The 69,819-nt window shown below is 39.9% G+C and overlaps 4 protein-coding genes across 6 annotated transcripts in view; all 4 read right to left on the bottom strand.

The window, feature by feature from the left end:
- Nucleotides 1-11,169: 11,169 nt before the first annotated feature.
- On the bottom strand, nt 11,170-15,362 carry LOC124254159 (UDP-glucuronosyltransferase 2A1-like). The gene is made up of 2 exons (XM_046688031.1): nt 15,116-15,362; nt 11,170-12,655 (listed from the first exon to the last, which is right to left on the bottom strand). Exon 2 carries the CDS (start codon nt 12,634-12,636, stop codon nt 11,170-11,172), a length of 1,467 nt encoding a protein of 488 aa, XP_046543987.1. The 5' UTR covers nt 12,637-12,655; nt 15,116-15,362.
- Nucleotides 15,363-24,315: 8,953 nt separating this feature from the next.
- LOC124254182 (UDP-glucuronosyltransferase 1A1-like) lies at nt 24,316-27,419 on the bottom strand. Its single transcript, XM_046688066.1, has 2 exons — nt 27,106-27,419; nt 24,316-26,027 (listed from the first exon to the last, which is right to left on the bottom strand). Exon 2 carries the CDS (start codon nt 26,006-26,008, stop codon nt 24,518-24,520), a length of 1,491 nt encoding a protein of 496 aa, XP_046544022.1. The 5' UTR covers nt 26,009-26,027; nt 27,106-27,419; the 3' UTR covers nt 24,316-24,517.
- Nucleotides 27,420-35,413: 7,994 nt separating this feature from the next.
- Nucleotides 35,414-36,874, bottom strand: LOC124254190 (UDP-glucuronosyltransferase 2A1-like). The gene has a single exon (XM_046688075.1). The coding sequence runs from the start codon at nt 36,840-36,842 to the stop codon at nt 35,568-35,570; it is 1,275 nt and encodes a 424-aa protein (XP_046544031.1). The 5' UTR covers nt 36,843-36,874; the 3' UTR covers nt 35,414-35,567.
- Nucleotides 36,875-69,050: 32,176 nt separating this feature from the next.
- LOC124254183 overlaps nt 69,051-69,819 on the bottom strand; it is a 25,444-nt gene continuing 24,675 nt past the window's right edge. For all 3 annotated transcript variants that reach the window (XM_046688068.1, XM_046688067.1, XM_046688069.1), the window contains exon 2: nt 69,051-69,819. This exon is cut by the window's right edge and continues 1,669 nt beyond it. The gene's annotated coding sequence lies outside the window, so the exon portion shown is untranslated.

Here is a 69,819-nt window from a genome sequence, read left to right as displayed (position 1 = left end):
TGCCACGGTCTTACACCGGAAGCAGCAAACAAGGAGCATAACGAAGAGGAGGTAACTCCCGAGCGCAGCTCCACTCTCAACAGGCGGAATTACTAAGCCTAAGCAAGCTGCGAGTTCAAATCACACTCAGGGCTTTAAACTTGTGTGACCAATAATAATGAAAAGTTAATCAATGTGACATCTTAATTCACAAAAACACTCTCATAACACATTGTATTGACTAACAGACAAATACACTTTACACTGACACATAGGCGTTACGTTACACTGACTCACAGACACATAGACTTTACGTTGACCAACAGACAACTAGATGTTATCTTCTCAATCCATGTCTGTGTGGTATGTATGAATTACCAGCTGTGTAGTCTAATATGTCGACAGTATGATTAGTTTTGTTTGTTTGCTTGTTGTTTAACGCCGCACTCAGCAATATTCAGGTTATATGGTGGTGGTCTGGAAATAGTCCAGTCTGGACCAAACTATCCAGTAAATGACAACTCGTAAAAGTAAATGACAACACGTAAAAGTAAATGACAACACGTACAAGTAAATGACAACAGGTAAGTAAATGAAATGGAGACGTACCAAGTGATGTTTGCTCGACAATGTCAACTAACAATATCTGTAAGCACACTTCATAATTGCCCCGACGTTGTCAACATGAACGTCCTCATACACGTTAAAGTAAAGGGAAAGAATTTTAAGAAATATGTTTAATTGGATTTCTTGTATAACAAACCTTGACCTGCTATCAAGTGATTGGTTTCATTCAAGAGAGACAACTCCGTTAATCCTTTTTCATTAGTTTGTGAAGAGTTATCCCCCTTTGTTTACTTGCTAGCAGACGACATTTTCAGTGATCCTCAGTATGGATGATTTAGAGAAGTGGAAGTCGATTTTAGAGGATTATAACAAAGACATCAGATCAGCTAAAGTGACCATTTTGGTTCTTCACTTGTCACCACTTTATCCTTTTGATAATCAAGAAGAAGTCTCGCTCCCTAGCGATGGATATGTCAAAATACCAATCAGAATGTGTACAAGAATTGAGGACTTTGATGACTATAATATCGAGTACTTAAAAATATCAGTTCTATGGCCATTTGAACATAATGTGTTCTCCTTATATGGAAGTCATGCAACTATTGGCGGAGGAAAGCCGGTCATCGGCCAAAAAACCGTGAATAGCAGATGTGGAGGCCTGTTCATGTATGTATTTCCACCTGGATTCAACACAGATATAATACTGAAGAAAAAGACAATCCCAATGCAGAAGTAGATAAATCTGGGGGATTTATGATATACATACAGCTAATCACATGGTGGAAGACTTCACCTGGTTTACAGCCACCTCTGTACTTTCAAGCAATCATCCACACCTCAAGTTTGATATTCCATCCAATAACCTTGGCGCCCTAAAATAGCTGTGGAAATCAGAATAATAAATATGTGCAAAATTACACAATAAGATTCTATCTTGAAGAGCCTCTACATTTATCAAATGATTAAGAGGGGAACGAGGGCGGTGGGTTCTGTTATTTAAGAAATAATCATGCCACTCGAGCATGATGGGGAACAAAGCCGGAAAGCCATACACATGCTATTTATCTTCGAACAGAGCTGGAAGAAACAAACAACGGAGATATTTGACCGAAAACGAAAGATATCGTCAAAGGCACACAACCGTTTACTAACATTGTGTGCATAACAGGCAGGTAAAGGGGTAAACCTGGATGACATGTACCGTAATATTCCTAAACTATGCACACCACATTAATTAGGAGCTGAGTGGTAGTTACAATATGAGGAGTGTAGAAGGTCTATTATGAAAAGAGAAGAAAGGTACTGATCCGGGTGGATTTAATGCAGTGTTTCTGTAATTCTTCTAACTAAATATTTTGATAATCGTTCATTGATTTTAGATTCCAAAAGAGGAGGCGCAAAAGTAAGATAAAACTAGGAAAATATGTCATCCGTTTTCAAAACCGGAAAGGGAAATCAGCACTTTAACAACAGAGACCGATTTCACCGTGAATAAGGTGTTCCTGTAACATGGCCTGTGCTGTCTCCCAAACTCACTCACTCACTCACATAACATGTGCAGGGTTGTCATTACTGATACTGAATACTGACTTGAATTCATTATGCTGGGACTGTGCTCAAAAACTTTGACCTTTGGTACCGTTGGACATTTACTTAAGCACAAGATAGTCATTATTTATTACGATCTGAAATCTAGTGTTGTATGAAACTGTTTCGCTTCAGATTGTTTTAAGTTTCAAAAGGGCGTAGACTGGATGATCCTCTATGTCCATATATATTTTGTTCTTACACATTATTAATGTAACTTAAAACAAATGTAACATTTAAAGGAATAAGTGTTGATGAGACAGAAGATGTTATTTCCTAGTGATGATACGTCTGTCATATTGGGGTAACTCAAGATGTCTTCTACAGTCGATTGCGAGCAGGCCACCGTCATGTAGCTGAAAATATTGCTGACAAATAAGAATGTCCCCCAAACATATTGACAATTTGTCAAACATATGGGACCTTTCGGCCCTTAAGTCAACACAAGCATAGTGCAAGTGATGCCCATAGCCTCGCACAGAGTTTGTTCTAATCAAAGTATACGCCCACTTTGGAATTAAGTTGCCAAGGAACATTTAAAGCTAACTGGTATTTACCCTCAGTATGGCAGAAATGGTAGTAAGGAATGTCTAAAACATCAAGCACAAAATTCATCATGAATTTACAGGAATCAAAGATTTCATCAGGTTCTGAACGTCCCTCCTCACGTGGGTCCTAGCATTAAATTGGAGGTATTTGTTTTTATGACATTTATATAGTTTCAGAGACTGAGCATCAGTGTATATACGAACATAATAGATAGCGAGCCATCACCGTTGTAGTGTTCTGGGTCCTTACTTCATGACTTGCTGTTCCTAGGAGGAGAGACGACACAACTAAGTGTTGACGATATGCCTTTTACTTCCCGAGTGCCAGAGCATCCGGTTCGCCACGCACATGCGCATTACATCACACAATGTATAATATCACTACGCTACATTCCTCCCATGTTTAATCATTCACACGTTTCACAAACGAGTTGGTTCTAATCATTTTCTCAACAACTGTGAAATGTTAATATGAAAATATATAACATTTGTAAAGCTTATCAATAAATGTTGTATTAATATATATATTTGTTTACGCTTACTAGATACCTGATATAGTGAACATACTTTCATTCAATTCACCAATGACAAGATATTTACGAAATAATGTAATATCAAATAATACCAAACATTCAATTCACCAATGACAAGATATTTACGAAATAATGCAATATCAAATAACACCAGCCCAATATAAAAGAATTGATTTCCTGATATATTACACTACAAAAATAAGTTGGTTTCCGGAAAACTGAAACTGAGAAGAAACGACATGGAAACCACAATTTTTATTATATCTATATATAACCTTAGTTTCTTGTTGGTTTCCATTTACTGAAATGTAAAAATCAAAGAATCCAAAATGGAATCTTGTTGGAAACTCAGTTACTCAGTTTCAGTGAATGGAAACCAAGTGGATTCCCCATTTACCCAGCATACGGATGGTTTCCAGATGTCAGGAAACCAAGTCATTTTTGTAGTGTTATCTACATATTATACAGAAAGTTTAAGAGTAAACTAGTTCTCAATTCTTTCAGTCATTCAGATATATTCGATGACAGTTCAAAGTTCATTTCAAGACATAGTCGTGAAATCGTTCAGGTTGTTTTCTGATTCTCTGTGAACGTCGTGATTCTCTAACCTGAAGATCGTTCGATATTGGAACTTCTGGACCAACATCTGAATGTTCTGTCTCACCATGTCCAGCGTCAACAGGTTTAGGTTGCTCTGGAGCAGGTAGTGTCATATGTATATTCGGAGCTCGAGGCACCAGTTCCTGGATGGTGTCTTCTAATATCTCTGGATAACCTTCCATACATGGGACGTGTCTAAGATATTTCACATTTCTGACAGTGATCACTCCAGTGTTGCAATTAACAATCTGGAAACAGTCTCTCTGTTTCTTATTCAAGATTGTTGAATGTCGGTTCTAACTTTCCACGCACAATGTTTGCTACGTACACAATATCGCCCACATCAAATGCATGATGGTTCACATGACGTTTCTCGTCAGCATAGGTCTTCATTTTCTCTGCGTACTCCAATTCCTAGATAATAAACACAGGTTTCAGCACAGGTAATTTTGTTTTAATGTCCCTGTTAAGAAATAACATAGCTGGAGTTTCTCCACTTGCACGATGAGTTGTAGCTCTGTAAGTTTGCAGAATTCTTTGAAGTTGTACTTTCCAATCCTTTCCATCACTGGTTGCAGTTCTAAAAGATTTCTTAAGGTATCTGTGAAAACGTTCAATTTTCCCGTTACTTTTAGGAAAATATGGTGAAGATCTGATGTGTGAAATACCTGCCATCTTCAGATATTTACAAAACTCTGAACTAACAAACTGTCGACCATTGTCAGTAACAATGCTTTCAGGAAATCCATGCTCTGAAAATATTCTTTCAAGCTTCTCAATCACTGAAGATGATGTAATGTCTCTAATCACAACTGCGAAAGGATATGACGAATAATAGTTAATCACAGTTAATAAATAGTCTGATCCAATAGGTCCTACAATGTCAATGGCAATCTTCGACCAAACTCCAGGCGCTTGTTCAACAGGTTGTAACGGAGTATCATCCTGTAGCGGTTGATTCAATACACATGATGTATTTATTAAATGTTCAACATCTGAATCAATCTTCGGCCAGAAGAATCTTGCTCGTAGAAACTGTTTTGTCCTGACTTTTCCTTGATGAGTTTCATGTGCAATGTCCAGAATTTTCTTTCTCAACACAGTTGGCACAATTATTCTTTCTCCTCTAAACAATAATGATTTAAACACAGAGAGTTCATCTTTGTATCTAAAATATTCACTTTAACAATTCCAAAATTCCAGAATGAACTGAATTCCCTACTTTTACAAGCTCTGAATCATGCAAAGCAGCATCTCTGAACTCATTCAGTGAAACTGAATTCAAATCCAAAATACATATATCAACCACAGACCTGACAGAAAGATCTGCAACATTTTCAGATTTCTTTGATGACAAAGGTTGTCTAGACAAAAAGTCAGCAATATTACTCTTGCCAGGAATATGAACAATGGCAAAATCATACCCTTGCAATTTCCAAGCAAATCTCTGAATGCATGGAGGTAACTGTACAGTTTTCTGTTGAGTCAACATATGAATCAAAGGACGATGATCAGTTTGCAAAACAAACTTCCTACCCCACAGATATTTGTGAAAATGTTCAACTGACCAAACACATCCTAACGCTTCACGTTCAATCTGTGAATACCTCCTCTCGGTTTCAGTGAGAGAACGACTTGCAAAAGCTATCGGTTTCATGGGACCACTTGACTGTTCTTGTAACAATATAGACCCAAGACCAACTGGACTAGCATCAGTAATGAGAAATGTAGTAGTATTCAAATCATAGTATGCCAAAGAAGCACTTTCACTAATAGCTTTCTTCAAAGTATTGAATGCAGTTTCAACATAAGAATCCCACTTCCACGGAATACTAGCTCTAGTCAACTTTCTCAATGGCTCGCATAATTCTGCAACATTAGGCACAAACTTCATGAGATAGTTGCACGTACCAAGAAATTATCTAAGTTCTGACACATTCATTGGTGGGGAAGTTAATTCTACTGCTTGTACTTTTTTGGATTAGGCTTAATTCATGAAGGTGATACAACATGTCCTAACACTTCAATCTCTGTTAGTCCAAGTTTACACTTTGATTTATTCAACCTCAGATTGTAGTCTCTCTTTTTTCTTAATCTCAGAACTAGTTCATCCAATGTTTCTGCATAACAGATCAAATCATCAATGTATTTCTCAAGACCTTCTATACCTTGAAAAACATAAGTCATAGCTTTCTGAGTTCAAACCAAATGGCAATCTCTTGAATCTGTAACATCCTCTATGAGTAACAAAACTGGTAATGTCTCTGGAATTTTCAGCAAGTTCAATTTGCCAAAACCCTCGCTTACAATCCAACTTAGCCTAGTACTTAGCCGATTTCAAAGCATGAAGTGTATCATCAATCGTAGGAATTGGAAATCTCTCCCTAACAACTGCTTTGTTCACCTCGCGGAGTTCACAACACACCCTTATCTCTGATGAATTGGGCTTTGGTACACAATGAATGTTAGATACCCGAGGTGTAGCACCATGAACCTGCTCTCTAATGTCATCATCCAACATTCTATCCAATTCTGAATTCACAGCTTCAACCATACAATATGACAAACGACGCAAAGGTTGAGTAACTGGAGGAACAGATTCATCTACCTTGATAGTAAAACCCTTGATCATACCTATACCATCAAACACATCTTCATATTCATCAAACAGATAGTCAATATCAACAGGTGAATGAACAGTGTTAATGCTTATCACACCAAGATCCAAACATGATTTTCTTCCCAGTAATGACACTTCATTACCAGACATAACATAGATTCTGTCAGAAACTCCTTTACCACTATGTCTGAGTGTAGCAACAAAATATCCCAAACAGTTCAATGGTTTTGACTGTCCATATCCTTTGAACGTTTCAGCAGTTCTCGACAAAGGAAAATGTTTGAAACACTTATCATAAGTTGTTGAAGAAATAATGTTGTTCAGTGATCCAGAATCAACATACATGGTTATGTTACATTCATTTACATCAACAGTAGTTGAACAATCTGAGTCAAGATAGTGTACAAACTCTGCATCTTCAGAACATGAATCAGAATCACCATCCTCTACAAAGACTGGATTTAACTTTAGCTTATAACCATGCTGCTTAGATTTATTCTTTCCTCTATCTCTAGACCTGTGTGAAACAGAAACACTAGCCTCAGACCTGTGTGAAACAGAGACACTAGCCTCAGACCTGTGTGAAACAGAAACACTAGCCTCAGACCTGTGTGAAACAGAGACACTAGCCTCAGACCTGTGTGAAACAGAAACACTAGCCTCAGACCTGTGTGAAACAGAGACACTAGCCTCAGACCTGTGTGAAACAGAAACACTAGCCTCAGACCTATGTGAAACAGAGACACTAGCCTCAGACCTGTGTGAAACAGAGACACTAGCCTCAGACCTGTGTGAAACAGAAACACTAGCCTCAGACCTGTGTGAAACAGAAACACTAGCCTCAGACCTGTGTGAAACAGAGACACTAGCCTCAGACCTGTGTGAAACAGAAACACTAGCCTCAGGCTTCTTAGACTTTTACTTTTACACACTCTAGCTAAATGACCTTTCTTTTTACAAGATAGACAAGTTGCACCAATAGATCCACATTCAGAAGGATGATGATCAAAATAACCACATCTATAGCACTGGAATGGTTTAGCAGGCTGCGAAGACACCTTAACCTTATTCACAGTAGTTAAATTTCCGCAAAATGTTTTGGAATTCTCCATAGCCATCTCATATAATCTAGCTATCTTCAAAGTTGACTCCAAAGTCAAATTATCTTGTAATAAAAGTTTCTCTCGCAAATGTTTGGAATAACACTTTTCAACAATCTGATCACGAAGCATTTCATCACTCAAAGTACCAAAATCACATGTTTTAGCAAGTTCACGTAAATCTGTGACATTAACATCAATACTTTCATCAGAACTCTGTGCTCTAGACCTAAATCTGTAACGCTCAGCAACAATGTCCCTCTTTGGAATGAAATAACCCTCCAACATAGTTACAGCTGAAGCATAAGTGTCTTTTTCACCACAACGTGTGAAATATACGTTGACATGGAAGTCCCAAACAATGAAGTAACGTTGCTCTTGTCTCTTTATCTTCTTTTTCATCAACTCCACTGGCTATTTCAAACAATTTGAAAGATTCCATCCACAACTTGAATTCATTACTCAAGTCACTAGCGTTCATGTTCAAAGTTGGTGGCGGTCTAAGACCTGACTCTGCCATTATGACGAAATTCTCCAACACGTCAAACGAAGTTATAAACGTGATAAAGATGATGAGTAGAAGCAAATTCATGATGCTAGACAGTTCTGTAAGTGTTCAACACAAGTAGTAAAGATGATATCATGGGTCGACTGAAAAATCACGTGTGCACGGGAAAACATGGCGGAATGTATCTCTGACTACGGGTCGGCTATATCGAGACTCGAAAAGTTCTGAGTCGATTCAGCAGTTAGTTAGAGTTCGTTTACTAACATGCCTAGTCTCACCCATTGAAATCCTAGAAAACAAACATCCTCGTCGCCAATGTAGTGTTCTGGGCCCTTATTCTCAAAACGTTCGTAGCCCTAAGAATTCTTAACTTTGATCGTAGCCAATGTATTAAGAATGGGCTTAAGAAGTTCGTAGGGCTACGAACATTTCGAGAATAGCTTACCTGGGTCCTTACTTCATGACTTGCTGTTCCTAGGAGGAGAGACGACACAACTAAGTGTTGATGATATGCCTTTTACTTCCCGAGTGCCAGAGCATCCGGTTCGCCACGCACATGCGCAATACATCACATGATGTATTAATATCACTACGCTACAACCGTGTATCCATTACACGAGATATTAAAGCCGTCATATGGCTTGATGGAGGATACTTGAAGCGATATGTGACGGTAAAGCCCGAGTCCTCTTACACAATAAAGCCATATTCAAACTGCAAGATACATCTGGCCTAAATACAGTACTTATGCAATATTTGGGTTTCTTATTTATCAGGTAAATACTTTCTGGGGCTGGGTCTCACCCAGCATTCGAACCCACACGCCAAAAGTACAGGCGGTCAAAAAGTTTATTAAGTGACCGTTGAAACTCTCGTGAAAACGGGTGAAAATACCTCACCTCCAGCATACACAGTCACCGATCTAACCCTCTCAGCAACCGCGGCGTCCACACAAATTGAATGATGGTGAAGATCACGTACTTTGTGTACTTCTCTGACAAGTGTAAACTAGCACGGTTCCAGGACTGAAAGAAGATCACGTACTTTGTGTACTTCTCTGACAAGTGTAAACTAGCACGGTTCCAGGACTGAAAGAAGATCACGTACTTTGTGTACTTCTCTGACAAGTGTTAACTAGCTTTTAACTAGCACGGTTCCAGGACTGAAAGAAGATCACGTACTTTGTGTACTTCTCTGACAAGTGTAAACTAGCACGGTTCCAGGACTGAAAGAAGATCACGTACTTTGTGTACTTCTCTGACAAGTGTTAACTAGCACGGTTCCAGGACTGAAAGAAGATCACGTACTTTGTGTACTTCTCTGACAAGTGTAAACTAGCACGGTTCCAGGACTGAAAGAAGATCACGTACTTTGTGTACTTCTCTCTGACAAGTGTAAACTAGCACGGTTCCAGGACTGAAAGAAGATCACGTACTTTGTGTACTTCTCTGACAAGTGTAAACTAGCACGGTTCCAGGACTGAAAGAAGATCACTTACTTTGTGTACTTCTCTGACAAGTGTTAACTAGCACGGTTCCAGGACTGAAAGAAGATCACGTACTTTGTGTACTTCTCTGACAAGTGTAAACTAGCACGGTTCCAGGATTGAAAGAAGATCACGTACTTTGTGTACTTCTCTGACAAGTGTAAACTAGCACGGTTCCAGGACTGAAAGAAGATCACGTACTTTGTGTACTTCTCTGACAAGTGTAAACTAGCACGGTTCCAGGACTGAAAGAAGATCACGTACTTTGTGTACTTCTCTGACAAGTGTTAACTAGCACGGTTCCAGGACTGAAAGAAGATCACGTACTTTGTGTACTTCTCTGACAAGTGTTAACTAGCACGGTTCCAGGACTGAAAGAAGATCACTTACTTTGTGTACTTCTCTGACAAGTGTAAACTAGCACGGTTCCAGGACTGAAAGAAAATCACGTACTTTGTGTACTTCTCTGACAAGTGTAAACTAGCACGGTTCCAGGACTGAAAGAAGATCACGTACTTTGTGTACTTCTCTGACAAGTGTTAACTAGCACGGTTCCAGGACTGAAAGAAGATCACGTACTTTGTGTACTTCTCTGACAAGTGTAAACTAGCACGGTTCCAGGACTGAAAGAAGATCACGTACTTTGTGTACTTCTGTGACAAGTGTAAACTAGCACGGTTCCAGGACTGAAAGAAGATCACGTACTTTGTGTACTTCTCTGACAAGTGTAAACTAGCACGGTTCCAGGACTGAAAGAAGATCACGTACTGTGTGTACTTCTCTGACAAGTGTAAACTAGCACGGTTCCAGGACTGAAAGCTATGACTTCACATAATTCCATTTAGAACGTGGTCAATCTAATACAAAGAACAATTACAACTTTCTTTGGAACGTTCATCAGGCAAATACAGCCTTAGATTGCAAGCCAACAAATCCATGTCAAGATTTATTTTTATGAAAGTAATGAAATCCTTTATGTTATGGACATTTCTGTCTCTTTTGACCCTATGATTGACAACACTGAGGAGAAACGTGGCAAATATACGGGCCTCCCTTCAAAAGACTATAACTGAATCTTCTCGATGTCGATGTCGCATAAAGTCTTGGAATAGATAAACAAAATGTCGATGTCGCATAAATTCTTGGAATAGATAAACAAAAAGGGTAAATTAACAGACGTCATGTATGGATCTATGGCGCATATTCTGGTTGCTATAGGAAAATGAATATAATCCTAAACGTAGTTTTCGTCATATTACAGAAGTTGACTTCCGAATATTTCTCCTTTTTGAAATATATTTGGAAAGTACTAGGGAGAAATTACTACTAAAAAAAACAGTCATTATGAAAACACGGAAGTCTTACATAAACAAATGCGCATGTATTTGAGTCGTTTACCGTGCATGTCCATACCAGCTTCTACTCGAGATTAATCCTCAGTCCTTACACACATTCTGTCAATCGAGTCTTCTTGTTGAATACTATACGATAAAGTGGTGACATATGAAGAACCAAAATGGTCTTTTCTATTCACGTTTCGGCTTTGGTTGTTGACAAAAGACTAAACCAAAATCGGCACCTGATGCGTATTTTTATATAGATACATGACATCCACAAAAATCATTCACATTTTTCTTTGGACTAAAACCGAACGATGGAGAATAAATGGAGGATGAGCAGGACAAGCCCGATGACGTCCAGACACAAATACTGATACAGCGGCATGTCCTGACAATACGACCTTAGATGGGCGCCGCCATATTTGAGAACATGTTCTATCCAGTAAACAGCTTCATCTTTGGGACTTCTTTCCCGGAGCTTGGTGATTTCGGCAGCTTTCTTGATTTTCCGTGAATACGAAGAATTCTGGATCACCTCATTGATATTGAATACCAAATCATCAACAGTGAACGTGTTCAAATCCATCGCCATACCAAATCCAAAATAACCTAACTTCTTGGCATTATAAGGCTGCTCAGCAAACATTGGAAAACCTATCATGGGAACACCCTGCAAGAATGCCTCGTTCTGACCATTAGCCCCACAGTGGGTTATGAAAAGTCTTGTGTTCGGATGGGCGAGAAGATCCGACTGTGGCATCCAATCCGTTAAAAGGATATCAGGTCCAACATTTACTTGTTTTTCTGACTTAAAAACGAACCTGTATTTAGTTCGCGAAAACGATTCCAGAAGACGGCCAAAGATTTCATCTGGAATTTCTTTTACATTACTCCCAAATGAGACAATAACCACACCGTCCTTGGCTTCATTCAGAAAATTCCGGTATTTGTCTGGGAGCGGTTCCGGTTTCTTTGTGGTTAACGAGCCAATCTTCTTAACGTTTGGCAGAGTAGCACTTGGATAGTCCATAAACGGTTCCTGCTCAATGAGCCAAAGCCATGCTTTAGCTGCCAAAGAATCCATGGAGATGTAAGGCTTGTCCGGGGCATAGGTTGCAACAGGCATGTAATCAGAGAACGGGTCATAAACAAATACATACGTCATCATCATGATTGTATTAATTACACGTGACCTAAAGTCCATGTTAGGCGTCCATTGAGACCGAATGTGTGGTGTGGCAGATGGAATAAAGGGTGTACGGGTGATTTGAGGTTCCAGTGTCGATCCAATAAAGATGAAAGGGATGTCCAGCTTGTAGGCTATGATGGTTAACATTCTAGGTAGCGGGGTTGAATCAAACACAATCAAATCAAACTTTAGGTCTGCAATTCGAGAGAACAACTTCTTGTCTCGTAATATCTTGTCACTTAGTTTTCTAAATTCCTCAGGGAGAAGGGGAGCGGAGTTTTCTTCAAAGTAACCTCTTATTGTCTTTTGGACCATCTCAGTTTCTATGTCATAATCATCTACCGACTCGTATTTGAGGATGTTGACGCCCGGTGCTTGCATGCCCTTGTGATTGGCTAGTTCGGTTGACAAAGCATTCCATATCACGTGACCACGTGAAGCCAGCTCCGTTGCCACATTCAGAGTTCCCCGGATGTGACTGAATGAAGGGAAGAACAGGAAAAGAACCCTGGCGGCCTGGAACCCAGGCAGACATAACAGCAACAGTAGCAGAGCCCCACTTCCGGTATCGAACCTCATCCTGGACAATTGTAGCTATCTGTAAGACAAACAGAACTTGTTAATTCACACTGTTGACCAAATATTACTCGATGCTTCTCCGTTTACTTTCCTTTATAGTTGTACATTTCCCTTTACTTTAACGTGTATGAGGACGTTTACGTTGACAACGTCGACAATAACGTTTTCGTTAACAATGAGGTGTGCATTTCCGATTCGTGCACGTATTCTTCCACCTGCATATTTACGTTAACGGGTACATGTCCGTTTACGGTGATGGAGAATGGATATTTCATTCATGTTTACGAGCAGCGTACATTTGCACTTAGGTGATTTTTACATCATGTTTTCAGTAACGTGTTGAAGGACAACGACTTAACGGTGGGTGTAAATTCTCGCTTTGTACTAGATGACCTGCCCCGAACATATTGACGTTTCACCGACAATTGCTGAGACTGTTTTACTGTTCTACGACTATTTGACTCTCTCTGTGATGTGGAAGAAAAATGAAGAAACGTATCCATTGGTACTTTGCAAATTGTCCACTTTTCAGAAAACTTGATGATTCCTGCAACTCTGATGATTTCAACAGGATCTGAATATTCAGTATATCTGTACATCAGTGTAATGTAGAGTCTATTTGTCTGTGACTTGATCTAATGTAAATTATATTTGCTTATGAGTCAATGTAATGTAAAGTATATTCGTCTTTTAGTTGGCGTACTGTAAAGTCTAAATGGTGTAATGTAAAGTGTCTGTAAATCAGTGTCTCTTTGTCTGTCAGTCAGTGTAATGTAAAGTGGATTTGTCTGTAAGTCATTGTAAAGGCAGTGTCTTCTATACGTCTGAGCAGTATCTTGTCAAAGAGCATATCGCGTCATGAGAAACCTCAATATTCATTTAGCACGCCTTTGTGTGATACTCGATTCTGATTGGCTGAGAGCTCATCAAAATCGTACTTAAATAGCAGTTTAAGACCGCTTATTACAGTGACCGATTCACCGCGTATGAATACATTGAACTCGTTGGCCCTATTGTTTGTAAACAAACATGTCGGACAACGGCGATTTCTACCTCGGCAGCATCTTTGATGTTTTTGAAGTAAAAAAGCAAAAAGTTAGAAAAAGAATTTCTTGACCCTAATCCTAGTGAAGAAACTACGAATCTGGAAAAGTCTCCAGCAGCGCAAAAAGCGGCAGTATTCACAACACACGTCGGCCAACATGCCCTAATCTGTCCGCTTCGGTCCCGGCCGTAATGCCCAGTCCTTCAACGTTCACTGTCCATGTATCCCACATAAAACGTGGCATGTCTTTTCCAAATTGGGAATAGTAGGGTGGTTATCAACAATTACTAAAAATTCCGTGAATTAAGATAGCAGCGATTAAACATAGCGGTTTACGGCTTGAATTGGGACGAGCCGATTGTCATTCAGTAGGGGAGATCAATAATTCGCTTGAGAAAAATCAAGTAATTGTACTTGATCACAGTACAAACTGTATTTTTTAAATTTATGTATGCTACTTGTTACCAATACAAGCATACTGGTTCCTGAAATAAAGCATTTATGTTGTTGAAAATGTCTTATTTTGTTTATTACACAACCTGTCCCTGAACGGGAGGATTCCAAGCGATTTCCAGGAAAAAGGTCCCTTCACGCCTTGTGTTCTTGCGCGCAAAACAGTTCGGTTTTAAAACGCTTATCAATCGTGCTAGAAAGAAGATAAAGCTACTCTATTTTCAATTTTACGGTCCTTTATAGTTGATTTTAGACCGCTAAATGTTTAATGTAAAACCTCACGCTATAGCTTTCGGTGTTTCAATTACATTTAGTGGTCTTGAATCAACGTTAAGGACCGCAAAACTGAAAACAGCGTAGCTATATCTTCTAAATGTAATGTAAAGTATATTCGTCTATTAATCGGTGTAATGTAAAGTCTAAATGGTGTAATGTAAAGTGTCTGTAAATCAGTGCAGTGTAAAGTCTATTTGTCTGTGTTGTGTAAAGTGGCTGTAAGTTAGTGTAAAGTAAAGTCTCTTTGTAAGTCAGTGTAATGTAAAGCTTAAGCCTGAGCTAGTACAAGCAGCCACATATACATACGCATACACGTCGTCATATGAACGAAATATTATTACGTGCGACGTTAAACCCCATTTGACCTCACCTCACCTCACCTCACCTCACCTCACCTCAGTCCTAATCCAGTATATAATCCAGCCTTTAATCAGTACTATTCGCACTTATTATAAAAGCTCCGTGTTCTCTTCTAAAACCAAACTAAAACATATCCTGAGAATCGGGGTAAGGCTGTGTCTTCTATAAGTTTGAGCAGTAAGTTGTCAAAGAGCATATCGATTCATGAAACATCTCAGTAGTTTCGATGATAGAGATAATTACATTCTGCTCCGTGTGCATTTGGCTGGAGGAGAGTGTAAAGTCTATTTGTCTGTAAGTCAGTGTAAAGTTTGGAATAACCTTTATCCAGACACAATGACCTACCTGAAGTCCTCGACCGTGTCCAGTACAAGGTTGAGATTCCTAAAGATGACCGTGATGAATCGCCCAAGCCCGGAACTTTGTTCTAGATAATTGTGTGATTGCCTTGATTTCCTCCTCTCGTATTATGGCTGGCTCCGATACTGAATAATACTGTTCTGCCCTTCACCCAAACTGCGAGGCCAACGTGTATTGCGTGAACAGCTAGCGCCCCCTCGGTCTATCTCACCGCAGCAGATGTACATGAGCGTCCAATGTATACTGTGTTACTGGGTTATCAATACTTGCAGGGCCTTAACCATGGGACGCGTAGTGTAAACGCTATGACACGTATTTCAAAAGTTTGTGTTTGTAATTACACGAAAAAAATATAAATCAAATCATGTGGCACGTTATGACCGGTCCGTTGTGGTGTAAGTTGATTAAACAATGGTGTTTCCTCGTGTCGGGTATATGTGTAGCATGTATACATATCATAAGTGAGATAGCGTGTAGAGAGCTCCTCCTGTGGTGAACAGGCGCTGTGTCAACACTGACTACGATAACGACTTCAACATACCGTATGTACTCTTATGACATTGACAAGGGGTAGGGGAAGGAGGTACCCTACTCGGTAGCAACCGGGTAGTCACGAATTCTATCCTCTGTGGATACACTTCAGACACTCGCTGTCTAGTGCAGTGGAATTAATGTAATTTATACATACAAGCCGTGGGAAGAGCATAAACATGTACCCGAAAGTGTGAAGGAAATCCTGCAGATGGTCACGTACAGCTGCAGCAGTGCTATAGGCGATATCAAACACGGTGCCATCATGTCATCCATGTACGTGTATGAGTTTAGTTTTGGCGTCTGGCCGGAACATGAATCAGTTGGCTTTCTGCTCAGGACCAGAGTCGTCAATGTAAGTAAGTAATGTACATGATGTTATGAATTTCCATTATCAAGAGACATGGCGGCCTTCCCCAGTCCTTCTATTACCATCTTCGCTACACCTGTGGTTGGAACTTCGAGGTCCATCCAGGGATGTAGTGGACGTTAGAGCAAATGTCAATTCCAAATTCTCAGGAACTGACCAAAATACACCTTAGAATCAAAGCCGACCATTTTCTTTCGGGAGATAAAAGTAATGTCATTATTTATGTCATGAACATTTCTGTCCCTTTTGATGCAACTGGCAAGATTCATGAGAAGTGATACACAAAAAGGGTAAATTCATGGATGCCATGGATATATCTATTGTGCATGTTCTTATTGATTCAGGAAAATGAACAAAATCCTAAACGTAGTTTTCGTCCTATTACAGAAGATGACTTCCGAATATTTCCCCTTTTTGAAATAGATTTGGAAATCATTAAGTAGAAACTAATCCAAACCAGAAAAGGTCATCAGCAAAACACGGAAATCTTATGTAAACAAGAGCAGGTATGAGCATCTGGATCGCTAGCCGTGTATATCCCTACCGACAACAACAACTCACCCAACACCGTTGTGAAATGGGTGTACTTTAAACTGTCAAAATGTCGATCTCTATTTTTGCGCTGTGTTTAAATGACCATATGTAGCCATCACAGATAGAAATACTCGAGATTATTATCATAAAAGTACCTCAATCCTTTTATACATTTCAATTGGAATTTTGGCACATCCATCGATAGGGCAGAGTCTTCACGCAGGTTACGGAAAGAATACAGTGGTGACGAGTGAAAAACCAATATGGTCGTCTTTTCTATTCACGTTTCGGCTTTGGTTGTTGACGACCTGTGTTCTAGATCATTGTGATTTGCATGAATACTCTCGTCTTGTATCACGGCTGGCTCCAACACTGATCAGTAGTACTGTTCTGCCCTTCACCCAAACTGTGAGGCCTACGTGAACTGTGTGAGCAGCTAGCGCCCACTCAGTCTAGCTCACTCTAACAGGTGCACCTGAGACACCAATGCATACTGTATTAGTGGGTCATGAATACTTAAATTATATGTTGGATCTTAACCATAGGATCCTTTCATCCTGAACATTTTAAAACTTTACAGTTCTTGAATAATAGTTAGTTTCTTCCTACCTGGGTGTCCCGTCTTTTGTGCCTACGGTCCTAAGTATAACCTTTGATAGTGGGTTTGAAGTCACTATACGGGATCACCAGTGAAGATAAGAGTTTGTCAAGAGTTGTTTTACCTGCAGCATCGGGCTCTGTGTTACCTGTTATGCCTACTCGACCCGTTAACCAGCAGAGGACGATGTCACATTGGCCAGTAGAAAGGTCGTTGTAAAGTTCTAAAATGTCCAGAATGATTGGGTGATTTGAAGTGACATTTTGAAGTGCTTGAAGGCAAGAAAATGAATCTGTGAAAACGATGAAGTTTTTGGAATGATTCTTCTGTTTAATATAGGTCAAAGCTGAATAGATAGCTTTGGCCTCGGCAGTGAAAATGGAACTGTTGTCGGGAATCCTAGAGGAGACAGTCTTCGATCCAATGACTGTAGCACTGGCAACTTGGCCCTCACCATTGGATCCGTCTGTGAAAATGGATGTATGGGTGTCATACTTGGAACGTAACTGGTTGTATTCCTGCTGGAACACCAAAGGACTTGTTTCAGACTTTTTTGAGTTTAGTGAGGGTAAGATCGACCTGTGGTTTCACTATCTGCCAGGGTGGTGAAGACAGGAGTCGGTAAGGTGCTATGATATTGAGATCAATTTTAGCTGCAGATATGTGTGGTTGAATTCTGATTCCAAGTTGTTCAAGGGAAGGTTCTTTAGCCTCTGCATATAGACTGTCTACCGGAGAGGTCCTAACAGCTCCCAGGCAGAGCCTCAGGCCTTGGTGGAGGATAGAATCTATTTTTTCTAAATTGCTTTTGCAGGCTCCACCATAAACAATGGAGCTATAGTCTAGTTTAGAGCGAACCAAAGATCTGTACAAGTGACGGAGGGTAGTCTGATTCCATGAGAACTATGATGACTTAGGTGCCTGCTTCTGTGTGTGTCATATATATTGTTTCTCAAACATATCCTGAATAAATTAAAAGCAGTGTCTAAAGACATACCAGCTAAGAAAAGAAGAGTAATTCAGCTTTTGCATTGGTGGTCCAAAAATAAACAGTCTTATATAACTTAAATAACCTGTGTGAGAACTGGTCAAGTATTTCTGAGTTGGAATAAGACAATTTCACTTTTCATTTCCTTCTTGGAAAAGTTAATGAAATGTTTGGAAACTGTTATAACAGATACAAATTTGCCGTAATTAGACATAATGGATTTGACATTCTGGTGATCAGCAGACTTGGTGACACTAAGAATATTTTCTTTTATTCAGTGAACAGAACCACTGAAACATTACTACCCATAGTACTTGTCCATGTTGAACTTGGCACTCAGATCATAACTGACGAATTCAAATCATATATTTGCTTAAAGAGAAATGGTTATGAGCACCAAGCAGTTTGCCACAAAAACAATTATGTAGATCCTCATACTGGGGCTCACACCAATACCATTGAAGGGTTTTGGGGTAAAGTTTACATCTATGCATGGCGTATCCAAAGAGCAGCTTGGTGTGCATCTTGATGAACTTATGTTCAGTTGGAAAAACAAGAATGAGTGCATGTTTTCCATCATGACAGGTCTCTTTAGGAAATACCACCCCTTTGCCCAGTTTTTCTGCTTGGTGTTCAAAACTTTACAGAAACAGTATCCACTTGTTGGTAAATACTTCCAGGTCTCTGCTGTAAAATTATTTCCATCACAGTTTTAATTAACTGTTGTGTATTTACCATTCTTTCTGAGTGGCATACAATTCCATGTCCCTCAACATGATTCAAGCGATGAACTTGCATACAGACACACGTAATAAACTTAACCTGATAAAGTGTGGAATTGGTACGATGTGTTCTTGTTGAGGAACAAATTATAGTTTCATTTCCCTCAGCATGATTTAAGTGCAAGCCTGCATATGGATACACTTAATAAAATCAACCTGATGATGTGTCTAAGGATTTCAACAAGTGCAAATACATTCTTGGTCATTGTGGGGAAATAAAAATTGTTTTAGTTGAATTTCATGCAGTTTGGGTTATATTATAAACACAAAATGGCATTTACAGAATACCATGATAAAAATAGCAATACAAGACAAATCTTATGGATAACAACTTCTTGGTTTATTTTTCACAACGTTTCTGGGCTAGTTCTTGCCCCTCCCCACAATGACCAAGAATGTCACAACGTTTCTGGGCTAGTTCAGGCCCTTCTTCAGGTAAGAAGGGGCAAGAACTAGCCCAGAAACGTTGTGAAAAATAAACCAAGAAGTTGTTATCCGCAAGATTTGTCTTGTATTACTACACCAACTTCTAAATGCCTTTGAAACGTAGCAAGTTTGTAAAATGTGGGCCCACTTTCTGTTCTTTGTTACACTGGACCATAATAAATGGGCCCACATTTTCAATGACACCAGTTATTCAGAATACTATACTGAACATCATTGAAAACGCACCAGTCTAAACTTGTCCATATTTTCATCAAGATGGATTTCAGCATGACAATGATCAATGAATATAACTAACATGAAGTCGAAGGGCATGTCCAGTTGAAAAAATGCTTTACAAACATATTCCTGTCCACAGTATGACACTTAATTCAAAAATGCATTAACATTCTGAAATGCCTGTAACATTAAAGCGCGAGAATTTCATTCTGAAATCATACTGACTGTAACATTAAAAGCAAGTGTATGAGAACCGATGCCGAGGTTAACATCTCACGAATACAAAGAGAACGTCCACAAGGCATGATTCAGGTTGGCACCAGCAGCAGGGATATTGCTCGACAACTTGGACATGGCCACTCCACCATCGTTAGGCTTCATAGACGACATCAGTAGACAGGCAGCAACAATGGTATGGTGTGGTAGTCACTGACGAGTCACATCTTCATCTACGTTATGCTGACGGACGATTACGTGTTTGGCGTAGACGTGGTGAACGTTATGCTGATGACTGTGTGGTTCAGACAGACCTTTGGACGGTGGGAGTGTCATGGGTCTGGGGTGGAATAAATTACAATCACAGGACTGCCTTCATGTCTGTCAAGGGAGAGTTAATGTCCTTTATTACCGTGAGCAGATTCTTCAGAATCACATCGTATCTGTCTTCAATCACCACCAAGATGTCCATACTTTTCAACAGGACAACGCACGGGCACACACAACAAGACTTTCCATGCAGTATCTGGCCCAGCAACACATCCAGGTTATTCATTGGCCAGCACAGTCGCCAGATGTATCCCCCCATGGAGCACTTGTGGGACGAAATTGGTCAAAGTCTTTCGCGACAACAGATACGAATCATCAGGGAACTTGAGGCTGCACTACTGCAGAAGTGGAATGCCAGCCTCAAGAACTCTATTCGGACGCTTATTGACTCAATGAGGAGACGTTGAACTGCATGTGTCAATGCAAATGGCGGTCACACGCGATATTGACTTTTCGATTTGACCCCACGTGTGTTTGATCCTTTCTGACTGTGGAACATTTCAATGAATGAGCGTCTTTTCTGTGTTGTTGTTTTTGTCAGTCGTCCATCTGTTATTATCCACTCAAAAAAATATCAATTCCTTACACGTGCTTTTAATAATCTGAACTTTTTTAAGTGGTGCGTTTTCAATGATGTTCAGTATATTTATGATAAAAGAAATTACAAATAAAATGGTGAGTTTCTAAAATGTGGGCCCACTTATTTTCGGCTCCTGTCAGGTGCTGAAATGTGGGCCCACATTTTGGAATGACATTATTGCCACTGCATGCACGTGGTTCAACAATATATATGGATGGAAATAATGATGCTACAAAATACTTTCCGATACATTAACTTTTACAATATCTCATGTCACAGGTATTACTTCGTTCGGTAAGTTCAAACTTATCGTGCTGGCACAAGTGGAGCGCTTAACTCCTAATGCGGGAAACATGCTCAGAGTTACTTCCCTTCATCCAGTCATAATAATGTATCGCCGAATTATGTATTTAAAAAAACCTCATTTGAATACCGATGCGACAAAACTTCAGCTCAACTCAACTTAACCATGGGACGGGTACTGTAAATGCTATGGCACGTATTTCAAACGGTTGTGTTTTAAATTACACGAAAACAAATCAATGTATTCATACGTCAAGTTATGACCAGTCACTTATGGAGTTGATTAAACCATGGAGTTTCCTCGTGCCCTGTATATGTGTAGCTGCATATAGACTGAGACTGGTTTATTCAAAACTGCAGGCCATTTGACCTAAGGTACAATTACACCAGAACATATTATTTTGTCACGTGAATTTGATATAATGAACAAAACTAATAATTAAGAACCGCGTGCATTAAATACATGCTTCAAATATAGCGACAGTAATTTGAGTGTTTGTGGATTTTGTGAATAAATAAGTTTGATGAAGTTACATTTGTTTGATACAACAGAGGTTAACCAAGGTAAATATTTCAATCGGATTGCAGAATATTTTGGACAGGAAAATAGTATGTGAACTTCATCTTCGATGTAGAGATCCATGTAATGTTCACAGCAGATGGTATAGTCGTACTGTTGTTTCTTCTTCCTGTATGCATTTACCTTCAGATTGTTCAATGCTATTCCAAATTTACAGAATGCACGTAACAACGACTTGTCTTGGTGACAAGTAACATATGTTTCTGTTTTAAAGCCTAAACCCAGAGTAGAATGGCAGATAACTTGAGGTAGAAATTGACAAATGCCAATCCTGGATAAAGATATCCTGTATATCTTTGTTTGAAAGTGTTGATAAGTAGCTTCTCGTTACCAACTTGTTGTGATCCATGCGAAAATCCAAATCCATGCGAAACCTGTTGAAAAGAATTACATCTTCCATTACCATCTGGAGGTTTGAGAAGAAGATAGCTCTGTCTTGGATATCTAAAGGAGTCCTATCGTAGTAGTTTCAACCAGTATTTGATTACTCTCATTCACAATACTGCAGCGACCTGTTTCACCCAATATTGCTTTGTTTGATGCAAATTTCCCAACAGATATTAATCGTTTAAGGAATGAGGTATGGGTCTTTTCAATTGATTCATTGTATAGTGTTCCCATATCTCGGAGCCATGAAGAAGGATGAGTACAATTTTCCAGTCGAAGATAGTCAATGCTGTGGAGAACGTCATTGCCAGATTATGTTTAAACAGCTGGTACACTGGCGTCAATGCTGTCGATGCCTGCGATGCCAAATTGCTACATGGAGCTGACCACTTTAGCTTAGATGAGAATAGTAGACCAAGATACTTGTAGTATGTTGTACGCTTCAGTTGTTCACCTCCTCCGTATAATACGAAAAACGATTATGCTTGATTTATTGACACAGAGTCCCCAATCCTTCTGCAATCCTGTAACCGCGTAAGAGAACATGTTGACGTCATCAGCAAATAACAAATCTAAAATGTTCTGTGAAACAAAGGCTCCGTGTTTTGCAGGTCTGGTAAATTTCAGTGGCTAATTCGTTGATGAAAAGAGTAAATACAAGAGGACTTAGCATACATTCTTCGCGGACTCCAGAACTTGTCAAGAAGGAATCAGCTTTCCCGTTGTGAACCTTTACAGATGCTTTGACTGAAATATACATGTTAGCCAATACGTGATATATTTTACCATGCCATCCATGACTTAAAAGCGAGTAAAGCACTTTGTTCCTATCTACCAGATCAAATGCTTTTCTTTAAATCGATAAAAGCGCAGTAGAAACGACCCCCTTTTTTACAAAGGTATTTTGAACATAGTACTTGAAGGGTGAAAATATTATTAACTGTATCCGGGTCGAAAACCAGTTTGAGCTTCAAGGAGAATCTCATTTGAATCAGTCCATGTTCGTAATCTGCTTTCCAGCACAGATGTGAATACTTTTTCAGCCACATTAAGCAGCGAAATTCCTCTATAGCTATTGGGGTCAAGAGCAGATCCAGTCTTGAATATTGGCAATATCAGTCCTACATTACACGCATCTGAAACAGTTCTGTATCTAAGATTTTATTGAAAAGTGCATTCAGAAATGCTAAAAGTGACGTTTGATGTTTAGCTCATAAGTAAGATACAACGCGGAGAGCTCCTCTGTGGTGAGCCGGCTTTGTGTCAACACTGACTACGATAGCGACTTCAACATACCGTCTATACTCTTATGACATTGGCAAGAGGCAAGGGGTAGGGGAAGGAGGTACCCTACTCCGTTTGGACCGGATAGTCATGAGTTCTGTCCACGGTGGATAGACTTCAGACATTCGCTGTCTAGTGGTGTACTTGCTTCAAATGCAGTCTACGGCATTTGAATTAATGTCGTTTATACATACAAGAGCATAAATATATACCCGAAACTGTGAAGGAAATCCCGCTAATGGTCACGTGCAGCAGCAGTAGCAATGCATTGGCGATATCAAACACGGTGCATCATGCCATGTACGCGAGTGAGTGGGTTCAGTTTTATGCCGCCATTATGAAATATTCCAGTAATATCACGGAGGGCTGAACACATTGAACCCATATGGGGATTTAATCCCGGGTTTTCGGCGTGACGAACGAACGCTTTAACCACTAGGCCACCCCACTGCCCCATGTGAAGAATCTAGCCCCGATCTCTGGCGTGACGGACGAACGCTTTAACCACTAGGCTGTTAGTATGTGAAAAGCTGAATTCCTCCAGTATTTCATCTATGTTGAATTTAAACGCAGAGTGAATGAGTGAGTGAGTTAATTGAGTTTTACGACGCACTCAGCAATATTCAAGTTATATGGCGGCTGTCTGTAAATAATCGAGCCTGGACCAGACAATCCAGGGCTCAACAGCATTATCATCGATCCACGCAATTGAGATACGATGACATGTGTCTACCAAGTCAGCGAGCCTGACCATCTGATCCCTTTAGTTGCCTCTTACGACAAGCATGGGTTACTGAAGAACAATCCTAACCCGAATTTTCACGGGTCTTTAAAAAACACAGAACATGAAGTAGGCATCTACACCTGCATCAGCTGAGCTCCTCATCTTGATTAATTTTTCTTTATGCCACTATTTATCTAATTCCAGATTGAGAGTTTTCTATTTGGAAAAGAGTTAGTATCTTGATATTGCTTTTGTATATCCATATTTTCCCACGTTAAGCGCATTGGTTTCAAATATAAAATAAAATTCACTCACTGACGACAGAACTTTTTTAATAGATCAGTACGTGATCTACACAGACATGTTTTGTCTTGACTAATTTCTTGTTTCGTAACAGAATCAGGAGAGAACCAGTTAAAACTACATTCATTTGTGTCCGGCTTTTTCTAAAACACATTTTACAGTTGGTGTATATAATAAAGCAAGTGCTAAGTAAATCATTCAAATTTAATTCAAATTATTCACGTTTTTGTTTTGGCCGATTACAGGCTTTCCTCAAGCAATAGCTGCACGACTTCCATAGGAGGAAAACACACACATGGAGGATGAGCAGGACAAGCCCGATGACGTCCAGACACAAATACTGATACAACGGCATGTCCTGACAATACGACCTCAGATGGGCGCCGCCATATTTGAGCACATGTTCTATCCAATAAACAGCTTCATCTTTGGGGCTTCTTTCCCGGAGCTTGGTGATTTCGGCAGCTTTCTTGATTTTCTGTGAGTAGGAAGAATTCTGGATCACCTCATTGATGTTGGATACCAGGTCATCCACAGTAAAAGATGCCAAATTCATCGCGATGCCAAATCCAAGGTATTCCAACTTCCTTGCATTTGAAGGCTGCTCAGCAAACATCGGGAATCCAATCATCGGAACTCCATGCAAGAAAGCCTCGCTTTGACCACTGGCTCCACAATGTGTGATGAACAGTTTAGTGTTTGGGTGAGCGAGTAAATCCGACTGTGGCATCCAGTCTGTTAAGAGAACATTCGGTCCTACACTGACAGTCTCACCAGTCTTGAAAACGAACCTGTATTGGGTACGTGAAAATGCGTCGACAAGTTGTTTGGCGACACCATTAGGAAAATGGTTAATGTTGCTTCCAAAGGAGACGATGACTACACCGTCCTTGGCTTCATCCATGAATTTCTTGTATTTCTCTGGAAGAGGATTTACCTTGCTTGCTGACAGAGATCCGACGAGCTTCACATTGGGCAACGTGGCTCTTGGGTAATCAGCCAATGGCTCCTGTGAAATCAGCCAGAGGGAACCCTTAGCAACAAGTGACTCCATGGTAATATCGGGCTTCTCTGGTGCGTAGGTAGCCACAGCTCCAAAATAGGTGAAAGGGTTATAGATATGCCAACCCAGCATAAATATTACATTGAGAAATCTTACCCGGAAGTTCATGTCCGGAGTCCATGGGAAGATGGGAAACGGTGTGCTTGAGGGGTTGAAAGGTGTACGACTGGACTGAGGATCGGACACTGCTCCAAGAAATACGAAAGGTACATCTAACTTATAAGCTAAGATGGTTAACATCCTCGGCAAAGGCGTAGAATCAAATATGATCAAATCAAACTTCATTTCTCTAAGATTTCCTAAAAGCTGATGGTCCCTTAGTATCAAGTCACATGTTTTCTTACTTGCATCGAAAATAATGGACATGTCTTTAGATTCGGTATATCTTTGCAGCTCCTCGTCAATGTTGTAGTTGTCCAGTGACTTGTAATGTAAGGTGCTGACTCCGGGCGCCTGGAGATCTGTGCGCTTGGTCAGTTTTGATGGGAGAGCATTCCATACCATGTGACCACGCTCCGCCAAATCCCTGGCAACCACCAGAGGTCCATTGATGTGGCTGTATGATGGAAACATGAACAACAGAATCTTGGCGGCCTCGAGTCCGGGAAGACAAAGCAGCAGCCAAACATATGATGACGTCATACCGGATGTGGAAGTAGAACTGCAAAAAAACATATATTACTGCTTATATTTCAGAGGACGGACCTGATACAATGGGTGTAATTGTGCAAGTGTTCAGTCTTGGTGGGTATCAAATACAATGTGTAGATTACGTGTGAAATCTGAAAACATTTTTACCCATGTTGCGGAAATATTGTTTTCAGACTTCGTGAGGTAAGATCGACATCGTATTTGACAAAAAGCGTAAAAAGTGTATTTCCTATATAAAGTTTTATGCCAAAAAGACTCCTTTTCAATAAGTCGTCGTATTCAAATTATTATCAACAGCATGAGCCGCAAATAGTTATTTGTAAAAAACTTTACCAATAAAACATGCATAATTATGTGTTTAACTCTCAATATTGATATTCCATTTTTGAAAGAAACCTTGAAACCTATTTAATGAATATTTACAGCTGACGTGGTGCGCCAATGGAAACGCTCATTAATACATGTAGTTAACACAGCGGCAATCATTGTAAAGATAAGTGGCCCGCTTCGTGGGATGTTTGTTGAACAAGCGTCAAACACGAACACCATGACAGGATGATGTCAGTGTTTTGTAGCAGATATTTGAAGGACGCGTTTCTGGTATCGCTGCTATGAATGCTCAATGCCTTACAAAAGCCTGCTGGCTACCCGGGCTTTAGCGTATACTTGCTCGGCATACTGTACCACAGCCATCATTGACAATCTTTCTTACAATATTTGTGTGTGCACTGTGAACAGACAAAACACTGTGAACAGACAACACACTGTGAACAACATATCTCAATGTAAATTTCTTGAGTTGTCGGCACTAACCTGTACTCAAAAGTCAGCTCACTCACTCACTCTTTCACTCACTCACTCACTCACACACACACTCACTCACTCACTCTTGGATACATAGCCCCGTGAGGGAGGGTCGTTATCGATGTAACGCTCCCCCTGTGTCGGATATTGAGGCATATGATTACAATCCTCATATAATGATATTACATTAGGATCTTCAAGATATTAATTGGCTTAAGTTCACCTGAAACCCTGTGTATACTTTAGAATCAACATGAATGCAGCATATTTTTTCCTGTACTCACCGAATCTTGTCACACTGGCCAGCTACCCACAATTCTGTCCAAAGGTCATGACCCCCAGCGTGTGTACACTAACGGTCACGTGACCTGTGGTAATTCATGCTCGCATTCAACGTACTGGTCGGGTTGGTATCTATACTCGAGACCTGGATTGTAGATCCCTGTGTGAAGAATGCTTTAGGGGGACTCTCAGTGTGTCAATGACTGGGTGTATACATACATGCTTTCAATCAGTATTTACGCACATGAAAGCTCCGTGTTCTTTTCTAAAACCGAACTGTAACATATCAGAAATACCAGGGTTAAACCTTGGCAGTTTGTCTTCTAAAACCGAACTGTAACATATCAGAAATACCGGGGTTAAACCTTGGCAGTTTGTCTTCTAAAACCGAACTGTAACATATCAGAAATACCGGGGTTAAACCTTGGCAGTTTGTCTTCTAAAACCGAACTGTAACATATCAGAAATACCAGGGTTAAACCTTGGCAGTTTGTCTTCTATGCGTCTGAGCAGTATCTTTTCAAAAAGCTTATCAACTTGATTATGTGGCAGTGTTGTATATGTAAATATTTGTATTTTACATATTTGTATATAGTCAATGTTGTAATGAAATAATGTACTAATGTTTACTGTGAAGTACAGAATAAAATAAACTTGCTTTCTATTTAGCTCCTGGTTGACTTGTCTTTAATTCACCTTTAATATCATTTAACTGCCTTTGGGTAGCTGTGGGGTAAGATTGCATAGCTTGGGTCACTCCTTTGTTTAAGACCGCTCCCGCCTGATTGGCCTTGTTTAAAATACTAACGTTGAGCACTTCACCAGCACAGCACACAAGCCACTGTAGACTGAGGCTGACCAGACATTACTACAGGTAAGTAATGTATTTTGTATTTTACAATTATGTACTTTTATATAGTGCTTAATCAGTTATAGTAAAATCATGTTTTAATATTACCTATATAATCAATATAGTAGGGGTGTCACGATACACCAATCTCACGATACGATACGTATCACGATTTTAAGGTCACGATACGATACGTATCGCGATACATAATTTTCATAGCATTACCTTACCGGCAACGTACGCGCTCACTGATTGGTCCATCAAAATAGTCTAGCCAATCACAAAAGCTGTTAGTTTCCAACCTATTTTTTAAGTAAAGCTAGCTACATCTATTTATCGGAGCGGTCTCGTATAATTTTACTATCAAGACTTTGAAGGAGATGGATATAGCATAAAAATTTGAATCGATAAAGTTTTAAAATAGGAATCGATACACGCAAGCATGTATCGCGTATCGTATCGTCAGTAAAATGTATCGATGCATTGATACATTCGCGTATTGCGACACCCCTACAATATAGGTTTAACCAAAAAATGTAATTTAACAGTAAGTCTATAAACATTTAATTCCCAGATATATAATAGTTATATGGTCTCTGATTCCTAAACATCAGCTTTTCACTTTCCTATTTCTGTCCTTGAGAATGAGTGAGCGAGTATACACTTTTATCATTTATGCGTTTGTCTATAACTATGTATGTATGTTTTGAAGTGTTCATGGGTATGGTGTGGGTCATACATGGTATGTTACCCAGTCTTTCAATAGTATTTATATTTGTATATGTATTTAGATTTAGATGCAGTTGATATAATCAACTGGTGCAGTCAGTTCGCGCCCCAGTACTAACCACAGGGTACGTTTATAACTATTTTTGTGTATTTATAAAAAACTAGTCATATCATATGTATACATAGCCAGTGTAGTTTACCCTTGAATATATTTGATAAATGTATTAGTTGACTGCATTAAACCACGTCATCCGTTAGATTAAATGTGTGAATATATATGAGTATAAATATGAATTGTGATTATGATTGTGATTGTTATTGTAATGTACCCTTACATACGCATGTGTGTCTATATCTATGTGCTTATTGTTATGTATATGTTTCAGGGCGTTTGTTCTGACTTATACTTCTCCAATAAATCCTTGAAACTCAAACCCGACCTGTGTGTCATGATTGAACACCCCGGTTACAATTACAGTGAAAATCCTTTGATGTTTCGCACAGGTAGACATATGTTGTTTTAATGGATAAGTGAGGTGGGTTATACTAAAAACTGAACCGCATAACGAAATCGGGGTTCATTTACATGCTATCAACTCACTGCTTATCTATTGCCATTGATTGATATCAACTCACTAGCTATTAATTGATTTTAACTCACTAATTATTGGTTGACTCACTAATTTTTATAGGTATATATTATGGGTATTCTATGTATTTTGAATACATTTAATTTATTGCTTTTTATATATATCCTGGTATGTGATCTTAAAAAAAGTAACTTTCTATGAGAATAATGACAGTCAATGTATATATAGGATCAGGGATGAGATTATCTGTACCATGTTGGGGGTTTGCCTAAATCTGAGAAATATTTACACAGAATCTACAAATATCTGAATCTGTAGAACAACTTTCATCTGTAGATTAGTGTATTTTGTCCACCCGCCCTTATTGTTTTCTGTTTATGAAAATAAGTTACGCTGACCTCTCCATACCCCTCGGGGTACTTTATGGTGTCTCTATATAGTTTATAAGAGACGGTGACGACCTGCGACACTTGAATCGACCTTTATTCCTCTATCAGTGACGTCCATTATGTGTTTTTCTCTTTCACAAAAACTAATGATTCATTACATGCCGTTTCAATATCCCGAGTAGTGATATTGGGTGATGGTTCCCTATACTGTGGCATGTGAAACCCATCATAAGTGGCTTGACGATTAGTATCATTAAACAGTTATCCAACTAATGGTATTCAATATGAACATGCAACATTTGCTTATCAAATTGTTGTAATATGATACATAAACATTTGGTGTTTACTCAGTATGAAACTATACACAGGATGTGTACGAACATTTTCAACCTTTTTGCTTATTTAATATAAACATAAACACACCTTATATGGTTTAAACATATTTATTTCATGAAAAAGCAAAGACAGAATTTTCACGAACTGGATTGGTCAACAAGCTCGAAAGAACTTATATGAAGACCGCTCCAACCGTGGTTGTTTAAGAATAAGTCATTAGTGTCAAGATTATTGATATCAGAAATCATACCATTAACGTCCATATGTTGATAATCATATATTTTACGTTTAAATGTATCACACTTAGGGTCTAACAGATTTGATATCAACATATATCGGACAATGGTCACTGCAAATAGGGTCTAACACCCCGCGATCCTGCACATTTTGCATAGAGGATATAAATATGAGATCAATTAAAGTACTGGATTGCTTACGACATCATTGGGTGATTCGAGTTGGTTTGTCAATAATTTGGGTTAGTCCGTGTAAGGATTCCAATAATTGAACTTTACGATTGCTTTCATTTAAAATATCTACATTAAAATCGCCAGTAATAACGGTAAATAAGTTAAGATCAACAGCGTTTCCAATTGACTGATCAATTAGTTCCCAGTACGCAATGCTCCGGTCTCTGTAGAAGGTACTTATGAGGTAGGTACGGTGTTTACATTTAACATGAACCCATGCGGCTTCAAGTCCAGCAATGTCTAGTTGGTGCATATGCTCCGCATACAAATTGTCTTTAACATATATTGCCACACCGCCCCTCGCCCCCCGCGACTCCCTCGATCTTTGCGGAATGGAGGTTGAAATCCCGGTATAAGAATATCATCGTTCGGAATGTCTTTGTGCAACCACGTTTCAGTTATGCAAATTATATCAAAAGAATTAAATTCAGCTTCTATAACATCTAATTTGTCTTTGAGACTGCAAACATTTAGGTGGACTATCTTTAAAGTATTTAGTACTGGCCCAGGGTTAGGATGTACGTCTCCACAACAGAGTATTAGAAGAGATGCGATAATACTAACAGATTTGCTGAAAACGCAAAGATGTCGGGATAGAAAAGTGAAAATATTTAGTTTACAAGCTGCATATGAGTGCAGCCCGACTGCAAATGTCCCACTGCCTGTCTGTACTGACTGATGTCAACCGGCATCTATACATTCAAACATTCTATTGTAGGCAGCGGGTAGATGCACAGTCAAAGCCATCATGTACGTGTTTTAAATACAATTACAAAATGTCATTTCTTTCCACATATAGGTTTGCAAATATATATCAGAGTCAACTGGGGAGAGCATCCAATAAAGTCAAAGAAGATGTTTTACAAAAAGTAGAGAAAAAAATAGAAAGTACATGTAAAAAAATATCATAATAATAACAGTGTTGAGAGAGGAATGAAAAGTCCACACCATCATTTCCGCGTGTATTCGCTGATGTAATGCACTCATATGCAGCTTGTAAACTAAATATTTTCACTTTTCTATCCCGACATCTTTGCGTTTTCAGCAAATCTGTTAGTATTATCGCATCTCTTCTAATGTGAGTCTTAGTGCAACTAGACAAATAACCAACTTCGTAGTTCCCAATATAAAATTGTTTTATCAGCTTGTACTTATCCTTATATTTATCAAACATGGACATGTTTACAGGTTGTGTTCATTCAACATGGACATGTTTACAGGTTGTTTTATTCAACATTGACATGTTTACAGGTTGTGTTTATTCAACATGGACATGTTTACATTTTGTGTCTATTCAACATGGACATGTTTACATTTTGTGTCTATTCAACATGGACATGTTTACATTTTGTGTCTATTCAACATGGACATGATTACATTTTGTGTCTATTCAACATGGACATGTTTACATTTTGTGTTTATTCAACATGGACATGTTTACATTTTGTGTTTATTCAACTTGAACATGTTTACATTTTGTGTCTATTCAACATGCATGCATCCACAGCTTGGCCCGATGATTTTGTTACCTCCCTTTGCTGGCTCCGCATTCTCACAGTAGCCAATCAGCTAAGCCGCCATTACATCCGAGCTTGCCAGTGTCAACAAAGATAGCGGTCGCAGTCGCGAAGGTTTGTTCGCAGTACCACTCAGATTTTTGGAGAAATAATACAGACAAATTGACAGATCTGAAACTTTCAAAAAATATATAAAAGAACTCCTTCCACATCTTTCAGAGTACACTCTGCATCAATTGTGTTGCCAAGTTTAAACGGTTAGATAATTTAAGAAGCGTTAAGTGAGTTGTGATTGGTTCGCTCAACTTCCCAGCGTAGGCACCTGACTGGATAGAAAGGCAGCCAAGGGAGATAATAAAATCATCGGGCCAAGCCGTGGATGCATCCAGGGTATAGTGGAGAGTGATCGTAACGTATACCCTGGAGATTATCGAGGATGTATCATTGTAGGCTCCACAAACTCAGGGCGTTGTTCCACTTCCTTATTCAGGCGCATTACAGTTACAACTCATATTTACAATGCAACTACTCTGTAATGCGGTTCAAAACTGTGTAACCCTATGCCTGAACGACAGCTTGTTTTTCTGTCTCGGCGGACCTCTCTCACAAATGCACGTGGCTCCCATCGCCACGCCTGGCTGTCACATGACTCATACCTTCCATCTAAATATAGCTTACCGCTGTCAACCAGATGCTATGACTGGCACTTACAATGATGTTTCTTCTCATTATATATCCATAGTTAAATGTGTTCAACATTAGGATTGTTTTGATTGATCGGTCGGCTTCCGTGTGCGATGTGTTCACTTTCATCAACCACCAGCCTTGTAATAACACGTCACAGCAGATTACCTATGTGCTAAAATATCACCCAAACTTCCAAGCGTCATTTCTGGTGTTCCCCGCCGTGATGTTGCTGAAATATTGCTAAAAGCGGCGTAAAACCAAATTCAGTCAGTCAGTCAGTCAAAGCGTACCGTTTGTCGACGCCCTGATCCTTAAATTTTTTTTAAAGGCACAATGTCACCCATTTTCGACAATATTTTTGGCCTATATTATAGAATATGAATATAATGCTTTCACTACAATCTTCCGAGTTGTTTACAGTGCCATTCTCAACCTCTTGAAGCGTCCTACTATCACGCACCCAGGATCGCACACTTGGTGACACCCAAGATCGCACACCAGATCGCACATGAGATCGGCACGTGCCTTATTAACAGTGAAATCGATCTCTGTTGTGAAAGTACTGCATTCTTTCGTCCTTTTGAGAATGGATGACATTTTTGGCTTCTTTTTGAAACCTAAAATCAATGAACGATTATCAAAATATTTCAGTCAAATATCTCCGTTCTTTGTTTCCAGATTTATTCAAACAGTTTATTTATTAAGACTGACTGAGTTTAGTTTTACGCCGCTTTTAGCAATATTCCAGCAATATCAGGGCGGGGGACACCAGAAATGGGCTTATCACATTGTGCCCATATTGGGAATCAAACCCGGGTCTTCGGCGTGACGAGCCAACGCTTTAACCACTAGGCTACCCCACCGCCCCTTATTCCTGAAGATAAATAGCATGTATATGGCTTTCCGTCTTTGTTCCCCATTATGCTCGAGTGGCATGATTATTTCTGTTTTTATCTTAATCATTATATGTGGTTTATTGCTGGTTTCTTTAGGTATTTATGTAAACTGACGTCCATAAAAGAACACATTTGGTCTTCTGGGATCTGTTTCAAGAACAACAACAACCAGGTAAATATTTGGAAAAGTGTTTTGATTGTGACCTTCACGTCACACACCAGATATCTTACACATAATTCCATTTATAACACATGAACAACCATGTCAACTACCTTGCAAAATGAATAATGAAATAGAACATTACTATTCAAAATACGCTCTTTTCTTAGGAATACAAAGTAATAAGCTCATATGTCATCGAAAAAAACACATGTGATAAACGCAGAGAAATTTTGGCCACTTTGACATCATCTACGAAGTCAAACGACAAATGTATTCATTTTTCACAACAATCTTGCCATTCTGGCACTAGACAGCGTTGTTTTGTTATTTTATTCTTTTTAACGTGTCTATAGGTAAGACTGTATATGACCCGTTACATCATTGTATCATATAACACACTGAATGTTGACTCGGGCCTTTCTTGAATGTTTCCATGAACAACGGAGCTACTTCAAATAAGAACGATAACCCTATTTCCATTTAATTCCAATAGTAATACACAATACAGAAGCAATACGAATGATTTATTGAGCATCTTTTGGAAGATCAAGTCTACACCTGTCTTGAGATGCAAGTTCGCAATAAGCTCCAGAATGTCCGAATCGAAGACAAACCCTTGGCTGTGTAAAAATCTCGCTCGGAACTAAATGTTTGGGACAACAATGCCACAACCAGTTTTGCTGTGCCAGCACTTTCCTGTTCCTTTAGAATAGTTGATTGGTTAAAGCAAGACATCTAGATTCTTGACACCCTGACAAGAAGGATAATGTCTGACAACAGAGCCCACCGCCCTCGTTCCCCTCTTAATCATTTGATAAATGTGGAGGCTCTTCAAGATAGAATTTTATTGTGTAATTTTGCACATATTTATTATTCTGATTTCCACAGCTACTTAAGGGCGCCAAGGTTATTGGATGGAATATCAAACTTTAGGTGTGGATGGTTGCTTGAAAGTACAGAGGTGGCTGTAAACCAGGTGAAGTCATCCCCCATGTGTAGCTGTATGTATATCATAAATCCCCCAGATATATCTACTTCTGCATTGGGATTTTCTTTTCTTTCAGTATTATATCTGTGTTGAATCTAGGTGGAAATAAAGAACATGAACAGACATCGACATCTGCATCAGCTGAGCTCTTCATCTTCATTATGTTATTTACGCTATCATTTATCAACTTCAGCATTACGAATTTTCTTTTTGGAAAAATAATTAGCATCTTCATATTGCTTTTCTTTGTGCATAATTTGCATGATATGGGTTTGACTTTGTGGGGTGGCAGTGGGGTAGTCTAGTTGTTGAGTTCTCTCGACACACCTTAGGCCCGTATTCGATTCCTAATGTTAGCGCATTGGTGGTGCCCCCTACCCTGAATACTGCTAATAGTGGCATAAAACAAAACTAACTCACTGACAAAAAAATCTTTCTTTTAGATCAGTCCGTGTTAAAAATAGGAAAGTCATGTTTTGTCTTGACTGATTTCTTGTTTCGTAATAGAATCAGAAGGAGAGAAACATTAAAAACTACATTCATTTTTGATCGGCATTTTTCTTAATAAGAACACATTTTGCATTTATATTATTCACGTTTTTTGTTTTGGCCGATTACTGGCTTTCCTCCGGCAATTACTGCACAACTTCCATATAAGGAGAATACACTATGCTTAAATGACCATAGAACTCATATTTATAAATACTCGATATTATTGTAATCAAAGTCCTCAATTCTTATACACACTCTGATTGGTATTTTGACACATCCACCGCTAGGGAGCGAGACTTCTTGATTATGGAAAGGATAAAGTAGTGCCAAATGAAGAACCAAACTGTTCTTTTCTAGTCACGTTTCGGCCTTGCTGGTTGACGACCTCGGCACCTGCTGCACATATACATACATGACACCCACAAAAAAGAATAAACCAAAATGGAGAATAAACAGGACAAGCCCGATGACGTCCAGACACAAATACTGATACAACGGCATGTCCTGACAATACGACCTCAGATGGGCGCCGCCATATTTGAGAACATGTTCTATCCAGTAAACAGCTTCATCTTTGGGACTTCTTTCCCGGAGCTTAGTGATTTCGGCAGCTTTCTTGATTTTCTGTGAGTAGGAAGAATTCTGAATCACCTCATTGATGTTGGATACTAAATCATCAACAGAAAACGTGTTCAAATCCATTTCCATACCGAATCCAAAGTACCCTAACTTCTTGGCATTATAAGGCTGCTCAGCAAACATTGGAAAACCAATCATGGGAACACCCTGCAAGAGAGCCTCGTTCTGACCATTAGCCCCACAGTGGGTTATGAAAAGTTTTGTGTTCGGATGGGAGAGAAGATCCGCCTGCGGCATCCAATCGGTTAAAAGGATGTCAGGTCCAACATTTACTTGTTTTTCTGACTTAAAAACGAACCTAAATTTGGTTCGAGAAAAGGATTCCACTAGTCGGCCAAAGATTTCATCTGGAATTCCTTTTACATTACTTCCAAATGAGACAATAACCACACCGTCTTTGGCTTCATTCATAAATTTCCGGTATTTGTCTGGGAGAGGTTCCGGTTTCTTTGTGGTTAACGAGCCAATCATCTTGACGTTTGGCAGAGTAGCGCTTGGATAGTCCATAAACGGTTCCTGCTCAATGAGCCAAAGCCATGCTTTAGCTGTCAAAGATGCCATGGAGATGTAAGGCTTGTCCGCGGCATAGGTTGCAACCGGCATGTAATCAGAGAACGGGTCATAAACAAATACATACGTCATCATCATGATTGTATTAATTACACGTGACCCAAAGTCCATTTTAGGTGTCAATGGATACAGTAAGTGTGGTGTGGCAGATGGAATGAAGGGTGTACGCGTGATTTGAGCTTCCAGTGTCGCCCCAATAAAGATGAAGGGGATGTCCAGCTTGTAGGCTATGATGGTCAACATTCTCGGTAGCGGGGTTAAATCAAACACAATCAAATCAAACTTTAGGTCTGCAATTCGAGAGAACAACTTCTTGTCTCGTAATATCTTGTCACCAACTTTTCTAAATTCCTCAGGTAGAAGGGGTGCAGAGTTTTCCTCAAAGTAACCTCTTATGATCTTCTGGGTCATCTCCTCTTCCATATCATAATCATCTACCGACTCGTATTTGAGGATTTTGACACCCGGTGCTTGCATGGCCGTGTGATTGGCCAGTTCAGTTGACAAAGCATTCCATACCACGTGACCACGTGAAGCTAGCTCAGTGGCCACATTCAGGGATCCCCGGATGTGGCTGTATAAAGGGAAGTACAAGAAGAGAATCCTTGCGGCCTGGAACCCAGGCAGACCTAACAACAACAGCAGCAGAGCCCAACTTCCGATATCGAACCTCATCCTGGACAATTGTAGCTCTCTGTAAGACAAATGGAACTTGTTAGTTCACACTGTTGACCAAATATTACTCGATGCGTCTCCGTTTATATTCCCTTATAGTTGTACATTTTATTTTAAAGGCAGGGGTTCAAACCTATACACAGATGGGGTGTGGCCTCCTGCCTTGCCAAAGCTGTCTTTCATTGCACAGCAATGCAGTATTCAAGTATATTCCATGAAATATCACAAAACTGACTTACCGGTTCTTGATGAAATTAAGCCATAGTGTAAACAAGTATGTTATGAAGACGCACTTTAAAAAGTGTTGATGCAGACAGTGTACAAAACCTGCATTTTAAAATATATAATCACCTTTGTAAATCCAGATTTGAATTTGCCACTGTATCAGTCAGGAGGCCAGAGGAGGTGCATCTCCATAGAAACAGACCTCTGAGTGGAATTTAAAGCTTCATTCAGGGTTTCATATTTCACTTTCTTCCCAGGCAGTCAGTGAAACTGATGCCCTGCTCCACTGCCCTGACCCCAAAGCTGTGCGGGTTGTTTACTGATTTGACTCTTGACACTGAATGGATCACTTGATCCTTGTTTTTATTATATACACATCAAGTTGGCAAATTTAATTATCTTCTATAGTAAACCTTTGATGTCCTGAATTCTTTAAAATAACATAAGATTCTCTAAAATGCAGTAATAATACATGTATAACATTCTGTACTTTTCAAAACCCGCACCCCTAAAGCTTCAAATGAACCTTGCTTAGTTTTTAAAAAAACCGTTTTCGTTAACAATGAGGTGTGCATTTCCGTTTCGTGCACGTTTGCTTCTAGCTGTATGTTTACGTTAACGGGTACATATACGTTTACGTTGATGGAGAATGGATATTTTTTTCATGTTTACGATGAGTGTACATTTGAACTAAGGTGATTTTATTCAGGTGTACATTGTAATTTCATTAACGTGGTTTTATGTCAGACATGTGGAAGATGCATCAGTGGCAAAAATGATGTACGATGCAATTCCCTATTTTGACTTATACCATACGTTCCCGAGTTATTTCAGGTGAACAAATGACAAGACTGACGGATTTCTGACGGGTGCCACCGTTGGGGGCAGGATCCGCCCACCTTTTCGGGAACACCTGGTGTCATGCCTATTTCATAGTGATTCATTAACATATGCTCTGTCATGGTATCGCAAGGTGAGAATCACTGGATTGTCTTGTTGAGACCCGATTTGTTTACAAACAACATCATACAGCTGTAATACAGCTGTCACAGATATCTGCTCATGATAAAGTCACAACTGTACAATCGACTCTGCTTTTGGCAGAGATTACTTATGAATGTGGAAAGGGTTTTGTCGCTTCTATTTACATGAACCAAGTCGATTTGTCTGCTTGTGGATATTTTGTCACCGAGACATATCACTAACATATGGTTTAGTTTGCAGTCCTCGGGCGGTCCTTCGGGGTATCCTGAAATCTACACATGTTCAACATGAAGCCAGCTTCTATTTTAAGAACTGAGATTGATTTACAAACAGTAAACAATGTTCGGTAAATTTGGACGACATTCTTCTTTCGAATTCATCTTCATGCAGTATTTCTTCATGTGAAAGAAAAACCTGTCCTTTTTTTATAACGGATCGTGAATTCAAATCGGACTTTACAGCCAAAACATACTGCACAAAATCATTTGTCCAACCCCCCCGTCATATATGGCATTGAATGTACACATTGCGGATTGATTTATGTTGGGGAAACACAACAAAACCTATGGACACGAGTCAAGCAGCATAGATCAGTCATCAATAGACATGTTTACATTTGCATCTACCAGTATTCGAATTCTGAAAACAACTCCATCCTGTGTATGAAAATAAGGATATTAGAAAAAGTATACCACCATTCTAATAGCCGTAAATGCTGTGCGGAATACAGAATGTCAAGAGAAAATCATTGGATTCGACTACTATGTAAAGCAATGCCATATGGATGTTATGACAAAATACAAGAGGTTGGCAGTCATGGCAGCTCACCATGTAACTTCCACCTCATGTGGCTGCCACGACGCAAGGTTTTGCTACCAACCTGCAAGTCATGTAATCACAGGTGACTTCTCCATTGTTGACAATAGCAACATTTGACAACTATTTAAATACAGACCTAAATATCGTGAACAGCTTCCTACCAATTGGAATTACTTTAAAATCATTATGGCTGCTGTCGAAGCATATGCCAAAAAATTGGCCAAAAGAGAAGAAAAACCTGTTTATTTGTCTTTAAATCAGTGTAATGTGAAACCGTTTTGTAAGTCAGTGTAATGTAAAGTATCTTGTAAGTCAGTGTAATGTAAAGTATCTTTGTAAGTCAGTGTAATGTAAAGTATCTTTGTAAGTCAGCGTAATGTAAAGTATCTTTGTAGGTCAGCGTAATGTAAAGTCTCTTTGTAAGTCAGTGTAATGTAAAGTATCTTTGTAGGTCACTGTAATGTAAAGTATCTTTGTAAGTCAGTATCTTTGTGTAATCTTTGTAGGTAGTGTAATGTAAAGCATCTTTGTAGTCAGTAATGTCAGTTTAATGTAAAGTATCTTTGTAAGTCAGCGTAATGTAAAGTATCTTTGTAAGTGTAATGTAAAGTATCTTTGTAGTCAGTGTAATGTAAAGTATCTTTGTAGGTCAGTGTAATGTAAAGTATCTTTGTAAGTCAGTGTAATGTAAAGTCTCTTTGTAAGTCAGTGTAATGTAAAGTATCTTTGTAGGTCAGTGTAATGTAAAGTATCTTTGTAGGTCAGTGTAATGTAAAGTATCTTTGTAAGTCAGTGTAATGTAAAGTATCTTTGTAGGTCAGTGTAATGTAAAGTATCTTTGTAAGTCAGTGTAATGTAAAGTATCTTTGTAGGTCAGTGTAATGTAAAGTATCTTTGTAGGTCAGTGTAATGTAAAGCATATCTTTGTAAGTGTGTAATGTAAAAGTCAAGTCAGTGTAATGTAAAGTATCTTTGTAGGTAATGTAAAGTCAAAGGTCAGTAATGTAATGTAAAGTGTAGTATCTTTGTAGGTCAGTGTAATGTAAAGTATCTTTGTAGGTCAGTGTAATGTAAAGTATCTTTGTAGGTCAGTGTAATGTAAAGTATCTTTGTAGGTCAGTGTAATGTAAAGTATCTTTGTAAGTCAGTGTAATGTAAAGTATCTTTGTAGGTCAGTGTAATGTAAAGTATCTTTGTAGGTCAGTGTAATGTAAAGTATCTTTGTAGGTCAGTGTAATGTAAAAAGTATCTTTGTAAGTGTAATGTAAAAGTATCTTTGTAGTGTAATGTAAAGTATCTTTGTAGGTCAGGTCAGTGTAATGTAAAGTATCTTTGTAAGTCAGTGTAATGTAAAGTATCTTTGTAAGTCAGTGTAATGTAAAGTATCTTTGTAGGTCAGTGTAATGTAAAGTATCTTTGTAAGTCAGTGTAATGTAAAGTATCTTTGTAAGTCAGCGTAATGTAAAGTATCTTTGTAAGTCAGTGTAATGTAAAGTAATGTTTTTGTCTATATGTAAAGTATCTTTGTAAGTCAGTGTAATGTAAAGTATCTTTGTTAGTCTCTTTGCTCTTTGTAAGATTGCAGTGTTTTGCCTGTAAGACAGTGTAAAGTTTCTTTCTCTGGAATAGTCCGTATCAGGGCACAATGACCTACCCTGAAATCCTCTATCGTGTCCAGTTCTAGGTTGAGATGCCTGAAGATGATTCTGATGAGTTCTAGATAATGGTGTGATTTGCCTAAATTTCCTCGTCTCGTATTATGGCTGGCTCCGACGCTGAGTAATGCTGTTATGCCCTTCACCTAAACGTGTTTTGTGTGAACAGCTAGCGCCCCCTCAGTCTATCTCACTGTAATAGGTACACGTGAGAGTCTAATGCATCCTGTATCAGTGGGTCATCAATACCTATCTTATATGCAGGACCTCAACCATGGGACGCGTAGTGTAAATGCTAGGGCACGTATTTCAAACGTTTGTGTTTGAAATTAGGCTGAAAAAAATCAACTGATTCTTGTGTCATGTGGTGAGCCGGCTCTGTGTCAACACCGACAACGATAGCGACTGTTCGTCTCTGTATTGACTCCTATGACACTTTCAAAGAACAAGGGGTAGGGGAAGGGGGTACCTTACTCCGTAGGGGCCGGGTCGTTATGAGTTCTGTCCTTGTGAATACACTTCGGACAAAGGCTGTCTGGCTGTGTACTTGCGCCAAATGCAGCCTAAAGCATGGGAAATAATGTATTTAATACATACAAGCCGAGGGAACAGCATAAATATGTATCCGAAACTGTGAAGGAAATCCCACAGATGGTCACGTGCAGCAGCAGTAAAGCATTGACGATATCAAAGACGGTGCATCAAGCCATGTACGTGAGTGAGTGAGTTCAGTTTTACGTCGCTTTTAGCAACATTCCAGCAGTATCACAGCGAGCGACACCAGATATGAGTTTCATACATTGTACCCATGTGGAGAATCTAGCCCCTATCTCTGGCGTGACGAACGAACGCTTTTACCACTAGGCCACCCCACTGCCCCATGTGATGAATCTAGCCCCGATCTCTGGCGTGACGAACGAACGCTTTAACCACTAGGCCACCCCACTGCCCCATGTGGAGAATCTTGCCCCGATCTCTGGCGTGACGAACGAACGTTTTAACCACTATGCCCCATGGAGAATCTAGCCCCTATCTCTGGCGTGACGAACGAACGCTTTTACCACTAGGCCACCCCACTGCCCCATGTGATGTAGGTAGGAGGGGTAGCTGCAGGGTTGTGAGCGTAACGGTGATAGAATTTGTATTGAATGAAATCGTTACTATGGGAAATCTTGAATTCCTTCAGTGTTGTATCTGCATGGAACTTAGGGGGAAATACAGAACATGAGTTGGCCTCTGCATTGGATTAACTCGCCATCTTGATTATTTTATTTATGCTATTATTTATGTTCTTCTGCATTACGAATTTGGAAAAAATAGTTTGTATTTTCATATTGCTTTTGTCTGTGCATAGTTTGCATGTGGGTTTGATTTTGGGGTAGCACTGGGGTGTGTGTCTGTGTTGGTGAAGAGTTCTCTCGTCACACCTTGATGTCCTAATTCGATTCTCCATGTAAGCAATTGGTTCCCCATCTAAACTGTGGTTCCTACCTTGAATACTGCTAATAGTGGCATAAATACAAATTCACTCACTGACAAAAGAACCTTTCTTTTAGATCAGTATGTGTTAAAAAATAAGAAAGTCATGTTTTGTCTTGACTAATTTCTTGTTGAAGGAAAACTGATTTGTATGGATAGTCAACTTCTTTATTGCAATGAGTGCGACGTTTCGGTGTAGGTACTAACACCGTTATCAAGCAAGTGATACAACAACTGAAGCAAGGAGAATATATACATAGCTGTATAGTGAGTATATACAATTAACAAGGTTGATGTACATTGGGTATTTGATAAGTGATTACAGCAGAGGAGGTTGATGTACAGAGTGATTGATTGTGATTAGAGTTGAGTTTATACAATTGATGAGTTGACGTACAATAGTTGTGCTTACAAGCACAAAGGAGGGAGCATGGAAGCCAGATGGACAAAGGAGGTAGGGACGGATTACTGGTGGTGGTCTTTGATTAGGTGGTGATAGGCTGACGAGATGAAATAACCTTGATCTCGATTCATGGTGGGGTTGTGGCGTTGGATGTTTATGGCTTCAAGGAGTTTCCTAATTTTGTAGTCTTGTCGGTTGATTTCTAGGATATCGATGTTGTTCCATAGGATGGCATGGTCAGGGTTGGCTTGGGTGTGGTCAGCTATGGCGGATTTGGAGTCGTTTTTCTGGACTGACGCTTTATGTTCCTTGATTCGTAGTGGGAGCGGGCGGGATGTTTCACCAATATAGAAGTCTCCGCATTGACAACGAATCTGGTAGACTACTCCCGAGGGGTCATCTTTTGTTGTTGATGGTGGTTTGCCTGTGGCTTGGAGGAGGTTCTGGATGGATTTGCTTTTTGGAACAAGACGTCTATGCTTGCTTGCTGCTTGCTCCTCTCAAAGTAATTTCTTGTTTCGTAACAGAATCAGCAAGAGAGAGCAGTTAAAACTACATTCAGTTTTGTTCGGCTCTTTTATTCTGTAAAAAGAACACATTTTGCATTTGACAATTCTAATGAAGCAAGTGTTAAGTAAATCATTCAAATTATTCACGTTTTGTTTTCGCTGGTTACTGGCTTTCATCCAGCAATAGCAGCACGACTTCCATATAAGGAAAACACACACATGCAGGATGAACAGGACAAGCCCGATGACGTCAAGACACAAATACTGATACAACGGCATGTCCTGACAATACGACCTCAGATGGGCGCCGCCATATTTGAGCACATGTTCTTTCCAGTAAACTGCCATCTTCTGACAATGTGTCCGACATAGTGTACCTCTGACTTCCGGATAGAACACTTGTCAAAGTTTAGTTCCAATTTGTATCTGGTTGCTCGTTCGAAAACTCGTTTCAAAATGTCATCATGGTGAGCTGTGTCAACACCTGCAATGAGAATATCATCCATGATGGCGGCTGCACCATTGATGCCTTCTAGCATCTGGTCCATGATCCTTTGATAGATCTCCGGGGCGGACTTGATCCCAAAAGGTAATCTAAGCCATCGGTACCTTCCTATGGGGTATTGAACGAGGTCAGGTATGAAGACTTTGCGTCGAGCTTGATCTGTAAAACCCTGATTTAGCGTCGAGGGTTGAGAATACTTTAGCTCCCGGAATGTCCGCGACAACTTCTTCTATTGCTTTGAGGGGGTGGTGCTCCCTCAAGATGGCTTTGTTCAGGTCCTGAGGGTCGATACATCTTCGGATCTGATCCTTCCGGACTGAGACAGCCATTGAGCTGACCCACTCAGTGGGTTGTTCGACTTTAGTGATGTAGCCATTTTGTTCCATTTCACGAAGCTTCTCTACAATCTTTGGTTTCAGAGTTGGATAACCCCTTTGCTTCTGGGTCAATCTTTATACAATATTCACCTGGGAGGGTACCTGTTGTTTTCAAAAGTTCTGGGAGTCAGCAAATTGTGTAACTGATTCTGGTTTGTCACTGGTGAGGTTTACACGAGCTATGAGTCCTATGTGTTCAGATGTGTCTCCACTGATCACGTTTTCTTGGTCAAGGTCAATGATGAGAAATTGGACGGGAATAGTTTTACCTTCAAAGCTGACTGGCAGCTGAAGCGTTCCCTCTGAATAAATCTTGTGGTTTGAAAAGGACCTGAGAACTCGGGGTGATTTACGCTAGCTCACACTGCAAGTTGAGATTGTCAAACTCTGACTTCACAATTATGTTGCACTTAGCACCAGTGTCAATATGGACAGCTACAGGTTTGTCACTAATGTATATAGTTTCCATCCATGTATCCTCACTGTGCTTATCTTTTTTTGCTTCCTGCTGTAATGTGTGAATGTGCAGAATATCTGCTTTAAAGTTTCTGGTCTGGCTTTGTTGAAATTTGGATCTATTTTTCTTTTCAGGTTTCCTTCCATTTTGTTTGAACTTGCGTCTTGTGTCTTTAATTGAAGAAACTCTCTGGTATTCCCCTCTGATCATGCTAAGGTGTTGTGAAATTTCAAACTGCCTACCAATGTCAAGTGCTTTAGCTAAAGACAAGTCCTCTCCTGATCTAACAAGCGTTCCTGTACTTTGGAATGGGAAACTCTTGCAATTATAGTGTAAATCAAAATGTCACCTGCATTGTCATAATCACAATCCATCAAGATCAATCTAACATCCTTAACGAAATTGCCAAATTTTCACTTTCCTTCTGTTTTCTTTCTCTCAGTTTGAATCGTGCGATTCTCTTATTCCTTCTGGGTATGACATAGCTTTCTAATTTGTCCCACATTGCACCCGGGTTATCTTCTCCTTCTGTCCATGTCAAGGTTTTGTAGACTTCTCTACCTTGCCGACCTATCCACATACCTAACCATCCTGAACGGTCTTTGTCGTTTGTTTTGGACACTGGACATTTGAATATGAAGTTTACATGCTGCTTGAATCTTTGAAATTCTTTAAAGAGATCTGATGCATTCCAATACAACGATGGGTGATCAAAATGCATACTGGACACCATATTTGTTCTAGTCGTTTGCCGACTGATAAGTAGAGTGTTAACAACTGACAATCTCGGCGTGTTTCACACAACAAAGTTAATTTTCTGATACGCAACGACTACCTGTTTTCATCGTTTGACAAATTTCAGTTATCCGACAGCTTTTCATTGCATATTGTTCCGACCGCTGACTTCTGACACCATGTAACAACTCGACGCATGGGTGGCTGGGGCACGTGTGTGTTTATTTTCGGTCGCTTCCATCAACATCAATACATGCCTCTTATGGCATAGCTAAGAGCATTACGTTACAACATACAGTGTACTGGGATTAGCCTTTCCATATTCTATAAAATCAAGCAGATATTCAAAATCATAAATACATGTCGATCAGTGTACAGTGCAAACATTTTAAAAAAGTTAACCATGATTAAATATAGTGATTAGGATGTAGTTTTGTGGCATTTCGCCAATAAGGAAAACAAGATAGTCTCCCATCTTCATTTGAAGTTTTGAGGAAAAGGTCAGCACATTTTGCCCTACCTTTAGTACCCGTTACAAACACACACAAAATCAAGTCACTTGAAAAGCCGGGAGCTTATGGTACAAACAATGAATAGGTCACATCATTCGCTACTTCTGTGCTAGTCATAAAATAATGAACACATGCACAAAACCCAAGCAAATGCCATAAAAGGCTACACAGCGTACAAGTTGAAAATTGGATGTAACAACAGTTGTCTAATGTGGGAGAAATTCAGAAATATAGGTATGGTCTTCAAAACAATAAGCATATCCGGGGCATGTTTCTATCCATCATTAAAGGATCCTGGCTCTATGCTAAGCATAAGCCTCTGAAAATAGGAAATTTTGATGGAAATAGATATATCCGTTTATACTGAATCAGCCCCAGTGAGGACGGAGATTCAGAACCAGTGGGAGTCTAGACTGGCTTCATTTTGGACAATTGCATTGCAGAAAGGGTTGGGCGGAAAGTTTGGAGTATGAGACAGACTACTGGCATGTCTAAGTTTCTGAAGCGAAACGGTTTTTCTGCAACAAAGGATTTTATGTTCTAATTACAAGTTGCTATATCTAGAACCTAACCGAAATTCAAAAAGACAATACAGGTCAAAGTTTTGTCAACACAACCCAAACCCACTGAATCCGAAGGAGTGTCCAGTCTAAATTTAATAACAAACCCGGGGGTTCTAATCCTTCAATTTAATCCATGTTCCAAAGAATAGGTGTATGATTGTGCCTTACACGTCACAAACATCTGAAGTAAGCTAATGCAGAACCTCATTGATGGTATATATTTGAAATTTAGAGGTCAGAAGTTTAGGCAAAATGAGGCATCTTCAAAGGCACCACTTGTACTCTTCTTCAAACTGATCTGTTCCTTAAAGATTAGTTACTCAGAATGTCGCTATTTTGGTGAAATAACGTGACGTTGAAGTGAGTGAGTGTTACGAGAGTGAGTTTTTTGTCATTTGTAATATCACATTGATTAAGTGATAGTTATTATGGGTCAAAATGTTTAAAGTTTTGAGTGTGGGTTGTGGCTCCCATCTCGCATCATATATGTTCAATGGCAATAGTATTTGTAGCGGCAAGCCTTTTTGTTAGCGCCTCAGAGTTGCCAGAGTTTGCAAGATTCATCCACATCTTGTCTCAAACTGGGCCAAAAGATATGTGCAAACATTTTCTCACAAGTTTTGCAATTGAAAGTACATGCTTTCGGAATAATTTTGGTACCACAATTTGAAGATACAATTTCCATTCATCCTCCGCGGGAACGGCCGGCGACCTATATTTCCCCATCAGAACATCATCTTTGAAGTAATAACAAACTGGAACCTTGCTAACCTCTTGAAAAGAAACAGCCTTACTAGCCAACTTCTGCAATTCAACATTCTCGCCCTGCGCACTTATAAGCTGCTGTCTGAAAAGAATGTGATCACCACATGACAAACTATCAGATTTACCAAGAATACCCGAAGTGTTACTACTTTTTGAAGATAAGTCATCAGCCTCTACCTTACAAAAGAATGATCTACGAAAGTACCTGACAAATAATAAATGGAATCATTCAGCCAAAAGTCTTGGGAGAAATGCCTTTCGACATCGAACGAGTCACTGCACAAGAAGGAAACATTCCCAGAAATTCATCCTCCAACTTTACTGTACTAACTGAACTCTCTGGAGAAACAGTGACGATGGGATCAGCACCAACTTGGGCCCCCATAAGATCATTACCGATCAACAAATCGACTGGGAGAGAGTCAAGAACACCAACTTTCACCTTACCAGTAATCAGATCTCAAGTCAAATTCACAAAATGGAGAGGAGCAGATGAATTGCCATCTATACCCTGAAGCAAAAGATCTGAGTTAGCTGAACACTCATCAGAAAAGGCAAAATATCCTTCAAAATCAGAGATTGAAGAGCTCCAGTATCCCTCAAAATAATAACGGCCGTGGGGTAGAATTATCTCCCATAAGCGACACAGAACCCTTAGAAACAAAGCCAAATACTCCTTCCGAACTACAGAATATGGGGACTTACTCTCACAAAGAAAACTTTCCTCAGAACTACCTGGAAAGAAAGGCTTAGGTGCGATAGACACAAAAACATCCGGGCAACCTGGAGTTTGTAACCTGGAGAAATCAAATGACCTGGCTTCTTACAATATGCACAAACAGGATCAGAACCACAGGAAGTCTTCGACTTAGACTGAAAAGAATGTGAACATCGACTAGGCTCCACAGTCAAAAAACAAAGACAACCCCCCTTCAACTGACAGGCCAGACTCCCATGGTAAAGAAAAAAACACCCCAGTTTTCTTGCCAACAGATGTGGACATGCAGGATGTTCTGACAGGAGTCTTACCAAAGTCTTTTTCAACAATAATCTTTGACCCAATGAATGATGGTTCATGTTCATTGAATGGCCCTCATCTTGTTGCTGTAGCACAAGAATGTAGCAACAAACCAGCAGCTCACAGAAATCTAGCATCAGTTCTCACCCCGGAATTCCATTCAGTTTTTGACAAGTTTGGACAAGGCTGTTCCCTTTCGTCAGACAGAGAACAGTTATGGATGAAATTTCATCAGATGCGGCTTAAACAAGAATTACAGTCAGACATTCATAACATTTTGGTCAAAGTAACGAGTGAATCACACAGGATTATCCACATCTTTGCACAGTGCTTGTTGGACCGCATCATGAGAAACATGCTCAAGCACCTGTCAGAATCAATTCAGAAACAGTCGCATCAAACAGCATCAGCAATCAGTGACAATGACCAGGCAGTGTTGTACTATGTATCTGGATACATACGGCATGCTCTACTGAAGAAAACATATCTTTGGAACGAATATAGAGCAACACCTTGGAGAACTCTTTTCAATTTCTGATGGAACTTCCAAAGACGTGTACATTGTCAGGTTTAGTAAGTGGACAGAGAAAATGAATAGAGGGGGTCTAAAATTCCCAAGTGACAATTTCTTTCTGCTTATAAGGTCATTTGAAATGGAAATTAGAAAACAGTTGTTTGCCTCATCAATCTTATGTTACAAACTTAAAGGTCACATGCAACGTAAAACACAACTTTGCAGATTCTGATACCTTTCGGTATGGACATACCGAAACAAATAGTCAAAAATGCAAATTCAACTTATAAAGTTGAAAAATAACGAGATGAAAAAAAACGCGCGAAATCGGAGTTCAAACGTTTCACTAATTTTCCCCAGACTTTTCTAGGGAAAACGGGTTTCAACAGCTGGGCTGCGCTCATAGCACGTGCGCAAGTAAATAGGTTCGCGCAGCTTGGAAGCGGGTTGTCGGGTGAATACTCGGTGAAGGCTTTGGTGTGAGCTATTTTTTCTAATGTTTTGTTGATATCTCACAGGCGCGAGCTTTTATGTTATGACAGCTTTGGTAACTGTTTATATAATTTCATTTGTCTATTTCACCAGACGTTCTTCTTACCGAGTCACTTTCTCAGTTCGATACTTAAAAGCAATGCCATTATTTAGCGTTGACAGAATTTCCAACTGTGATATAGATATGTCGTTGTCACAGACTAAACTCAATGTCTTGTTTTATTGACACCTGTGTGTCTGCCTACCTGTCTGCTAATGACAATATTCAATACACAACTGCAATCACTGACCACATGCAATTCGAACTTAACACCAATCAGGCTATACACCATAAACAAAACGCATTGATTTATGGCCCGAGTTCGGTCTCTGTCACATTATGTAATTACTCAGACAAGCAGGTGTGATACTTGAACACATGACATGTTATGATGTCTGTTGATTGCAAAATGTTATACACAAAAAATGAGCATGTATTTACAAAACCCAACATCTCTATATATACACACACAATGAGCCGTGGAGGCGGCATCTGCTAATGAACCAGCCGTTACACTTGAGTGCACACCCACCCTCTCTGACTGGGTTCGGTATCCCGGCTGCTTCGTTTCGAGGGAGGTAAACCCAAGTACAAAATATTGCACTTTTGATTTGCGATTATACGCTTATAATTTTGTTTATTTGTTTTTCATAATCAGCAATGCATATTATATGTCATGAAGAAGTGATAATTGTGTTTTTAATTATGTTTGATTTTTTTGGTTGCATGTGACCTTTAAAGAGGCCATAATGACAAGCTACATGGTGTCCTACTATTGGGACAAATTAATCTCCTGTGATGATGGACTGAAACTCAAAGTCTGGGAGTTAATTGTGGACTTATGTCTCTGTGTACGTGGAGGTGCTGTAGCTAAATACTCAAAACGCCAGCTACAGAAGGAAATGAGGGAGATAAAGAATCGCCAAGGAGTTAAAAGGAGCAGATCTCTCAGGGGAACATTAAAGGAACATGGAAACTCAAACTAAATTGTACTAGGAGAATTATATATTTACAATACCTGTTGTAAGATTATTGAAACACTTCATGCTGAGTCACTGTACCCCATTTTAGCCTTTCATTGTCACATTATACATGAGTGAATTAATAAACACATGTGACCATTTTAATTCAAACGCTTTGTTTCTTTCTTGGCATAGGGGTGTCATCACCAGTTACCCTGGTTACCGCTGCACCTCTTTTCTGTGAGATATTGCCTCTGATAGGTTGCAGAGCTGATGAACCTATAACTTTCATCTCTGAAATCATGTGCTTAACGTTGTCCACTGACAGATTGTCACTTGCACCTCCTGTTTGCCTATACTGGCCACACTGCTCCTCAAGGCGGTCCTGATTGAACCTGTGGGTCAAGACATATTCAGCACCATCAGTTAATAGGTATCTCACACATTCTACAATTGACTTAACAGATATATGTAGTCCTTTCAATGTCTGAACATTCACATTCAATTCTGTTAAACTTCCTGTATTTAAACAGTCAAAGTACTTATCCATGTGCCTTATGAAGTTAACGGTTTCTTTCACTTCGCCTCCATAGTGCTACAGCTGAACTGAACACCTCTGCGTCTAGATTGACTTTCATTGTTGAAAATTGTGTCAAGTCAGTGTGGTCCCTTGTAGGTTTGTACGTTTTACAATAAAGTGAGTTATCCACAAATTGCTCATACAGCTTCACAATATGCAGCCAGCTGATATCGTAATTATCTTTCCACAACTGTCTAGACATCTTGTGAGAACCTGAGTTGGCAAAACAATTCCTTGTGGTTCTGAGGCACATCTGATATGGAATATTATTTCCGTCTTGGGAATGAATACGGGTTCCATGTCCAGTAGGTATTACCCAATTGTAGCACATGATGAAATTAAAAACATGTCCTTTTTGGGGTAGCACCATCACACGTGATAAATATAGGCATCTATCCAATGTTCTCTAGAGTAAGAACAGTTTCCCACAATATAGAGTATAAATAAGACGATTCTTGTGGCAAAAGCTGCATACGGATACCGGAAATCTGCGTACAATTCCGAGGATCATTATCACTAGCATAGTACGGGCTAACTGGAATTGTTGGTCCTTCAATAAATCTTCCAATCATAGAAGTTCATTGCCAGTTTCATCAAGGTCCACATATCCAACCAATTCCCCAGAGGATCTGCCATACAAGTCCTTCCGATACTTTCACTTCGTCCTGCAAAGTGCCAACATATGACTTAACATCACTCTCCAGCATGCCAAAGGCCTTTGCTTCCTGCGGAAGATGTTTAGCATATTCAGGATGGAATCCAAGAATGCTGGGCAAAGAATGGGAATAATCAAATAGGGTTCTCTTGCTTGGCAATTTTATAAAGCCTGTATGCCGTGCATCGTCATAAGCTTTTCTGCCCTTGCTCCTGAAGTAAAGGCACCATTTGATCACCATAGGATGCAATCTCATGGAACGTTTGTCGGTTAGGTTTGAATGCTTCACTTGTTGTTCCCAAAATAATCTTTGCAGAGAGTTTTCATCTGGATAACTTCTTTTTACCTCAGCTGTGTTCTTTCAGGATGTGTCTCAAGTCCTCATTACTAGTAGTATTTAGTTTTAGTCCTTTATTTCCAATCGTATGAAACACTTTCCTTTTCAGTTGACCTAATTCACTCTTAAGTGCCTGATTGTGAGGTTTAACAGTTTGAAATGTGTTCACAAGTTCACGTTTTATCATGTGCTTATGTGTCTTATGAGACAGTTTATGACGGTGTGGCTTTCATGGTTGAGGAGGTAAACTATTGCGAGACAGTACTTTCCTTTCCTTTCCCAAAAGCTAGCAGGGCACAACGTACTGACCGGATGGTTGAGCTAAATTCAATGCCGTTGATAGTTACACCAAAGTCACCTTTTCTATATGCTGATATGCCCGAAGAAGCAGCCTGACTAAACCCAACACCTATCGGAACAAGATGGCTGTATTTGTCGTCATAATTTCCGAAGCAGACATGGTAAGAGGACAACTTTGACAGCAGTTTCTTGACATCTGTGAGAGTTGAAAAGAACTTGGGCAAACCAATCCAAAAATCATGATCATGTCCAATGTTCTTTCTGTGAACAGAGATAGATGCCACCAGTGATGGTGTGATTGTCACTGCCAGATTTACAGCTAACTGGGAACCCTCATAGAACTGGGCGAATTTTATCACATCCTCTTTTGTCCGAATACTTCTGAAGTCTCCAAGTTGGTCATACTCTTCAAATAAAGTATTTTTCAAACATGCGTATTGTTGGTATCTTCTGTGATGAAGTATGCCAGTGACAACGTCGTCCAGATTGCCCTCAGGGTGGTACTGGTGTATCTTGCCCACAAGGACATAAAATGCATCAGCAGAGCAGTTGTTAGAGTCTGTTGATTCACCATGACTGTGAGGTTCACGTGCAACTGATTCTTGATGGTATTTAGCATGACCGATGTAAAACGCTGCCCAAGCTTCAGCCCACTGTAGTTGTCTAACACTGAAACAAAAATTGAAATATAATGATACTGCTCAATATTTTAAGATTTCCGTATAGACTGACTGACTTCGCTTTTAGCAATATTCCAGCAATATCACGGCGGGGACACCAGAATTGGGCTTAACTCATTGTGCCCATCCGTATAAAGAGAGTGAGAGTACACATTTGTGCATTTTCATGGATGTTATACAACAGGGCGGTGGGGAGTCTAGTGGTTAAAGCGTTGGCTCGTCACGCGAAGACCCGGGTTCGAATCCCCACATGGGTACAATGAGTGAAGCCCATTTCGAATGTCCCCAGCGTGATATTGCTGGAATATTGCTAAAGGCGGCGTAAAACCAACTCAGTCAGTCAGCCAGTGTTATACAACAAGTAATCCAGTCTTTGTCAAGATTACTGATATTTGGTTAAAGTGCAATCACTGTGTATTATCTAATTTAAAACAATTGTAATACACACAGTACTTACATGTTGTCATCAAATACTCCTTGTAGACATGTTGTGTTGTCATGAAGTGCGGTTGGTACAGCTGCATCCCTTATAGTTGATTGTCGATCCACACTTTTAGACTTCGTGCCAGTACGCTTAGGTCGCCTTCCAATGCACCCTTTTTTGTATCGCGGCATCTAAAAGAATAAATAATCAAATGTAAGCTAAACATATACTTCTACTTTACATGATCATGCCCAGTTTTTACTAAATGTTCGACACATCAGAAACAGTGAAATATTGAGTACATAACATACATTTACAGTACAGTGACTCAGACTGTGATAAAGGGGAAATAATATGGAAATATGGAGGTAAATAATACGGAAATAAATTTGAAGCCTGAACAATATGCACTCAAATTCACTCAAATCGCTGATTTAACAAAAGGACATTTGCTAAGCGATATCCTAAAACGTTTTGCTTGGGTTATTGCAGATACCATAACACCAGTATATGGTCTCTGGCTATTGTTTTTCACATCATCGTAAAAAACTTTCATAGGATAAAAGCATATTATGTTTCATGTCAGTGCATATTGTCCATTGCATTATGTTCACATTTAAGTTTTCGTTCAAATAGATTTGAGATTTGTTTCTTTGTGTTTTTGTACACTCTTTAGGGTTTACTTTCTAAAAAAACCCAATGTTTCCAAATTTGCACTTTCTCTTAAAGTGAAAAAAACTACATTATAGTTGGCACCTTGAAGTTCAATCCCAGTTATGGAAGCATAAATAGTTGTAGGAGATCACTCCTGATATGAGTTATCTCCCTTTGTGACCCTGTGCTAAGAAGTCAACATGGCAGTGATGACTTGCAAAACATGAAGATTTGAAGACAATTTTGTGTCAAAAGGATGGTACCCAGTGGTTATCAAGCATGACTTGAAGATCAGTATAACAATATTTCCCAGTGTTGACACATCTCTCTATTTTTTTGACTGAAAATACGATAATATGAAATCTATAACATGAGACCACTTGTGACTGTAGTGATCACAGGCTTCACTACGACATCAGATCACTATGGAGTAAGGCGCGGTTGTGCAATGCACCTTGCAAGTAATTAGCCCCAAATCTACAATCTTAGGTAGACCCCTGAATCAGGCTGTGTATACTTTCAAGATGGCTTCCACGAACTCCCTGTGGTGATCGGCTGTCTCCGGCACTTTCCATCTCGGGTCATGGCCTTCAACTTTAGTTGACGACCCCGATCACCACATCCCTCCCCGTTTTATAGGCTCCTTCCCGCGGATTTAACGCCATCACACCCCTCTTGTTGAATTCTTCACTGGGGGTCTCCCTATGAATGTCCACCTGAAGGAATCACCTTCCGTCCCTCAGGTCCAAGGGTCAGTCCCTTTATCACACAGTTCACATGAGCAAACAATCTCCTGCTCTTTCCTCTGAATCCCACCCGTGCCTCAGGCAGAACCGACAGTCCATCACACTTCTTCCTCCAACCCACCCTACCCAAATGTCTCATACACTTAGTATCCATGTTCCACCCTCCAGGGAGTGGGGCCCACAGCTTTTCTCACATGTCCTATGCTCTACCACCTTCCTGAGGTGGAACCCACAGTTTCTCGCACTGGATATCCACGTTCCACCCTCGCTTCGGGTAGAACCGTCTCTCACCACTGTCTCTTCTACCCCACCCCACTGTGGGATGGAATCTCTGCCTCCCTACAGGGAGAACAACCGGGCCGCATTCTTGTTGATGGCCGAGAGCCGCTCCTCCGTGGTGTCACCTCTTGCCCTCGCCACCAAGTCTTCCAACAAACACAGCAACGTCCGGTAGCTGATCCAGTATCCCCAGACGGCATGTAAGGAGAATCCATCTCCAGCAACACCCTGTAACCCATCACCGCCCTCAGGCCTTCCACCTGGACCGGGGCATATTCCCTCACTCGTCCAGTGCACCCAAAGTAGCTCTGAGGGAACGTGTTAAGCCATCCCTGGACCGTCTCCTTTCCGCCAGCAATCCTCCACCGGTCATCCCTCCAGAATCCCAGGAGTTGGCGGAACACCTTGTCGATCACTTCTTGCTCCAGGGGATTCCCCTGGGTCACTGTCGCCGATGGGCCTGGTCGGGGACCCATCCTCAATACCGCTGGTTCAAGGAACCTTCCTTCCAGTTCCCCGACGCCCTTGGCGGTCCGTCACCACAAGGCAACTCTCCTTCCTCCTTATTCGCTTGGATTCCCAGGGTCCTCCCCTGGGAAATCCCATTTATACACTGCTGAACTCGGTCTCACCTGATGTTGTGGTGGCAGCGGCTGGTATCTCGCCTCCCGTCATCAACTTGGAGGCGACCTCCTCTAACCGAGCAATTACCACCCACGCGGCATCCCCTCTACTGTAGGCGACAGCATCCTCCATGTAGCTTCGTTGCCTGCACCACCACCTCCCTCTTCTAAACCTCGGCATGTTGCCTACTCTTGACCAGCACTCCCTAATTGCTGCAGGGGGTGGGCCTCTCTCTCCATCCCCTTCTGCAAAACCACCCATAGCACTTCCATGTGCTGCTCTCTTGACCATCTGACGTCTGCCTGCAGACCTTCACCTACCACTGTGCTCCCTCCACAGTCTATGTCCTTCCATCTGGCGGCCAGGGAGGCAGACCCTCGATAGGGCAAAGGGGACGAGCAAGCGGGTCTATGAGCCCGTCCCTTGACTGTTTAAAGGCTTCTCTGCAGTTCCCGTCGCAAAGGAGACACTCTTAGTTATAGGCACATGACCTGCCAATCTCGGGCATGTCGCCTTGAAATGATTTAGGTCGCCACAATGAAAGCACCTCGATGACCACCCAGGGCTGGGCGAGGCGAGACCTTGACCTCGCAGGCACTGACAGCTTCTTCACTGCTGTAGTTAGCTCCTGCACTGAGTGCACCAATTGTTCCATCCCCGACTTGAAGCAGTTCATCTCCTTCTGCATTGTTCCCCAGGTGTGCCTCCACTACAGACATCTTCGAGGATGCTCGAACCTCACTCGGCAACTCTTCCATCTCTCTCACCATGACCGCACACACCTCTCGTCGCGGTTGGCTGTATTGTATCTGCGAGTTGTGTTGATAGTGTCTCACTGCCTCAATGGCCCTCTCCAGCGAAGTGGGTTTCAGGTTATAGATAAGGTTTCCAGCATTCCTGTTTCACAGCCCATGCAGAACCTTGTTATGGTCTCTTGTTCTACAAAAAGTCCTCTGGTAGGCGCGGAAATGCCTGTGATGAAGTGGCTACCAACCTCTCAGCCCAGGCCTCTAATGCCTCCCCGGCTCCTGCTTTAGTGACTGGAAACGCAATCTGGCTGAGGGCGGGGTTCAACGATGCCAAACCTCTTCTGGAATTTTTCCATCATTTGTCTATATGACATGAACGGGTCTCTTGTTTGGCATGTGGTAAAGAAAGCACTCGCTTCCCCACGCACGCAAAAGCATAGCTTGAAGAGTTTATCCTCCTCAGTCCATCCCTCTCTCCCGCCAGTTTCTCGAACTTGAGTCTGAATGGCGCCCAAGCCTCCTTCCCATCGTAACTAACCAGGCATGTCACAATGCTAGGTCCTGATGATCGCTGGGCCGTGGCCCTTGGTTCCGCCTGCCCCTAGGCATACCTTGCTCCCTCTCTTCCTGTCGTACTCGTTCCCCTTTTCCTTTGGGTTCCTGTCCCTGGCAGCACTTGCCCCATGGGTTTTGTCGCGGTACTGTAATTTCTTCGTAATCCCCCTCTGCGGCGCCTGCTCTTGCTTTCCATTCCGGTGGAGCAGGCTAGCCCCTGCTCCAGTGTCCTTGCCGAAGATGCATAAGCGGCTGACTTCTTGGCATTCATTTCATCCACTTTCTCGCTCACGTTGCCCAAGTCAAAGCACTGCACGTTTGTGCATCCTGCACTAGTCTTTGGGCGAACATCCGGCGGTGTTGCTTGCCCTCAGTCTGGAGTTGCTTTCATTTCCCATTGCGTGTCCTCAATTCGAGTTGGCGTTATTGGCTTCAGCTTCACCTCTCTGTGTACTCCCAATGTCACATCACCCCTCACAAGCATGTCCTCTTCCACCCCCGGGCGTGCATTGGGAGCTACCATATCGAGTGGCTGCCCATCCGGTATTATGACTGGCCTCCCAGGGCTCACGAGTTTGCCCAACACTTGCTCCAACCGATCCTCGGATGTTTTGCATCTCGGCCATTGTCATCGTTATTTTTACGCAGTCTACTCGTTTCTATCATCATATCTCCGGTTCACTCCTCTCTTGTAACTTCCGTCACTTCTATACAAACTCCTTTCGTCTAGTCTCTCAAGGATTTGCTTCATGATATGTGCATTTTCGTCACTTCTAGACAAACTCCTTTCGTCTAGTCTCTCAAGTATTTGCTTCATGATATGTGCATTTTCGTCACTTCTAGACAAACTCATTTCATCCATTCTCTCTAGGATTTGCTGCATGTTTTGTGCATTTTCGTTACCTCTGGACAACCTCAGGAAGGAGTGTATCAGCCCACTCATTGCCTCCTCATGTTCCTTCGGGCGGTGGCCGAGCTTCCTTCAATGCGCTTGTTACGTGCATGTATGAATGAGAGAACCGATATAAGTTCATCGTCATTCGGAACTCCTCCATGGCCTCCACCTCCTCCCTGGTAATGTTATAGCCCAGGTTCCTAGTACGGAAATTCTGATGTAGTGGCTGGAATTTCAAAATTTCTCAGATGTTGTATCACCACTTACCAACCTTTTGGGAAAAAGGTAAAATTCCAGTGGGATAGCAGTTGTCAGACTGCATTTGAAAACGTCAAAGCCATACTTATGAATTCTCCATTATGGCAGGCACCAAATTTTTAGAAAGCTTTTAAGTTACAAATTGATGCAAGTGATGTAGGTGCAGGTGCTGTCCTAATTCAAGAGGATGATTCAGGAATTGATCACCCAGTTTGTTATTTTTCCAACAAGTTTGACAAGCATCAAAGAAGTTATTCTACCATTGAGACAGAGACATTAGGTCTTTTTGCTAGCTTTACAGCATTTTAAAGCGTACCTAGGTACCACAACTTTTCGAAATGTCACAATCCCTTGACTTTTCTTCACAAAATGAAGAACAAGAATCAAAGAGTTATGAGGTGGAGTTTGACCTTGCAAGGGTTCAATCTTGTGATTAGACATATTAAAGACAAAGACAATGTTTGTGATGATGCACTTTCCAGATTGTAAATGTATAATGACTTGATGCTGTATGTTTGTTTCTGTATTATATCACAGTAATTCTGCAAGATGTTTCTCATGTTATTCATATTATTACATGTCATTATGTTTTGTTAGTAATGATTGTACCAGGGGGCAGTGCTATGAGAGTGTTTGTTTTCATTTGTAATATCACATTGATTAAGTGATAGCTCTTATGGGTCACAATGTTTAAAGTTTTGAGTTTGGGTTGTGGCTCACATCTCGCATCATATATGTTCAATAGCAATAGTATTTGTAGCGGTACGCCTTTTGATAGAGCTTCAGAGTTACCTCCCTTGGCTGGCTTTATTTTGTTTTGACTTTCGGGTCTTGTCACGTCATGTGTTTGCCACTCGGTTCCATGGCGTTCTGAGAGAATAATGATGGAGCCTAGCTTTGCTAGAATGCTCGAGAACTGTGAAAGAGCTATATAAAGGCTGGTTGTTGAGTAGTGCGACACGAGAATTTTCATATGACTGGATTTATACACATCATTCTGTCTGCCATCGTCAAACTGACCAACAGTTCAAGACTGACCGTGCTTGTCTAATCAGCTGTTGTCATTGTAAACAACCTTCAATCAGTATATCTGTTCTCACTGTAAATGTCAAGACTCTGGGGAGTTAATTTATATTTGTGACCCAATATTTTAGACTTGTGACTCAATTGCGTTGTACTAGAAATCTGTATTGTTATTCATTAAAGCTTGCTGATTGTTTGTTCAATATATTACTGAATAGTTTAGACTTGTCTGGTGCAAAGGGGACTCTTAAACCTTTTGCCACGGCTTATTTATGAACCGTAGCACTAGTCAATTGCTCTAAATACAATTCAGGATACATCTGTGATGTTTAAGGTGCTTTGACAAGCCAAGTCGGACCGAAGACTAAGAGTCATGTGGAGAATGTGGAAAGAGAGCTTCACTTTGAAGAGCGTGTTTTTACAATACATAGCTTTGATACTTTATAAAGTGATATTGAGGAAGATATAATATTAGTGTATGGATCCCAACAATTCAGGATATATCTGGGAGTTAGGTTGTTTTTGAAAGCCAAGGCTAAGCCGGACCGAACAGAGACCAAACACTTTTGATTGAGGCTGTGCTGAGAATGAAGACGGAAAGGGGTTTCATTTCAACGGGAAAATTGTCTTATATTATAACATTACACCTATACTACATACTAGTGATTCAAGAGAACATGTCATGTGTATCACGTAATTAAACGCTTGATTAGAACAGTTCACTTCGACGTCATCGTGTATAATATGTAGGATCACACGGTATATTTTTTTAAATCACAACTTGAAACATAAAGAAGACGACATTAGTTTGATATAATAAGGCTAATAAAAATGTTGAAATACGTGTGGTGGTGCTAATTGTTACACCTTTGTTGTATTTTAACCTAACCAAGAAAATTTGTATCATGATACTTTTGAATATATTTTCATTCATTTACAACCTCCAAAACCTGAAATAACATTTATTTTGAGCTAAATTTATTCCTAGTAAATATTCTCTTATTCCTAGTACATTGGGTGTATATGTATTCCATGCACTGAGAGTATCGCAGTAAAAAGTAGGAAGGTTTTTTTTCAGTCTGTTCACTTTATGATTACAGTAAAAGTTCAAGTGATCGTACACTATTTAAAAATTCATCAATATGAGAACGCCACATTATCCTTACCAACATATCTAGACAACCATACCAATTTAAGTTAAAAAGTTCAAAATCCAAGACATTTGGGCCTCCTTTCCCTAATGACATTGTTATTTTTTTCCTTGCTACTTTTGCCGCTTTGCTGTTCCAAATGGAAGTAAAAGATACTCTGTCAATCAATCAATCAATCTTTATTTACAGTACTGAAGAGGCCGTAGGCCTATAGTACATTTAACCTACAGTAGCAGAGGGTGCAATATAAAAGAATATATAGTAAATAATATCACATCTGTAATGCAGAGGATCCTCATATTCATGGCATGTTATATATGCATTGCAAGGTATTTTGTGGCTGTTTGATTTTGGGATGCCATGAGGGTATAGAATTTGTCTATTCGGGGGTTCAAGTAGAAATATTTCTTTATGTATTCTTTTCTGATATTTGCATACAATGGACAACCAAGCAAGAAATGAAATTCCTGATAAGTACAATATTTACACAATCGTTTTTCCCGTGGTATCCCTAAATGCCTATCCTTTTCTATTAGAAGATCATGGGAACTACATCTGAAACGGGCTAGTGCTGTTCTGAATTTCTTAACATTAATGTCTAGAAGATATTTTTCTGTGAGAATGAATGATTTAAAACACGAGTAATGGTTTAACTTATTGTGTAAACATAGTGAAAAGTGCCACTTTTGAAAATACATATCTTTTAGCCTTTGTGTTAAATCATATATAAAATGCTCTGGTGCTGTTACATTTTGTTCTCTCCAGATGTAATCATAGCCGCAAGACTGAAGTATCTTTCTGACACCAGAGGTCCAGTTATTTTTACCTCTGTCATCGTAAAGCATCATCATGTTATAACATTTTTGGGGGAATCTGGTGCTTGGCATTTTAAGCAATCTTATCAAATATTTTATTACTTTTATGTAACTAAATATATACATAGGGTATCTCCCACATTCCCCATAAACTGTAACATTTGGGGTGTTGGAGTTTACTCCTCAAAATCTTTTGCACGCATATAGATGTCATAGATTTCTTGGCCCCATACTTCTGCACCATAGAGTAGAATAGGACTAATCTTAGTGTCAAAGATTTTGAAAAAGGTGTCAAAGCTAATATTTGGAAGCGGTCTTATGGTTCTTAAAATGCCTATTAAAATCTGTTTAGCCTGTAGTGCGGCTTTGTTGCAGTGCAATGACCAAGTTAGTCGATTTGTAAAAAGTACACCCAAGTATTTGTAACTTCTTACAACCTCCAATCTTTCACCTTTATAAAACCATTTTTCCCGTTTTGATAATTTCCCTCCATTTTTGAAAACTATGACCTTTGTCTTATCGATATTGGCATTCAGTTTCCATTGTTTACAGTAGTACTCAAGTTGATTTATTAGCTTTTGAAGTCTAGGTACTGTGCTCGCGAACATACAATATCATCAGCAAAAAGAAGCAGAAAAAGTTTCATAGTTTCTGGAGGTAATTGGATGCCCTTGTTACAGTTTTCATATATTTGTAGCGGTTCGTTGATGAAGAACGAAAACAGAAATGGACTGAGCATACATCCTTGTCTTACCCCAATGTTACAGCAGAAGGAATCAGATAGGTTGTTATTATTTCGAACACAAGCCTTCACGTTGTGATGTATGCAGTATAATAGTTTACCAATTTTAGTACTGATACCTTGAGATTTACAAAGGGACCACAGCATGTTTCTGTTAACGGAGTCGAACGCTTTAGCAAAATCTACAAATATGGCATACACTATACATGGTGGTAGAGCGAACTGTATTTCTTTTCTAAGATGCCAAATTTAATACTTTCTAAGGATAATTACGATTAATTTAAAACAAACGACAGTGTCGGTGACCTAAATAAAGAATCCTCGCAAAGGGCTAACTGGCGCGCTGTTCTATTGATGTGTCTGCCCCTACGTTAAGACGAACGTTACCAGAAAAAACAAATGATAACAGTTTGATGACGGTTTACGTTCGGATTAAATATCTTCTCTGAATTATTTTTATTACATCTGTCATTAACGTAAACCATATGGGGCAATATGAACGTCGCATTTCTACTACCAACGTAAGTTTAGATCAGTACATCCAGATGAAGCTGAGTAGTCAAGCGACATTCCACGATTGCATTGTGGGAATGTAAACATTGCGAACGTTACCGTGTCGCTGAAAACTTGTGAGTCGAATTGACACATTTTAACCGTCGTAAAACATAAATGTAATGTTTCCACCAGTGATGTTAGCTGCGTGAAGCAACTGCAAACCAAGAAACGGGGTGCAACGGAGTAGTTTACTGTAGGAGGCCGTACGAGGCGATGACAACTGACATGCATCGTGACGTCGCTTACATTGTGACGTAATGTAAAATGGTTCGATTACGAGGGGGCACACTAGAATGGCGCAGTGACGGGATAACGTCATTCAATTGTTACGTCATCAAAAAACTATACCTTTATTGTGTGATAATGTATTTTTTCCGATTATTCTAACCGCTAGGCATCTTATAATAAAATATACTCAATATATTTATCATCCAAAACTGTGCTCCACAGGAGATATTGCTTGTGTGAGATATAGAGAATACTACACTCGGTCTCATTACATACGAATTATACGAAACGAGTGTCCTTCCTATGGTATCTGACTGAGCGAAAGCGAGGTCAGAAACCATAGGAAGGTCACGAGTTTCGTATAATTCGTATGTTATGAGAGACGAGAGTGTGGTATTTTATTTATCACCCACGTCTTACATGCATTAAATTGACAAAATAGCGTATTTTTGTTATTTTTATGGTTTCAAACCGAAACCGGTTTCATAAAGAGGTTGCGAAAGAATTTTGTTCTGTAGTACACTTTTTGCATGACGTCACACTGTAATGACGTCACTACGCCTTGCTCGTCTGCCCCCTTGGTAACCGACGTCACGATGCATGTCAGTTGTCATCGCCTCGTTCAGCCTCCTACATTAAACTACTCCGTAGCACCCCGTTTCTTGGTTTGCAGTTGCTTCACTCGGCTAACATCACTGGTGGAAACTTTGCGTTTAAGATTTTCGACGGATATAATGTCTCAGTTGGACTCACAATTAAACAGCGACACGGCAACGTTCGCGATGTTTACATTCCCACAATGCATACAAGTTGTAGAATGAATGAATTCGCGTGTTTGTAATGAATGAACAAGTAGTTCCGTCACAACGTGACCTAATTGAGAGGTCATCGGTCATCCAATCAAATCGTTAGAATCTCAGGTCAAGTCGTTACGACACAGGTCAACGCGATACGACACTCTTGTGACGTACGAGATCAGTATGCAACTACCCATACGTTGACCACGTGGGTAATAACATCGGATATTACCTTGGACTTCATCAATTGCATGACTCACAGTGTTGTGACGTTAAGTCCCGATGACGTCACAACGCTATGCCATAGCTCCACTGCAAGTCTAATGGCAGTGCCGTGTTCAGAGATGTACATTTTTCATTGTAAACCAAAAGTGCTCTTTAATCAGATTGGTTGAAAAACATGATCGAATGGTATACGATTCCCGGAAATTCGCTGCGTATTAATACGTACAAACATCACTCACACCGTTGTATTGTTACGTCCTCAGCTGTGATGACGTCATTCAAATCATATTGTGACGTAAAGTCTGAATGACGTCACAAATGAGCAGTTCCAGATGCTGTCATGGGAGACAGCCGAAACAGCCGGCTGACGCCGTCGGTTCCAAATGAATTCCCGTGCTTCAAATACACAATAACACCCGGAAATTGGCCAACATATGATGTTTATCTCCTAATTGAAAACTAATGAAGAGTGATTTTTGATGATAAGTAGAATCTCATATTTCTTGAAATCAAATATATCAACAATCGCTGATAAAAGAAAATATATCCTCGACAAGCCTCAGACATTTGTAACTTTATCATCTTGTGGTGATATATTTGTTATCAAAAGACACTCGGGTGAGATTCTCTATATATCCTCGACAAGCCTCAGACATTTGTAACTTTATCAACTCGTGGTGATATATTTGTTATCAAAAGACACTCGGATGAGATTGTCACTATATAAACCATCTAACATATAGATATTGAAAAATATCTGGGTATGCAATGACGGAGCAAACACTATGGGACCTGATGATGAACAGATAGAGGTGTGTCGTAATACAAACAAAAAATATATACTTTTAAAAAATGCATACATAAATAAAACGTAAATGAATAAATACACAGATAAATAAATAAACAAACATTGTCACTAAGGTGACAGCGTTATGAAGCCCAAAGAGGAGAATGTCTGGATAATAGTATATGAAGTAGCCCTTCTACGGACAATTTTGTTAGAATTATGTCAAGTACTGATAAAAATGTAATATTAAGTATGGCAAGTTTTTATATAAAGTCTTTAGGATAAGAAATACAACAAATTGCAGATCTTCAGTATTTATGCTGAAATATTGTTTGATAGTTTAGTGAAGCATCTCAATTGTTATTTTACGACAGCTTCTTTGTTTCGTCTGGTAACAAGATACCTGTAACAAGACCAGCATGACTATAGTTTGGCATGAAATGCATGTGGACCCGTTTTTTTTGTAAAATATCTCTTCATCCAACGATCCAATCGATCTCAAACTGTGCAAGTGGATGTTTTGTCAAACAACCTAATCACATTGTAAATCACCGATGTTATGCATTTGTATTAAAGAATCTGTCTATGTAACTGTCAACAAAATAAACAGCAGAACGCAAACTGCTTGCAGAGGGAGGGAGCCACGGGTCATCAGTAGGGCACAGAATCGATACCACACATTTGAATCAGATACCCGACACCAAACAGGTGGTCGACAGCGTTCTACCAGACTGCACCTTTGTCTTGACTTCAGCAAGACGTCATCAGACAGCGTTCTACCAGACTGCACCTTTGTCTTGATTTTGTGAACACAAAGACGTCATCACGTAACGTAACTGTCAACACATTCAGCGACCTGCCCATCGCCGATGGCGTTAACATTTCTTCATACACAGTACTGTTCGTTAACATATTGTCTTCTTGAGGCCATAGTCTAGGCATGTATTCACAGACTCGACATCACAGGAAGGCACATTAGGATCGGGATGAAGATCATCTCTTATAAGTCGAGATACTGAAAAGATATATGATTTGCTTGTTAATGGGACAGTCTACAAACAGTCAAGTCTGGACCTGACATTCCACTGATCAACAGTCAAGTCTGGACCTGACATTCCACTGATCAACAGTCAAGTCTGGACCTGACATTCCACTGATCAACAGCATGATGAAAATACGAACCACGCAATTGGCATATGGCATGTGTCAACCAAGTCAGCAAGTCTGACCCGTTAGTCACCTCTTACGACAAGCATGGGTTGCTAAAGACGAATTCTAAGCCGGATCTCACGGGTGTTTCTGAGATAGTACAGCATCCGGGTATGCAAAGGACAACATAAGAACATAAGCACCAACCAGTCTTGGCGATGTTTCGGAGATCAGTGCATGTATCGAACTCTTGAAAATCGGTCTTGCTTTCGGGTAGGCTACACAGAGTTTCCAACGGCCTTTAGATGTTGAATATCGCCCTCCTGTTATTGTACGGGATTATCTCTTGATAGCAGGAGTAGATTATTGGATGGTGCAATTCATGTAATGAGACGTTCTGCTCTTGGTGTATCGTTTCAGGTGAACCACGCTCAGGTTTTAATGCAACCCCACCCATTTGATGGTACTTGTCCCACTGTAGAGAAATTACACACATAGGTACAATATGTGAAACCCATTTTTGGTGTCCCCGCCGTGATATTGCTGGAATATTGCGGGGGGAAAAAAGGCGCAAAATGCAACTTACTCACTTTTCTTTTGTCGATGGTCGGGAGGCCATACGTTAAGGGAGACAACTATTGTTATACACGGAACAAATATTGGGCGAAGCATGCTTAAAATATCCTTTGTCACCACTCGCCCCATTCGTCTCCACTCGCCCCATTCGTCACCACTCGCCCCATTCGTCTCCACTCGCCCCTTTCCGGAACTCCAAGAAGACTCGTCCAGCTATTGATGAGCTTTTTGTACGAAAACATGACAAACCAATCAGAGAAAGCGTGGAAGGATTGAGGTACTTCGTTGAAAATAATCCCTAGTATCTAAATCGGTTATGGCAGTATGTGATAAGTTATAAAATCATGAAAAACAAATATCGTCATTTTGACATAAAAAAACAAAGCTCACAGAATGGTGTTGCCCAACTTGACGTTTTTATAAGGATAAGGCCTTGAACAGTAAGAGATGGCAGTCCACATCCAAGCGTTTGTTTACGAAACGAATCTCGCTTTCCGACATAATGCGTATTTTGGTCCGATAGTTCAGATTGTCCTAATCTATTTCAATGTTCATAGCTGTTTTGATATGTATTAAGTGAGTGAGTGAGTGAGTGTGGTGTTACGCAGCTGTTAGCAATATTCCAGGCCACCATAGTACCACGAGCAAAGAACGCATTAAAATGAATACGCTGAACAAAATATTCATGTCTCTTGAAACGTTGGACTAAAATATTCACACTGGAGTAAAATGTAAACACGTTTAAATTCAAAGTTGATTAGTTATACATAAATATATTGTTTTGAAACCCGTTGCTGTTTTTAATTACACTACTAAAAATATTTATAACTTCTAGTACCTACCAAGGGGATTCATTTTAATTTCAACCAGGGTTATGTTAGCTAGCTCACTTACAAGGTCGGGCAACTGGTACCCTCTACCTACACTGAATCTTGACAGAACGCTCCACAAATTCTTCAGTTTGAGATATATTTTCTTACATATCATTCTTGCGTATCTCGTACGGGACATTAGAGATGAACAATATTTTTTGTTAAATACAAACATGTAAGCTGCGACTGTCTAAGGTAGCCTATGGGACCGATCATAATATATCGCTAAGGTCGGTGATGATTTTTATGGAGTAGCATTTACAATGTGAATGAATGCCCACCCCCCCACCCCCCGCCCCCAAAAAAATGTCTAAAAAAAATAACTAGATATATAAATAAATAAATGTATAAATATATAAATAAATAAATAAAAATAAAAATAAATTATTTAAATAAACAAAATACATGTATGTACGAAGTGACGCCCTCCCCCTAGTTCATGTGTACATAATTTATCCCCCACACACACAAACAAACAAAATGGGAACCCACCCACCCCTAAAATTCATCATCACCCCTACTCAAGCCCCCAGCCATAAATCATGAACGGTCCCTAAGCTACTGACTCATCAACCAACGTTTCCTTAATATGAAGAATATTTGTTTTTGTAACTCAAAGAAAAACGACAAAGATGATTATATTACAAACCATTTTTATTATGTTTTTTTTTCAGTTATAGATTTTCTTTCAAAACACTTGGTTCAAACACTTTGAGCTGTATGTATGTCAACCAGTTGTCTTTGGCACATCTACAATTCACTGCCATCGTTGAGAACAATCAGATAAAACAGGGTTGGCTAGAAACCTGAACCATGGGTGACCTTGGTGTAAGGTAGGCAACTCACAATAGAGAGTTATTCCCCTTGGGCAAGGCAGAAAACCCTGATTAGGTTTCTAGGTTTCTGAGCATGACGAAAGTCATTTTGGATTTCATGTTAGTATCAAGCATTTCCGACCATCCTCACTCCAGGCTTTCCTCCCACGGCACTTTAGTTGGAGAACTGTACAATGTTAACTCACTCACTCGAACCATGACAATATTGCCATGAATACAGTGAGTATTGCTGCTGGGGGTAGTCCAGAAAGATCGATTGCTGTACAAAGAAAGGATCCTGGTGGAACTAAGGCCTGTAACTCTGCACAATGAACACTGTGGATTCCAAAAGTCACATGGATGCATGGATGTGTGATCACAGCTAATCTTGGATATTGAGTATGACAGTTTTCAGTACACACCAGCTGTGATCAGACATTCTAAATGTTGGGGATGCAACAGATCTGCATTGTACACACAGAGATGCACTTGCATTGTGCATAGCAGATGCACTTGCAGATGCACTTGCATTGTACGCACATAGCAGATGCACTTGCATTGTACGCACATAGCAGATGCACTTGCATTGTACGCACACAGCAGATGCATTGTAGCAGCAGATGCACTTGCATTGTACGCACATAGCAGATGCACTTGCATTGCGTACACATAGCAGATGCACTGCAAAATGAATATTTCCAACAGGAGCCTAAAATACTCTGTAGCTCTCATGTCTCTGTGTGCATCATCTTAATTCTTTCTTTAAGTATTTTATATTTGGGATTACACTATCTCAGGAAAGTAACAATTCTAGTACTTTGGAGGTTGAGTCCATTGGCATGCCTCTCACTGACGAAAGCTATGAGTACACAATACCATTTAGAAAGTGACCCAACCATACACATGTTAGATTTAGGAGATAAACCTACCGTGTTTTGTAATTAGAGGTAGGATAACGGCATTATAATAGTGCAAAATTATAGTGGTATTTGTCTTAATAATTAAAGGCACGATTTCACACATTTTCAACAATATTTTGGCCTATATATATATATATATATGCGATGAATGAGTGAGTGAGTGAGTGAGATGGGTTTATATAATGAGGCATATGCACTCAAAATAGCTTCCTATTGATGGAATAAAAGAATAATTATCCCTTACAACGTGCCTGAAATTGATAATTGAAACTTTGACAGCTTACCATAAATGGAACGTAAACAATTGCTCCGTACATCGAAATTTGTCGCATACAGTGTATGCTGAACTGGTTTCAATCACAACTTGCACGTATCTTTTTGTCTAGGACTGAGTTCCGTCTCCAAAGAAGTTATAGGATATTCGTAAAGAGCGCTCCATAACTCTATTGGCTACGAAATAATGTTCGGCCGGTAGAGGGCACAAGAGTCGATTTAATGCAACGCTGGGGACAGAGTGAGTGAGTGAGTGAGTGAGTGAGTGAGTGCGTGTGTGTGTGAGTGAGTGAGATTTGTTTAATTCTGACTGAAAGAGAATAAGGTTACAACAGGATTTCAGTCAACAACTCACAGAACCTCACACATTGTTACTAGTGTCATAAATATATGTACATGCACAATGGGTAACACAACTCTTACTTCATTTGAAAAAAAACAACTCAGAAAATATCAATCCTGAGAAAATTATTGCCTCGGACAACGACATAGTTGTACAATCTGTAGCCAACCAATGACAGCACACACACACACGGCTGTAACTAATAGGGACTACCACACCATTATTATGCTATATTCATGTTACTTCGCCACATGGTCTTGTTGTCATCAGAAGAAGACCAATAGACAGACAGACAGACAGACACAGATAGATAGATAGTAATAAAAGAAATAAAATTATCAACAAGTTTGCACTAAGTGGAATTAAATGTTTTTCTATAAATTTTTGGATTACATTTTCATTATCAGTGTACTGTAACCTGTATGGAGTATGCCCATGAAGTTGTGAGGTGAAGGAGTGACATTCAAAGTAACTGGAACTTGATATCAAGAACAGTATATTTCATCAAATACCAACACAAATCAGATCAACCCCTCACTTCAAACATGGAAGGTTGAACAGTACGTCATCCAATAGCCTACAGACACTTCGTTGTTTAACAATGTCAGCATTGTCCTGTCAACATGGAGGAATCACCATTGTCTCGGGATTCACAACATGGAGGAATCACCATTGTCTCGGGAATCACAACAATGGAGGAATCA

Source organism: Haliotis rubra, unplaced genomic scaffold (assembly GCF_003918875.1).
Source record: "Haliotis rubra isolate DU_JTF1 unplaced genomic scaffold, ASM391887v1 Scf567, whole genome shotgun sequence".
NCBI classification, from domain to species: Eukaryota; Metazoa; Mollusca; class Gastropoda; order Lepetellida; family Haliotidae; genus Haliotis; species Haliotis rubra.
Note: the sequence above shows the minus strand (reverse complement) of the source record. Positions and strands in the feature narration are given on the sequence as shown.

What these genes read in the sequence shown, in the direction of transcription:
- LOC124254159 (XM_046688031.1), bottom strand. Translation starts at nt 12,636, where the DNA reads ATGAGGTTCGATACCGGAAGTGGGGCTCTGCTACTGTTGCTGTTATGT.
- LOC124254182 (XM_046688066.1), bottom strand. Translation starts at nt 26,008, where the DNA reads ATGACGTCATCATATGTTTGGCTGCTGCTTTGTCTTCCCGGACTCGAG.
- LOC124254190 (XM_046688075.1), bottom strand. Translation starts at nt 36,842, where the DNA reads ATGGAAGAGGAGATGACCCAGAAGATCATAAGAGGTTACTTTGAGGAA.